At 37.2% G+C, this 72,089-nt stretch overlaps 1 pseudogene; it reads left to right on the top strand.

The window, feature by feature from the left end:
- The first annotated feature begins 24,557 nt into the window (after positions 1–24,557).
- Positions 24,558–25,083, top strand: LOC124094635 (small ribosomal subunit protein eS7-like; annotated as a pseudogene).
- Positions 25,084–72,089: the final 47,006 nt, after the last annotated feature.

Here is a 72,089-nt window from a genome sequence, read left to right as displayed (position 1 = left end):
AGTCCACTCTCTTTTTTAAGAAATCAAGTTTACAGATGGAAGGGACAGAATCAGTATGCTTTTTTATTATGTTGGCATACATTTCTTATCAGCTTGAATGAGAGGTAAGTGCTTATTTCCCAGGTAGATTTAAAATACTATGTGGTTAATAACTGTATAACCAAACTTCATAGCACCTGATTGGGAGAAGAGTGCTTAGTTATCACTCTTGTTTCTTGTTTCCCATAGTGTAGCAGGCCTGAGTTTGTTTTTAGACATAAAGGATCTGCCAAACAGACGGGTAGGCCATCTACGGAGGGTGAAGAATTCTAACACAGGCTCTGAGTTTCCATCCAGAGCAATATTGCTTAAATAACAAGCAAAATGCCAATAGGCAGAACTATAAAAATGACATTACAGAAGGACAAAAATTTCTGAGAAATCATGCCTATTTCCAGATGAATTCTTCAAGTTATAGTTTAGAGGAAAACATCAAAATCTGACAAATCTGTACTACACAGACTATTTCTCAGTTTTCTCTCATTTAATAGCATCCTGATGAAGGTTTTTTTTTTTTTTTTTTTTTGCCTCCAAAGAATACCATTTAACTTTGGAACAGTGTCAGTAAGCTTTCCATTGCTCTGACAAAATACCTGAGATAAACAGCAAGAGGAAAGGTTTATTTAGGCTCAGTTTCAAAGGTCAGTCCACAGTCAGTTGGCTGTGTTGTGGTGGGTCTGTGGTAGCATGATACATCATGGCAAAAGCACATGGCAGAGGGAACTTCTCATCTCAAGACCATTGAGAAGCAAAAAGGACAAGTAAGAGAGGAAAGAGTCAGCACCCCAATCTCCCTTTCAAGGGCATTCCCCCAGTGACCTAACGTCCTTCAAATAGGTTCCACCTCCCAAGTGTTCCACCAACTCCGAGGAGTGCCAGAGGCTGACCACCAAGATTTTTAGCACATGACTTTGGAATATTTAAGATATAAACCATAATGGGTAAAGTTATAAATAGATCTTTTTCTTTCAATGTGAACATTTACTAAACATCTCTCCATATGGCATCTTGTTTAATTTCTACTCACAGTCACTTTGTAAGAAATTGAACTGCAGTGCAGGAAGTAGCGTGACTTGGCTAAAGCCCTTGGTCTATAAGTGACAAAACAAGATTGGGACTCAAGTCTGACCTAAAGCAAATAGCCTTTCTAAGGCTCTGCCAGGAACTTGCTCATCTAGGCTTTCTAAAGGGATTCTCTGCTTACAGTTTGGAAAGGAAAAGAGTGAAGACCCAAAGCAGATTCTCACAGAATGTCACATATAGGCCCCAATCTGGCCCAAGGTTGACCAAGATACCATAGTGAATTTTGGATGACTTCACTGGTGGATGCCTCTTTCCATTCCCCTATTTGGAGCACCCTTCTACATTCAGGGTCATTTGGACCTCATGACTATCTGCAGCAGATTCCAGCATCCTGAAATCTCACTTCTGACCTGCTGACTTTTTTGATTTTTATTCTCTAATTTTCTCCATCCTCAGAACCTTCTTGTTTGGGATCTGTTTTCTAATAGATGAATAAGGAATGAACCTGAGAATCTAAGACTGTGTTGACAGTAGTCCTGTAGGAATTCCCCATGTGACAGCCATATTGGGAACTTTAGACACATTAGCACATAAGTGGAAGAGTTTCATAGGAGGATTGAGGATTTTATAACACATTGACAACATGGATTGGATATGTCTGGCCCTGGATGAGTTACAAATGTTTGTCATGCTCTTGTCTTAGAGTCATCAAATATCATATTAAGAAATAGTTTGGATGATACATTTTTGGTTATAAATAACAGAAACAGACTCAAGCTAGCTTAAAGGAAAAAAATAATTTAAGGGTATGATGGTGAGAATTCAAGGTCCCAAGGAAAAGTTAAACAATCAGATCTCAGGAAGAAAACAAACAATGGCTTCTCTAGGGGTATATAAGTAGGATTTCAAAAACTTTCTCATTGTTAATGTGACTCAGTTTCTATCTTAGTCCATTCAAGCTGTTATAACAAAATGCCTTAGACAGGGTAAGTAATAAACAACAGAACTGTATTTCCTGCAGGTTTGGGTGCTGGGAAGTCCAAGATCAAGATCAAGGCACTACCAGATTTAGTGCCTTCTTCCTCATTGAGATTATCTTCTTGCTTTCATGTGGTGAAAGGGAAAGCAGGCTCTGTTAAGTCTCTTATATAAGGGCACTAACTCAATCCATGAGGACAGAAACCTTTTGATTGATCTAATTACCTCCCAAAGGCCCTATCTCTTAATACTGTTGCATCCAACATGTGAATTATTTTACTGGGAACAGTGGGAATAACACATAGAACATAGCAGTTCCCAAAACCCAGTCTTTGTGATTAATTCTCAGCCCAAAGTCTTGAGAGAAGGAGCCAGATTGGCCCAAGCTAAGTTTTATCACTTTGATCCATTTGGCTCTAGTGGTTGAGGCTAGATCATGGGGTGCACATTGTGGGGCAAAGTAAGGGGGGTTCAGAATAATGTCTATTATAGAGGCCATGATAACCATTTATAAGTCAACTTTCTCTATTTTACAGGAGTAGAGGCGGGGGCCAAGAAGGGTAAAGTGATTGTCCCAAAGTCAAACAGCTGGTTTGATCTAACTTCTGTTGCTATTCCTTGCATGTTTCAGGGTTTCAGTCTACCTGCCCTCCCCACTGCTGACAGAGCAGTCTTGCAGAAGCTCAAATCTGTTCATAATATTGCTCTGGGAAGTGGCCATCTATCCCTTCTAGTCCAAACTCCTTAGCACTGTAGGCACCAGCCCTGAAACCATGCCTTATAGACTGTATTAATCTATGAGAGTTGCAGTAACAAAATATCACAGAATAGTAGCGTAGAAATAAACACAAGTTTATTTCTCACAGATCCAGAGGTTGAAATTCCAAGATCCAGATGCCAGCTAGGTGGGCTGCATTCTGAAACCTTTTCTCTTGGTTTGCAGGTGGCTGCTGTTTCCTGTGTGTTCACATGACCTTTTCTCTTGCCACAGAGCTCTGGTGCCCCTTCCTTTGCTTGTAAGGACAACAGCTCTCCTGACTGAATCTAATTACCTCATTTAATCTTTCTCCATAAAGGCCCTGTCTCCAAATACAGTCACATTGGGGGTTAGTGCTTCAACGTATGAATTTGGTGAGGGGATATAAATCAGTCCCTAAGATGGAGATTTTCCCATTCATCAACATAATCTCTACCTTCTCTATTCCCCTTACAGTCAGCCAGTTAGCCTACGTCACCCCACCCACAGGTTCCTTCCCCTTGCAGGGCACCGTGGTGCATGCCTGTAATCCCAGCGACTCTGGAGGTTGAGGCAGGAGGATCATGAGTTCAAAGCCAGCCTCAGCAATGGACAGGCGCTAAGCAACTCAGTGAGACCCTGTCTCTAAATAATGTGGTTCTGTATTTGAGTGCCCCTGAGTTCGATCCCTGGTACCAAAATAAATAAATAAATAGATAAAAGTTCCTTCCCCTTAGAATGTACTCTTGGCTCTTTGTCCTCTGCTTGTGACATATTGGAACCACATGGATGATCATCCCATGTGCTCCTTCAGCAATGTCCTGTGTGTGTGTCGCATGTGTGTCTTGTATAGGACTCACAGATGGATATCACTGCATTTGACACATTTCACTTTAATTAATTTATTTATGCATTGGTCTCTCTAATCGGAAAGCCAGTTCCAAAGGCAGGAGCTATCTTATTGATTTTAATCTTCCCTTCCTGTTGTTGCCCAGCATTTGGTACATGTTAGGTACTCCTGTATTTAAGTATCGAAGTGTTGCTTGCACAAATAGGCAACACATTATAGAAGAACAAATTATTTCCATATTCCTTGACTGCATTTCAAAGAACATATTTCAGGGGAAAATACTTTTCAGAGAAAAAGTTTCAGGAATCAAGAAGATATTCATATATCAGAAATTGAAGGCAAAAGTAAAAGTAGGAATTAGAACACTTTTCTAAAGTGATAAAGAAAGCAGAAGTTTGCATACTCACTAATGACAATAGGGAGACCCACTTCAGATTATAGGATTTTGCATGTGGTCCCTGGTGTAGAAACAAGGGGTGAATTCATCATCTTCTTTCATGTTGCTAATATTGCTACCAGTTTTTGCAAAACCAGCAATGGGAGACCCCAGGAAACACTGCATGATAGGCAGATGAGACACAAATATGATAAAATACAAGAATAGCACACCATAAGGCTCATTTTTTCATTCATTTTGACAAGGGTAATGTAGTTTTAATTACTAATGATAATACATATTGCCGACTAGTAAATGTCTGTGATGTACTTTGCAAACCTTTCATATTAGAATACCACAGTTCTACTGAGTTTGTTCATTAAACCTTTGTTACAAACCAAGACGTTATTGACTGTCAGGGGGAAAAAAGCAAGTTTATGAATTAAAAATAGGCATTAACAACCTCCTACTGCAGCAGTCATATACTTTAAAAACTAGAGAACAAGATGCAGTGGTCTTTTAAAATATTTTCATTTAATCGTAAAGTTATAATTTCAAAATTAATAGATTGAATGAAAGCCTATATGAATTCTGTCTCAAAATGACTGAATAATTGATTAAAACCTAGTTTCAGTTTCAAGGTCAAAGTATATAAAATGTTTTGCCAGACAAGCTAGCAAAAACAGACAATGGCTTCATTTTATTTGTGTTTATAATTTGTAGTGCTCAATGCTCCTATTGATGTGAGTTTGTCCTTATAACAAATCATGCACAATTATCAATAAGAATTCAAAGAATGCTGCTAAGGTGTGAAATTATACAAATCATTCCACTGCAAAGAAAATACCCTGGAGGTGAACAGTATATTGAATTTTTTCAAAGGAAAATTATGTTTTTGTGAGTGTGTCATTTGATAAAATGATTGTCATGGAAAATTAAATCTCATCTTGGAAGAAATGAGCAAGGATAAGAAAACCACCATGAAATGTCTCTTTATAAATGAATTTTACCTTTTCACAAATGAATTTTTCTTTAAGCTTCTAATTACACATGTCAACTACACATATGTTCACACGTGAGTGATGTAAACATACACTTTCACTACACTACATTCTGTGGGTTTAATACAGATCCATTTTGAAGGGAAATAAAGAACATAGGCATCATCTCATTCAATGTTTCTCAAAGAGTGGCCCAGAGCCTGCCTATGTTGGAATCCCTTGGGTGCTTGTTGAAAACAAAGCTTCCCAGATTCTAACCAAGATGTGGTTAATCAGGATCTCAGAGGTAAACCTTACAATGAGGCAAGTGAGAGAAACACTCATCTGTCTAATTGTTGGGAATACAAGTTCTTGGGATGCACCCCACACCTAATGGATTAGGAACTCCAGGAATAGAGTTGAGAAGTCTGCCTTTTAACAAGCTCTCCTGGTAATTTTGATGCACCATGCTAAATTTGGGGATCACTGGTGTAGCATATGCCACAGTAGCTGGCCCAGATCCCCCACTTTGGATTGCTCTAGTCTTCCTCCAGGCGCAGTAACAGCTGCCAGCTCTCAGCCCTCTCTCCTACTGTTTCCCTTAGCTGAACTTCATCTAGACCATACCTCCTCTCCAGTGCATCCTGTATGCATAACTAGTCTACAGGTATAAGACTGGGGGATCCAAAAGCTTTCCCCCCTATATTCAGTATGGTACAACTCTTAAGGAACATTTCAATCAGAGCTCCTTCCTCATACCCACTAGGGTCTTTGCAATGACTGCACTGCCACTCAGCTCTTTTCTCTGCCCAATTACACTGCTCCTTCTCTATTCAAAGGTCTACCTCCATAAATTTCCTAAAGCAAATCACCATTTTGAGCCTGTTTCCAAGAGAACTAACCTAAGATATCTGGCTCCTCTTGATAAGAATTATACCATGCACAGCCAGACCTGGAAGAGGGAGGGCTTCATAGACACCACTCTGGAAAATGGCCCAAAGCAACAGGACATGACCACCTCCCTGCTGTTTCCATCCCCTCTTGTGGCCCATTGATGAAAGTTCTGTACCTGTTACAATTCAGTTTCCATAGAACCCTCTTGGGAATACTCTGCCCACACCTGCCAAAAGTCTATGCTAACCTCTGCTCTAGAGTGGTAAGATGTAGTTAACAGATGACATTCCTTTCTTAGAATTTCCTCTTTCTCACCCATAGGTCTTCAGACAATCGAAACATCAAAAGCCCTTGTATTTCTCTCCACCTTCTTTGTTTGCCTCTCTATGTAAAGACCAACTCACTTAAAGGAAAAAGGACCTGCTTTCAATATCACATCTGGGGTTTGAAAATTAGTTTTTCACCCCACTAGCATGGGTACATTCATAAAAACTTTGTCACGTGGTCTGCTTGAGCACAGGACTTGCGTTGGGGGGTGGCAGCGCTTTCCTTCTCCTCTAGGATCACAGACACAAGAGGCATCTAAACCCTCCCCTCCAAGGTTGTGACATTCACAACTTTCCACCATTTGGCCCCAACCTACATCTCCCCCTTTATTCTTATCTTCAAACCCTTCCATCCAAGAACATTCAATTGCTCATCATGTTCTAATCCCAACAAGTTGCTTTGTCTTTGAACTTTGTTCCTATTCTTCTGCCATCTGAGCCTTCCTCTCCATTTTGCACCAGTTCCACCTCACCCAAATCTAACAGGTCAGCTCAAGGGCATTTCCTCTGTGCAGTCTTCTCAAACTCCCATTCCGATATCTTGCTCCAAGCCCCTCTCTCATAGCATCAACCTTGAGGTTGACTTTACATTTTGCCAAATTACAAACTCCTTGAGGCCTAGGGTCATGTCTTGGCTAATTTTGTAGCCCTAGTAAGGTCTAGCAAAGTCCTTTCACATGAAGGAGGGAGGAGCCAAAAGAATTGGTTTGTTGCTGTTACCATGATAGAAATATACTAGCATATTGTTACTTCTGAGACATTTTTATAAACACAAACCTGTCCTTCTACAAAAGAAATATGAGTATTAAAAGTCAATAAAAGCTATGTTCCTGAGAATGCATGCCCAGGATGGACATGTGTCCTGTTTTGTCACCTAGGACAGTCCCAATTTATTTCTGCTATTTTGGTATAATTATTAATTCTGTCCTCTCTAATGTTTACAAGTGTTCCACATTGGATGATGAATTTTATAGTTTCTCTACTCATCCAAACCAAACTATTAGCTAACATTGTGTTCTGCTTGTGTGTTTATAGGAAAATCACATCGTAAGAATTTCCAGAAGAGGGTGTGCCTTGCACATATTTTTACCTGCCTGCTCTCACTGGTCTCCTTCCTGTATGCATATTTAAGTTGAAGTTTGTACTCCAGAGTGGTGCACACAATGATTCCACACCAGGGGCTTGAAAGATACTCTCTAGCAGGTAGACACTGCAAGACACAAGTCAGATTCTCTATTCAGGGTCCAGGGCCTCCTCTTCCTTTTGTGTCAATGGCCAAATGCTGAAGCCATTCAAGGGTTAATACTGTCTCTCATTACATTTAGTCAAAGTTAAATTATTACTGCTTGAAGGCAGACACAACACCTCAAAGACTTTTCAACAAAATGAACCAGATTGACATGGGCTGAGAAGGGTGGGAGACTTTGACTGCTGCTTCTCTCTTCTCAAGATTTAGACAGCTCATGCCAACCCAAAATATCTCAACCTTACTGAAATGATGAGGAGGCACCTATATTCTTTGATTGAATCACTGTTATGGTTTAGATCTGAGGTGTCCCCTGAAAACTCATGTGTGAGACAATGCAATAAAATTTTGAGGTGAAATGATTGAATTATGACAGCCTTAACCTAACCAGTGCATTAATCCCCTTTTAGGGATTAACTGGGTGGTTACTGTAGTCAGGTAGGGTATGGATGAAGGATGTGGGTCGCTGAGGGTGTGCCTTTGGGGTATACATTTTGTCCAGGGTGAGGGGAAGTCTCTCTCTTTCTCTCTCTGCTTCCTGTGGCAATGTCCTGAGCTGCATTCCTCTGCCACACTCTTCCACCATGACATTCTGCCTCACCTCTGGCTCAAAACAATGGAGTTGGCCATCCATAGAATAAGACCTCTGAAACCATGAGCCCCCAAATAAACTCTTTCTCCTCTAATTGTTCTTGTCAGGTCTTTTGGTCACAGCAGCAAAAAAGCTGACTAAAACAATCACCAAGTAAGTAAATATAACAATAAATAGCTTCTGAATTTCTTTTTTTAAAAAATTTAATCCTCACAATGGCCTTATTGGATGCTATTAGATGTAATTACTGAACATATCATGTTTATAGTTAATGTTAGTAATAGCATCCACTTCTTGGTATTTACCATTTACCAGGCACTGTATAAGCAATTTAAAGGCATCAGCTCATTTCATCTCACCACACTAGCTGAGCACAGGCTTAGTTATTGTTTATTTCCTGCCATACCCACTAACGTATAAGTTTTATAAGGGAGGTATGTTCATAGCTGTATACCCTGTATTCATCATTCTGTCTGGCACAGACGGAATAAGTGCTCATTAAATACTTTTGAATGGATTAATAAAGAAGGAATACCCAGTACCAAAACAAAAATGGAAGAGTAAGCAAGCCAATAAGCCCATGAGAAAAGTGTTCTTATCTGTGCTTTGTGCATGAGAAAACCAAGGTTAGAAAAAAATAAGGTATTTGCTAAGATTTTATAGATCACAAACTAGGGCTGTCAGGTCCCAAGGTCTTAAGCCTGACCATACACTCATTCCACACATTTTACTGGAAAGAAAACTTAGGCTCAGAAAGTTAAGTAACTGCTCAGTCCAGGTAAGTATTAAGTTACTAGAACTTAGATCCAGGAATTCAGATTCTAACCAGCACTATTTTCTCTTTGTTATGGCAGAGTCAGCTCCTATATGCTCAGCATGAGCAACCAGGACAGATTTGTCTGAGAAAGGAGAAGGGAGGAAAGCTCCCCAGGTAACACAAATCCCCCAGTCGAGTCACAGTCCTCTGGCTTGGCCCTGGGCATTAATATTTAGTCCAATGAGAATAAATAGGAACTACCTTATTATCTATGTTAGGGTAAGGCTTGCTTCTCTGTCAACCCATAGAGTTTCAGTGGTTTAACCTAAAAAGTGTTTATTTTTAATCATGCAACAGTACAAGATAAGCATCATGGAGTAGATGGCTCTTCTCTGTGTGGAAATGTGGAGACCCACTCTCCTCATACCTTGCAGCCCTGGCTTCCTTAGCCTCCTTAAGGGTCCTCTGTTGACAAGGGCAAAAGGAGAAAGAGAGAACACAAAGAAGACTTCTTGGCCAAGAATTGACACACTCCACTGTCCCAGAACATTGATCAGAACTAGTCTAAGCTTTACTCAGATAGAAGTGGGGCTGGGAAATAAAGTCCCCCAGGCAGGCATTTCCCAGGGCACTGGAAGGGGGACACACATTTTTTAAAAATCAGCTAACACCACAACCATTATGAGAACCTCATGGGTCAGAGAAGAGACGGAGGATAGAAATCTGGCCTGCCATTCAGCGAAGGATATTAAAAAGAGGCAGGAAGGAGAGAGTAGCAAATGCCAGCTTTGGCAGCCCGAGGGGTTCTGTAGATTTTCTCTCTTCAGTAGTAACGGAAGTGCGGCAAGCATGTCTTTGGGGCCAACTTGGTGCACACTTGGAGAAGAGCTAGGAACCTCTCATTCTAGTTACCATCAGCCTCTACACTCAGCAGTGCTACCCAACAGGTTAGTAATTTCCACTCCTGCCCACCCCTACCTTCTCCATTTGAGTAGTAAATTATGAATCTTGCAGAATTGGACAATATCATAAAAGCCACAAGATGTATTAAGTGCCATAGCCTTCAGTTATCTTAGTTCATTAAACAGAAAAATAGGTGTACTTTTTTTTTCTTTATAGGAAAACAGTATCAGGTAATGTCACATAATATTTCAAAATAGAATTTGTCTTTGTCAACCAGGTAGCAAATAACAAGGAAACACTGAATGTTCTTTTTAAGAAGTGATTTGAAATTAATTTCAATCCATTCTGATGGTTCAGTAAAAAGAGAAATATAGGCTTCGGTAGGTTTCTTAATGTAGATTGCTATAGTAATTTAAAAACAACAAATAATAATAAAGTAATGATTCTATCATGCTGCCAGTGTGCTAGACAGCAAATAGTATATTTTAAAAAAATAAATTTGCCACTGCAATAGATGCCAATGACTAGACACTAGGTATTACCTTCAGATTAGAAAGATTCATAGGATCATATTCATGTGTTTTAGAAAGTTATTTAATGTGACAGAGATAGAAATATTAAATGTGTAATTATTCACAGCCTTTCCCCTCTCCTTCCTCCCCAGGAGGATCCTTCCGCACTGAGAGCAATGGGCAGGATGTGATAACGGGGAAGAAGCAGACTTGGAGAAACCTAGGGTACCCACTTGATCTACATATATGTGCATATAAAGCTGCCTGGAGAAAACCAACAGGCCTGGGAAGAAGGTGATGGGATCCTGGTCAGAGAGGGAAGTACTGAGAACATTTTGGAACTCAGCAGTTAGTATGTGGGCGGGATTGTGGGGAGAGAGTTCTGGTGGCCAGGAGCATCCAGCACATTCACATTGTGCTCTGTACAGTCAGCTGTCATGAGGATCACTGCTGGAGAGGACCTTTCCTGACCTCCCTCCATACCAGGCCTTTGCTGTGGAGAATAGTGCCTACATAATAATTATAACAGCTAGTGCTACCAACATAAACCCACTTCCTCTGCTCCCAAGAGCAAGCTAAGTGTGTGACTTACATCAACTCTTTTAACCCTCACAACTCCAGGAGATAGTGTTAACTATCTTTCATAGATGAGAAGACTGAGCTGCATAACTGTCTAAGGATACCCCAGCTAGGAAGAGGTATTCTATTCAGGTGCAGGCAATCTGGCTCCTGATCTATGCGCTGGACCACTATGGATTCTCACCTCTCAGGGTGTAGAAAAGTCACTCTAGTCAACATCTATACTTTATGCCATAAGGGAAATTGAAGGTCTGGACTAAACCTTGAATCAGTATGTCCCCTTTCACACAGGACTTTACAGGTGAACCGCCTGCCCCCTTTAGGAAACTAGCAGGTAGATGCCAAAATGTTGAGTTGTTCATGTGCTCACAATACTACTTGTTCATTATTTGATAAATGTTAGTTAATAAACCTAAGGAAATTAAGATATAAAAAGTGTGTGTGTGTGTGTGTGTGTGTGTTACTACTAAGGATTGACCCCAAGGGTGCTGTATCACCCTTTTTTGTCTTTGATACAGGGTCTCACTAAGTTGCTGAGGCTGACCTCAATGTTCTGATCCTCTTGCCTCAGCCTTCTGAGACTTTTGGGCTACAGGTGTCAGCCACTTTACCCCAATAGGATTCATTCTTTTAGTAAATTTCATTAGCTTCGGGCCTATTTCCTATATGCATTGGGTAATAACTGAGTAATATTGCAAAAGACTCCAGCAGCATTCAGACTATCTTTTCTCTTTAAGGCCTCTATTTTGACAGATCTTGAATTAATTCAGAGCAAATCAGTTCTTGGTCCCGTCAGGTCATTTTTCTAAAGGATACCTTGACCCACCATCCCTGCTGGGTGTCACATCAAGACAAATATCAGGGAAAAGGTTACTTCTATAGATGGTCTGGGATAGTTCTAAAGTTAAAACCACAGACTCTTGTACTCAATCTGGAAACTGATTAATTCTTAAAACCCAAGCCATTCTCCCATAATTCACAATGAAGTAAGATAACACAGAGCACATAAAATGAGGATTTGGGGAGCTAAATGAGTTGCTCCAATCAAAAGATAGATTGAGGCACTTTGGGAAATACTGATCTTACTGATGATTAACTCTGGGAGGATAAAATGAGTTCAGCATCAGAGTCGTTCTCTGCTCTGTTCAGGGTTAAGCGCATGACTGTAGACCAGCCTGTATGCCTTGAATCTACTTTTTTCCTTTCCTGTTATTGCCACCAAGAAGTAAACTACAGTTTGTTAGCTGAATACATCCACAAGTGGGTCATGGCCTTCGGGATGTCCTTTCCTGGGTTTTGATAGGGGTGAGGACTATCTCCTTCCAGAAGTGAGAAAAGAACAAAATTTTACCTTTTATATTTTGAGAGACAGCAATGCTTTGGTAAAATTAAAATTTCAAAATTGGGTTTTATTGAGGGGATCCATTCAGTTATCTTCTCAGGGGTGCCAGTCAATGTTGTGAACCAAATCAGACTGTGAGTGAATTTACCAGGGAGATGTTGGTGTAAGAACTGATCTCTTTGTCATGAAGCAAAGAGGCCTGGATGTCCAATAGTAGCAAATGAAAAGAACTCAACCTGGACACTCTGCTCTGGAGTCAGAGATGCCATCTCTACCTTATGATAAATTGCATTGATCACATAGGTTACCGAGCCCCTATCAGCACCAAAGAAAAGACATTATGTTTTGACATTGTCAATTTCTGAAAGTGTCACACAGCACCACAGGGAATGGCTCATTTAATTCAAGTTTATGAATTAAACAAAGCAGAAGACCAAGATGATAAATCCCAAATGCTCCAAATAGTTAAACTTGAAATTTATCAGTTTTATAGAATTGGAGTCAAATTTTACAGCACTCAAACCTCACCAAAACCACCTTCAGAAAAGAAGGTGAAAGCATGGATTCAGAAACTTAGATACTACAATGACAAAGGCAGGATTTGGGCTCCTTTCTTTGGTAGGAATACAATTACAATTATAACAGGTGATTTTTCATCATTTTAGCTTATTTTATCCCACAGAAGCTTTAACTTCATTTTTAGCTCTTCATTTTCTTATGCAATTAATGTCTTCTTTTCGAAAAACCAGAAATAACTTAAACCCTATGAGACAAACACATTCTTCGGGCCTCCTGGGTGGGAAGTTGGGAGGAGACCTTAGAAACACTGCTCTGGGCATCTTTTTGGCTATTTTTACTGGGAGCACGGCATGTCTGTGTGCACACGGCCTTGGGTTTCACCTCTGGGCTCTCCTCACAGCAGCTTCCTGGAGCTTCATTTATCTTAGGAGGGGAAGTGGTGGAGTGCAGCCTGTCTGATTCTGGACCTGTGATTCCGAAGTGGACAGAGTCCAAGATTGTTGTTCAGTCCATTAAGCAATCCCTTTTAGCTGAAGGGGTTCATCTATCAATCTCGCATTTCAGCCAGTAATCTGCTTATTTACGGGTTTAATTACTTTTCAGGTCACCTGAACACTTTTCCTAGATATTTAATGAGTCCTTATTTTATGTATCACACTTTCTTTTTTAACCTAGGCTACTCAATACTGGGAATATCTATTTATAAAAAGATAAGTGAGATTTCTACCTTCCAAGTGTCCAGAGTTAACACAGGAATTATTTGGGTCTCAGGCACTGGGACGACAGCAGATTGATCTGATACTACACAGAGCCGCCACCATTCCTGAAACAGAAAGTCAAATATTGATTTCCCAGTGCTTTTATGACCCATTTAACAACAGGCATTTTGGATTGGTTATTTCTTAGGGCTAGAGAATTTTCCAGGCAGCCTCCTTCTGAGCTCCCCTTAATTATCTTCTCTGAGAGATGGGTAAAAATTGATGTTCAGCCTTGGCCTTGAACACACCCAAGCAACACAAAGGAGACTGATCCAACTTGTGGTACCTAACAGCAAGTCAGCTTGGATGGAGGGTATTTTCCATGACATCTACCCAGTTGGGTGAGGGGGAGGTCCATTAGATATGGCTGCTAACAAATTCTCACTAATTGACATCAAGCCAGTTAATTTCTATGTAATAAGTGTTGAGTGATTCAAGGTCCAACCCGACCAGCCAGGGCTGGGTCTACTCAAAGACCTCTACCTGTTTGGCTCTCAGAACGGAACATTTACTGTTTTGCCAAATTTTCAAAAATGCTGGGAGTGAGAACAGCGGTCTTAATCTTTAGCTCTTTGGGCTACTAATTATGTAGCGAAGGGTATAAAGAAGGCTTTACAAATCATTATTTCCATTAGGAAGGTGTTAGAGCCCATTCCACCCAGGGCGCCCCTCCTGTTAGCGCAGCTGCTGTTCCCAGGGGAGGCGGCCAGGGTGGCGCGCTTGGAGCGGGGCTTCTGTTCTGTTTCCCCAGCACTTGGAAGAGAAACAAAACAGGCCTAATGAAAAACACACACGGGAAATGCTTTATTATTTCATCATCCTCACCTACTGCGCTCTGGCACCGCTGCGTGATTAGGAAGGACTTTTCCCTCCGTTAAGCGGCCAAGTGGGGTGGTATGAGGCTGATACTCTGTCATTTCCTGTCAGATCGTTTTTTGGAGGAATTTGCTCTTATTTCCTCCTTGCCACATCCCCCTGACGCCCATCCCTCGCTCCCCTGCCTTAGCACTGGCCACACGCCACACCTTTACCTTCAAAACACAATGTTTTAAAAGCTGAGGGGTGGGAACCCTGGAAATGCTGGGGCATCCAGCACAATCAACCTCTAACCTCCTAATGCTGAGAGATGGATCAGAACCACCCAGTGGTTCCTGACCCCTGGGAGGTGCTGAGAAGGGCTGTGCACTGGGAAAACAGTGGGCTGTCTTGTTGATTTTGAAGGGGGGGAAGGTGCTGAAGCAAGTTAGAATATTCATTCAGACTGTAATCTTCCCATGTGCATTTTCTTGACTTTTCACCAGAAAGGAGAGTCAGATAGCAGACATTCCCCAAATCTCATTGGACCATTAGCCAGTGAATAACTCCTTTCATAAAAAATGTCTCCATTTCTTTCCTTCACACAGGGTGAAACCTGCACATAATAGACAATGCATTTATTCACATGGTACTCAGCAACCCCCAATACCAAGTAACCCAGGCATGGTCAAGCAGGTATGGCTACCCAGGAAATTGGAATGCTTTAGCCCAGACCTAATAGGGCCACCAATGCCTGTCTGGAATAATGTATAGGTATCAGCTTTTTTGTTTTTATAGGTTGGTAACTTGGAAATACTATCATGGCATCTACATAAAAGATGCTTAATAAATATTTAGTAGATGTTCAATAAATATCTGATTGAATTGGGTCTATTTATCAGAAGGCAGAAGGCAAAGCCACTATGCTGTACTACTATATATTATCATTTTCTTGGGACCAGCACCACATACCACCAGCACTAAACAGTAAGAATCCTTGAACATGACTCTATGGCTGCTCTTTCTTGATGAAATTTTTACCGGACTGTCTTGTAATGGGTAGCTATTTTCTAATATCTGTTGAACTATTGTCAATAGCATCAGTGATACAGTACTATTACTTAAATGTTTAATTGAATGTGTAGCATTTTCTCAATGAAAACCTGTTGAATAGATCAATGCATAAATGTAATATTGGTACAAGTAGCAAAGTGTAGGGAGAAGGCTTATGGTGAGAAGTGGTTTATATGTTAGATCCACCTCTATGTATGTTAGCCCTGACTCAGTTTAATTCCCAAAAGAAATGTTGAAGTAAATCATGTAAAGTAGCTCATCTAATGGAAAGATTTTAAGGTGAGAACAAAATGACCCTCTAAAGCAGAAGTGTGTGAATATACCTGCCACCACAGATGCATTAAAATTATGTTTCCTGTGTCTGTCATTTTGAGGCATTGACAGATACTGTTAATTTCATCATAGTTGATAACTGCAAAAGCAAGAGAACCCTGAAGATACTGAGTGTATGATTATGATGGAAACAATAAATAATTTTTAATGTAAAAGGGCTATAAAAATGAAAGTGCTGAGATAAAAGAAACCTCACTTATCAATATACAACAAAACATCTGACAGTAAGAATAATTCAGAAGGATGAAAATTAGCTATACAATTTGTGGAAAGGAATGTACTTAAATAATAGACAGTTGTTGCCAAGAAACTGATGAAACAAGAGTTGTTTTGGTTATTTGGTTTTGGGTCTGAACTATTAAAGTAGTTTTCAACCTTTACTACACATTCCAATCAATCAAGGATCTTTTTAAAAAATTCTGATTCTGGAGCCAAATCCCAAACCAATTAGATTAGAATTTCTAGTGCTGAAACACAGACATCAACAGTTTTTAAAGCTTTCCAATTGATTACAAGTGTGCAGTCAAGTTTGGGCCATTGAAATGGTTCTTAGATTTTAGCATCAGAATCACCAGGAAGCCTTATAATACTATATTTTAGGGGGCCCCGACTTGCAGTGTTCACTGAAGGTGGTCAGGGGGTGAAGGCCAAAATTTGCATTTCTAAATAGAAGAGAGACCAATAAGCCAGAGGAAAGGGATCAGAGGGGAGGGAAGAGAGAAGAGTACATGGAGAAGTACTGGAAAACGGAACTTATCAAATTATTCTATGTCCTTGTATGAATACCCCTCTCTCTCTCTCTCTCTCTCTCTATATATATATATATATATATATATACATATATATACATATATATATAATGCATTAGTTAAAATAATAAAAGAGAGATCAATAGAATAGAGATCATTAGAGAGAGATGGAGAGGGAAAGAGAATGTATTGGGGAATAAGATTGATCAAATTATATTATGTGCATGCATGAATATGGCATAATGAATCCCACTATTATGTACAATTATAATGCTTGAATAATTTTAAAAAATTTTCTAATGAGTTTCCAGTTGATGTTGCTGCTCTTATTTTCGGAGGCATACTTGAGAAACAATGGACTAGAAACTCAGCCTCAAGGTTTGACTCCCATAAATCTGACAGTAATTCAGGAGAAACCTAAGGGTTTGTTCTTGAATTCATGGTGGCAGCACACCTGATAGAAGGTTGTTTTAGCTCCTATGGCTCATTCTTTAGTCTCAAGGGCCACACGAAGCTACACATGATGAAGGTAAGTGTGGAGCAGAATGGGAGATAGGGCAGTTGCTAAATCATTTCCTAAGACATTTGGATGATCATTAAGGAATGAGACCTGCCACAACAGACTTTCAACATAGATAAACTTGGTCTGTTTTAGAAGATACCAGATAGAACATATATCAACAAGAAGAGAATGGCTCGTTATAAAGCAAAGCAGAAATTCATCTTGGGATTGCAAGTTCACAGCCTCCATGTGGGAGCATGGACAGCACCTGGAACCTTCACACCGGCAGGCTCCCTCCCACACCAGCTGTGGTGGGTGTGTCCACTATCTCTTCTCCCCTAACCCATTCCATTCATTCACAGTTCAATAGCGGTTCTAACTGCATATTTAGCAGTTCTCCAACAGAATTACACACTCTACCATTTCTAAACCTTTATGTTAAGAAATGCAATCATGTCTTCTATCCCCTCTTTAAGGAAAAAAAAATTAACAAATAGTGGAGACTGAACAGAGATTATAACCCCCTTTGTGATTTACTGAAGTCCACTGAGTATCTATAGGCAGTGTTTCTAGTGTCACATCCAAAACAACTCCATTCTCCCAATGTTCCCTTTAATCATGTGATGCTCATTTTATTATTTTCAATGACCAGGGTGGTACCTACAGTCTTTGAATTCATCTTGTATTTTAGAAATTTTTGGCTTTCATGGGGAAAACTATTCAAGTAAGCCACAAAGCATTAAAATTCCAGTTATAGATAAAATGATAGGGTTGTGGCTACTTCCTAAAGGGAGGATTAGACCATATGTGTGAGTGAGAAACTCAAAGGGAAAATGTGCATTTTGATGGTCAAATATTATAGAACATGCTTTTAAAATATGTAATTTTTAAAACATAAATTTGATTTGATTAAATAAATCAGAACGCTTGCAAATAAGGAACTCCAAATAATATTCCAATTATGTATTGATCAGAAATTCTGAAAGTGAAAGGATAAATCCTTATTAAAGAATTTTAAAAGAGGATAAATGCTTGCATCCATCCAATTTCTCATCTTAGGAAATGAATTCATAAAATAAAATGTATCCCTGCAAAACTTGTGCTTTTAATCAAGGTTTACTAAATGTGGTATTCAATTTAGTAATTTGTTTAGTTTGCTTTTGAGAGTCAGAGTAACCTAATAATTACCAAGTAATGACTTCAATTTGAGGGAACAGAACAAAAATAAAAAGAAAAGAGCCCACCTTAATTATATGTAAAAGGTGCACGTATCCTCCTTATTGTTTAAACATGTTAGACATTCAGAATGTAGAAATATCCTGTCAGATTTTGTTTGAACACATTTTTCTTTTAAAAGTTATTTTTTTCTTTCCAGTAAATCTGTGGGAGATTTTTCTTTTCTGGTATTTAAAGTAAGATAAAGTTTAGCTGATTTCTTTCCCTGACGATCCCCTTCCCCCTCCAAAGGCTTAATAACCTCAACTCTAAGATTTATGGTGAGTGAAAAAGAAAAATAAGTAAATTATCTGACTGAGGAACCATTCTTCCTCTCTCTGGCCATACAGACTATTTTAAATGCTGCTAGCAGCAGTCTAATTAAAATAATTTCTGTCAGAAGTCTGTGAAATATGCAGCCACAGCCCAGCTCAATGTTCTCGAGCAGGAATGACAAATCTCTGCTTAATTGGTACTTAATATGGTAGTGCAGGATTAGTAATTCTCCAGGATAAAAGGAGATAACAAATAGAAATCTCTTGCTTGGGGCAGGGAGCCTTGGAAGATGAACAGACCAAGTGGTGCTTACCCCCAAACTGTTCCTATCAAAGGCTGTTATTTTGGCCATCATTTATGAAATAACAGACAATTAATGCACACTTTATGGCTAGCTTGAGTCCTAATTAAATACAACTATGTACAAGGAATGTGAAGGGCCCGACTTCCAGAGACCAAAATAAATACTGGCAGAGTTATGGTGGCCGCTGCAGCCTTAGCTCATCTTGTTATCCTATCTAGGAGATAAGCACCTTGGCAAAGGCGTAAGTTCCTCCTGAGGTATTGCTGCTAAGCTGAAACTCATAGTGCATTTTAGGAAATTTGGAAAATATAGAAAGTTGGAAGAAGGAAAACCATCCACAGTTCCATCAAACTAGCATGGCCACTCCTAATAAGTGGCAGTGTTTCCTTCCTTTGTTTCTTTTCTAGCACATAGGCTTTTTGTTTTACTTATTTTACAAAACATCAGTTCATTTTGTGCTTTGCTTTTTTCATTTAATATTAAACAGAAATATTTATATATGCTTTTATGAATGCATAGTCAAATTTTACTTTTAATGTATACACGGTACTCTACCCATGTCAACAGTGCCTCATGTCTAATCTATGCTAATGATGTGCCAGGTGCCATTCTAAGCACTTCGTGTGTATTAACTAATTAATTTGCACTATAGTCCTAAATTAGGGACTTTCATCATCTACATTTTGTAGATGAGGATATAAATACACAGAAAGTTTGTGTCAATTTCAAAGCTACACAAAACGGTAAGTAGAGTCAGGATATAAACAAGGGCTATCTGACATATAAATATTCTATGCTTTGAGGACCACAGACAATTGCTATGCTGTCTTTTTCTTCCTTCTCTTTACATTTAAAAAATGTGACAACCATTCTTAACTTACCGACCATACAAAAATGGGCCATGGGGTATATTTGGTCCCTAAGCCATAATTTGCCAAGGTCCACTCTAGATTAAAAGAAAGTTAAATCTAAATGTGTGAGAAGCAATTAAGATGATAGCAAGTTATAAAGTTTTTACACTGGAAAAACCACATAATTTATTTGATTGAATTATTCTAATTTCAACTTATAATAATAGTATGAATATACTACGTATGTGTTCATGTGTATAAACTGTATATGTGTGTATGTGTATATATATTAGCAATTGAATGAAAAAATATTTGCTTTCAGAAGAACTTTAAAATAATTGTGATATGAAATCAATTCAAGGTCACATGAATTTGTCTTTTGATAAAATCTCATAAAGTTGTTAGAAAGTCATAAATTCTAATTTACTTTTCAGTTTATGCCTTTTGATGAGTCACCAGTCAAATTCTGGGGTGTTCTGCCTATTCCCTATGGTAGTTATTCTCAAAATTTAGTTTGAAACCAGTAACAGTGACATTATCTGGTATCATCTTATTTGAAATGTAAAGTTTTGGACTCTATCCCAGAATTACTGAATCAACACCTCTGAAGGTTAGTTATATTAAAGTCTAAGAATCACTGTTTTAGGAAAATAAAATTCCAAACAGATCAGTTTTGGAAATAAGGTTATACATTGGGTGTAGGGGGCATTTGTATATACATGTACATACAAACAGGAGAAACATTTGTGAAAACTAAAAAAATCCACATTATAGTGTTATATAATAATCTGTTGTGGAACCACTGTGTAAAAAGGTCATAAGAATCAGAAGATCAAATTTTAGAGTTGTATGCATGTCTTTGGCAGGTATCTGAATAACTATACAGTCATGCCTATGTTGTTTTATGATGTTTGTTCATTATTTAAGCATGACATTCCTTTTAACATCAAGGGATTTAGGACTTAAATCTGAAAACTTCCTTTTAAAACCTAAGTTATTATGGAAACTATGCCTCAAAATTTATAAGAGAAGAAAGAGTATGTTGCTAAAAGAAAAAAGAGAGAAAAAGAAGAAGGAAAGAAAGAAAAGAAAAGAAATAAGGGAAGTGGCATAAAGGTTTTCAAGTGTTGAAAGAAAAGAACTATCAACACAGAATTCTCTATCTAGGAAAAATATCCTTCAGGAATGATGGTGAAACATTCTTAGATGAAGGAAAACTAAGACAATTCATTGCTGAAGAAGTTTAACATCAAGAACAAAGGGAATGCAACAGAAATAGCAATGCATGGTATTATGTACTCTCTTATTCTAAAAGAAGATGTCAAAAAATTGAAGAGGAAAGCAATATAACATTGTCTGGTAGGGCTTTAATGAATGTACATAACAACTCTAACATCATAGGAGGAGAGTAGAAATGGATCAATATGGTGATATGTTTTCTACATTCACTCAAAATGGTAAATGCCGCAGTCCGGCTGCAGCAAAATAACCGGGGGGTGACGAACAACTTGTGAACGTTGATACAGCAGGAGTAGGAGCCGTTTATTGCAGGACAGGAGCAGTATTTATACATTCCACACAGCTTATCTAATTAGCATAAACTAGATACATCAGTCAACCAATAAGGAATCTCCACACTTAATGGCTCGCTTTTGTTACTTCTCAAACCACTCCCTCTGGCATTTTGCCAGGTACCATCCAGACTTGTTTACAAACTCTAACATTCCCCTGGCAAAATGCCAGGTGTTATTTTTGACTTGTTTACAGACTCTAACATTGCTGCAGGTAAAACATTGATTCTAAGTAGATTATAAAAACTTAGATATATTATACAATTTGTAGAGAAATGATTTAAAAAAACACTTGACTATATAAAGAGACACAGTCAAAATCACAATAAACCAAAATAGAATTCTAAAAAATTGTTCATATAATCCAAAAGAAGGCAAGAAAATGTATAAATATTACTAGAAAAGAAGGAACAAACATAAAAGAAAAACAGACCTAAATCTAAATATTTCAATAATTATGTTAGATATAAATTGTCTATACACATCATTCAAAGCAAAGATTAGCAGAAAGGATTTTTTATCATGACCCTACCTGCCTCCCCAACTATGTACTTTCATTAAGAAACTGGCTTCACATATAATGATATAAGTAAGTTACAAGTAAAAATATAGAAAAAGATAAACCACAAAATACAAGTTAAAATATCACTTCCGTCTGCTTTTCCTGGGTAAATGCCTATCATTTAAGAACCCTGATACCACAATATAAACTAAATGCATTTGATTACTTAAGTGAAATCCTTAACTTAGTGTTTTGAGAGCTCAGCTCTGCTCAGGGTATTTCTTATTTTCAACTGGGCTAAATACAAGTTTAATTGGGAACTACTTCATCTTTCTTCTGTCATTTCAAAGGGGGCCTTACACTTTCATGAATGTTTTTGTGCAGTGACAAACACTACTAAGTAGAAAGATTGATTTTTAATTCTAAGGCAAAATCAACCTGGATATTCACATATAATCCTTTAAACGAGAGAAACACAGTCCCCAAGCTCACATGTGGCTCTAAGTGTTTATTAAACATCATAAATACATCAGATTTGTCCATGGGCTCACAGGTAGACATGCATACACAGGCAGGTCACAGCTCCTTGGAAAACCACCCATGTTCTCTTCCTCAGCTATACTATAACACATATGGTTCCTGTCAGTAGCACTCATTTAGAGAGATAAAAATCCAGTAACAGCTCAGTTCAGCCTCTCTCCAGTGGCCCTTTCCTTTGATTTCCAAAATATCAAGTGACTATTCACTACACCCTATAATTGCCAACCTTAGCCAGTCCTACCTTTAAAAGAAGAGGAAAGAAATGTCCAAGTTCAAAAATTATCTTTCAATACCTTGCATAATTAACTCATCTTAATTCTTTCCAGTAGTAGCTTTCTTGGTTAATTTTTTTTAAAGAAATAAAACACTGTGAGAGACAGAGATACATGTGTTGATTAACTGTGTGTAAAACTTTGAAAAATAACTTCAGGGCATATAGCGGATTTTCATAGCTAACACACGGTGTTAAATACACTTGGTAGCAATAATAGTAAGTGATAGTCATGTATATGGGGAATTTTCTTGAGAACTTTTAGGATATGAAGCAAGAATTGTTTTCTTCAAACCTGGCTTGAATTCAACTTGAAACATTGTTTTCTTTCTTTTTGTTCTTCCTGTCCTTAACTTCTCTTCTGCAATGTGAAAATACAAGGCAGATGTCTTCATCTCACTGGAATGCTTTTAACCTTAATGAAGGGTTATAATAAATCAGTACTTTTCAACCTGCTTTCTATCATCAACACATACATACTTTTAAAAGATATTAGTCTCCCCAGAGATTATTAGAAATAATTAGGACAAGCTAGAACTTATAGTTATTAGTATGTTAGTGGACATATAGTTGCTATTTGTTAACTTTCTTTGATACTGTAGGAAGTTATCTTGTCCATATGCATAGAAACTGCACTTACTGGCCCTTTTTTACAAAAAGAATCAGAATTGATCATTATGCTGGAATATGTGTGTGCATATGAATATTTTTATATACACATACACATATATAAGATTATGAAAACATAATAGGGTGATTCTGAAAGTTACAAGAATAGGTTACATTTGTTTATAAATAAACTAGAAAATAAAGAACATTTTACATGTTAAATTTCTCCTGATTAATATTGTAAAATTAGAAGTTACCTTTTCATGGCTAAAGTATTTCAATATTTCATATTCTGTACTTTTGTTTACTCAGGATTTCCAGATGCCAATTTCTTCAATAAACAAAATTCAGTACTCTGATCTCCTCTCAGGAATCTAGAGAGAAAAAAATAATCTGTAAAACTGAAGTCCAAAAGCGAAAGGAGGTATAAATAACCTCATAAAATGTGACATCTCGGTGACCTGTTTTTCATGGATGAAATCTGGTGAGAGCAAAGCAAATCGCTACTTTCCAAGATCACATGAATTAAGATGCAGCAAGGATTAATGTGGAATCTCTCAACTAACAATGACTGAATCTGAAGATGTGATGGGTTTGAATAAGCTTTGCACTCTACTAAGGTAAGATAAATTTTTCTAATGGTGACATCCATAAGAAAATTTTACAAGGCAGACTAACTACCTACCCTGATTCCCAAATGTTTAAAAAGCTGTTTCTGACTTCCAGTGAATCAAATCTACTCATTCACCTTTCAAGAGGCAGTAAAGTTTCATGCATGAAACTCTGGATCGGAAATTATGAGACTTAGGTTATGGGGCTCCTTTTCAGGGAATGAGAACTGGGCCAAACCAACTCTGTGGAATCCTGTCACTTTGTCTTTCCCTCTCTCCTCCCTATATATTTGAGTCCATGGGGTGATGGAGTCTCAAGACTCAGTTTCCAATCAGCTCTGCCTTTCGGTGGCATTCTGAAAATTATTTAACTTGCAGAACCTTAGTCTTGTCATTTATGAAATGGCCTGAATGAGGTATTCTGAGGATGTATATGAAATTGCTAGTGAAGAGCAAAGTGATAAACAGCTTTTAGGTCAATTGTGCTGGGTAATGTAGATGCTACTGGTAGCTCACTTTTTACTGACCTGTCTGACCTTCAGTATTCAAAACTTGCTACTTCCCTTTAAAATTCCTTCCAACACAGTCTATTTTCCTGGTCATAACTCCTTGCAGAGGTGGATGAGATCTCAAAACTTATCTAGTTTAAACTCTTCATGCACAGTTTGAGAAACAAAAGCTCAGGAAAAACCAAAAAACAAAAAAACGTACAAACCCAAATCCTGTGAAGAAATCAGGATTCGAATCTATATTTTAAACCAGTGGGCTAACAGTCATCTCTGTCTCTCCCATTCACTTATTCACTTGTTTCATGATTATTAAGCACCAAGTAGATTCTAGGCCCAGGACTTCTCTCATCTTGTTTTCTAAGAATAGAATATAGGGACTTTAAGCTCTCATCAGAGCTGGGCCTCTTCCTAAACCAGCACTTCGCAGAGAAGGCCATGTTCAGCTTGAGCACCAAGATTGTGAAGCCCAAAGATGAGAGATTGGATGAGTTCAAATGTGGCATCTCCCAGGCATTTCTGGAGTTGAACTTGGAGCTCAGGGCTCAGCCATGAAAGGTGAACATCACAAAAGCCAGGTAGATTGAAGTTGGTGGTGGTCCTAAGTTCCTCAGCTGTAATCTTTCCCAAATACCCAAGTCCAGCTAATACATGATTTGGGGAAAATTTCAGTGGGAAGCATGTGATCTTTATTGCTCAGAGAATCCTGCCTAAGCAAACTCAAAAAGTCATATAAAAAGAAAGTTTAAAAGGGTCCCAGGAGTGGCACTCTGACAGCCATTCACAATGTAATCCTTGAGGACTTGGTCTTCCCCAGGGAAATTGTGGGTAGAAGAAGCCACATGAAACTGGATGACGATTTGGCATGAAAGTTCATTTGGACACAGCACAGTGGTGCAGTATGGGACTCAAGGTTGAAACTTTTTCTGGTGTCTCTATAGAAATTTATGGGCAAGAAAGCTAATTTTGAATTCCTAAAGTTTCAACTGTAAACAAAAATGACTCAGTGAAGTACCATTCACATTTTTTAAAAATAAAGAAATAAAAATAATCTGTAATAGAATTGGAACATCTTTCAATACCTAATATCTATGATTGAGTTAACATTCTCGTCAAATTTTAATCATTATTAGAACACATTTTTACCGTTATACTGGGATTTTTCTATTATTGCTAGCACTATGGTTATTGTTAAGAAGGTCTTCTTTTAAGTGAGCACTTAGAGGTTCAAGGCAAGGCTCTGATAAAAGCAAGGCTACTCTGGGTGTAGGAGGGGACTCTCCAACCCCCAGCACCTCCTGTAGCACCTCAACCAAACTCCAAACCCTTTAAGGGTATCAGAGTTTGAGAATCATTGTATTGCATGAATCTCTGTATTGGGCTTTTACACTTCTAGATAGAGTTCAGAAATGTTTTCCATCATTTCAGACATTCAGAGAAACTTTGTTTAGCCAAAAAGAAACAAACAAACAAAAAACAAAAACAAAAACATTAAACTGCTTTTCTGTCTATCATTATATCTATCTCCAAGACTGGTAGAAGGAGGGCTTCACATTTCCTTATTGGAAAGCTTCTTCCTTTGTATCTCAATGTGTTGGCTGGCTGGCTGCCATCCTCAAAAACACAGGCCTGCTGAGAGAGGTTGTTTGTTGGCCTAGTCATGGTCTGAAGGTAACATACTAGTGATGTTATCGAAATCATGTTAGAGTGTTTTGCAGCTCCCAAGTCTTTTCTCCCAGAAGAGTGGATGGTGGCTTTGATGTCTTGATAAAGCTCTGCCACTGCTGAACTATGACATCCGTAAAGGCTCTTGTGTTGAGAACACACTGGGATGATGAGTCAGCAAGTTAAAATAAAGATACACTGATTATACATACTACTAAAGCTTGCCGTGGAATCTGGGAGTTACATTGGTCTGGTTAAAAAGAGGTATATGACCTGCAATAAACTATTCTGAATTGAGGGATTTGGGAAAAGGTTACATTTAGAATACAGTATAATTCAGCATCCCAATTTATTTTATAAAGAAATGATATAATACAAGCATTCCTTTGAATAATTCAGTTTGAAATGATGTTGAGCCAATCCACTTTTTGCACATTTACACTCAATCCATAGGCTAACTGGCCTCTAGTTGTCCTTAAGATTAATGCATGACAACTCTGGTACCTTGAACTAAGCCCATTTCTGTCAACTACTTTGGAGGAATATAGCCAATACTTGGGTTCATCTTTGGGTTATAAAATGTACTTTTTCTTTAACTACACTGTTTGCTAAGATGTTTTATTATCAGAGCTCAACTGTCTTCCTTGTAGTCAATGAAGCAAGGCAGCTCAACTGGTCTAATCCCCAGGACATTCCATACTAAATTACTTATTGTACTTGTTCACAAGAAGAAATGGAAACAGTATTTCTGTTCCATGCGACTCCACAAGTAAATTATGTAGAATTAAAGCAGTCTGGCCTGTAGTGTCATGATGTAGACACAATTGGATAATGAAGGGTTGGTACTATAAAATAACACTATGCTTATCCAAAACAGACTCCTCTTATTTGAATGAACACAGTATTTCTTCATTTTCTTATATTTGAGATTGCTCTTTCAGAGTCCACTTTTCCCTATTTTCTGAGTACATGATAAACAAGCGGTTGGGGAAATGTGATTGACCATTCCAAGTGTTTTCTGAAAAGGAAAAAATCAAGACTTCATTTTTTCCCCCAAAATCATCCTTTAAGAGGTAAGAGCAGATAGCCGCCCTCCAGGAGACCAGCTCCATTCCTAAATACAGTGACCAGAGTCACTCCCTTCCTTCAGCAAGCCACTCTTGACCACTGATGAGAACAGAATCTTGCAGAGGGGGATCTCCAGCTACCACGCAAAGGATGCGCTGAGCACCATAACCACCCAACAGGATCTGTTTGTTTCCTTTCATGCATCACAATCTAGTGTTCCAAATGACGGCTACTACAGAAAATGAAAGGAAATAAGGAGCAGCTGTTTTCCCCTGCCACAAGGAAAGCACCAACCCCACAAGTCTGGTTTAGAACAATGTGTTCACTGGGCTCCTGCTCTGCTCCCCTACCATTTCTGTCTTTTACGCTAACCTTACCAAAATTCAACAGAGCAAGGCTTGCAGCAGAGATAGAGACGGAAATGAAAGGAAAGGGGACTGAAACTGTCTCGGTTTATTCAGGGTCCAATTGAACAGATAAAGAGGGGCCCTGCTTTACCGGTAGCGAAATGCAGCTCACCCAAAATCCTCAAAAGAAAGATCAAAAATGTCATGTCCTGTGAGTGTAAATTGACGTCATTCTGGAGGAGCCATTGGGCAGTGTATTTTTCAAACCCTGGGTGTCATCATTCCAGTTCTAAAAATTTATCCCAAGAAAAATAATCATGACTATATCATGTGATTTAGTTACAAAAGAATGTTCATTGCAGCATTGCTTGTAACAATGTAAAAGTTGGAAACAACCTCGATTTCCACCATACTAGTTTAAGATATGATAAAATCACACACAGAATACTGAACAATCATTAAAAGCAAGGCTGTCAAAGACTAATAATATGAAATGTTTCTGTGATAAATTGATAAGTGAAAAGAATAGATTATATTAAAAAGTGTGTTGAGGGAGTTCTACTCAGCCATGAAACAGAATGAAATTGTGCTGTTAAATGGATGGAACTGGAGAACCTCATGCTAAGTGAAATAAGCAAAGTTTTATGTGGGGGAGGGGGGATTAAAATTTAAAAACCTCTTGCAGAAATAGTGGGGAGAGTAGAGGAAGGGTCCAAGGTAGAAGGGAGGGAAAAGGAAAGTACAAGGGAGCAAAAGTGACCAAATTATACTGTGTGCAGGTATGAATATATCATAATGAATCCCACATTTATGTATTATAATACATAATTATATTATACCAATATAAAAATTAAATGAAAGGGAGACCAGTAGAGGAAGGGAATCAGAGAAAGGGAGGAAAGGAAGGAAAACAGAACTACTAGAACTAATGAAATGGAGCAAATTATGCTATATGCATATATAAATATGTCACAATAAACCTCACCATTCTTTGCAATTTTTATGCACTAATAAAACCACAATAATTAATTTAAAAGTTTGTGTGTAAAAGAAATATTGGAAATATATATACTAAAATGTTAATGGTATTTCTGTATCATGATATTTAGGGTTATTCATGTAATTCTTGATGTTCTTCATATACACATATGTGTATATGAGTGTGTGTGTGAGTGTGTGTGTGTGTGTGTGTGTGATGAAGAAATTGAAAGAGCTCTGAAAGAGATGAAATGTCTTTGAAAAAACTGACTGAAGGATTGTTTAGAAACCTGTTATACCTTCACATTTGAAGTGCAGTTCAAAATAAAACAAGATTTCTTTATAGAAAGGTTTAATTGTTTCTTTAGGAAAACTGTCTTCACCCTGGCAATTTGCAGCCTATCCTGTCACATGTTTTACTTTTATTCTTTTTCCTCCCTCCAAACAAAGTTCAGATTTACAGCACCTGCTGTTGCTTTTAATGTAGTAGTTGCACCTAATTTCTATGGTGCAGTGCAATTCCAGCACTCTCCATTTCACATTTTGCCTTTAGCAACAAGCAGTCTGGGAGACATAAAACCAAGATATTTTCTAAGGGCAGGTAGCAGACACTTTTACTAAATATGAAATACCAAAGCTACCCCAAGCCAGAAGGGCATTTACTAAAAAGGTTGTAAGTAAGCACCAGATAATTTCAAGCTACTCAGATGGGGCAACTTTCGAAGTTGGATATGAGTGCTTTAAGTCAAAGAGATCTTTGAAAAGAATCATGAGCCATCTTCCAGAAGGAACCACAAAATGTCTGTCTGGAAGAGATGTGAATCTGACCTTTGAATAAACAGCATGAGATAAAAAAGAATGATACAGAATTTCCTTTTCTTTTGTTAAAGCCTGAGAGGCATTGTAGAAAGATGGCTAAAGGTATAGGCTATGGAGTCTGACTACAAATACTGACTATGGGAGCTTAGACAAGTTTTTGATCTCTCCTTGCCTCAGTTTCCCTAGATGTTAAAAAGGTATTAAAATGTGTTAGTCTCAAAGTGTTAAAAAATTAATAAATAATGTTTGTACTTTGTATATGTTTGACAAATGAACAGAATTCTATGATGCTACTGTTTTATTAGTTTTAATTATTTTATTTTACTATTTTCATTTTGTTGAATCCCATAACCAATAAAGGGACTCATCTTGCTATGAACTCCAAGAAATAAAAGAAAGTCTTTGGAACATCTCTATGGAATATAGAGATACATTCTGAAATCCACTTCAAGATTCATAAATATGAACTGAGCTAAATTTTAGCTACAATCCATAACTTATATTCACAATTGCAATTCATGACTTCTCAACTGTTCTTTGCTTCAGATCAAGTTCCTACATAGCTCTTTGCCATGGAATGCATATGTATGATAGGAACAACCTCTTTAGAGTGGCATAGTGTAGGGTAATCATAAGTAGTGCTTTGAAAAACTGCCATTTAAAACAGGAATGGGCTTGTGCATTCCTTATTTTTTGAAACTGGTCTATTAGCAAAGATTTCTCCATTTCCTGCTAATATCACCATGGCTACAGGGATGAACATATCATTAACAATTCTGAATAGCTTCTTTTGTAACAGAGAAATTCCACTTAATTTTGATCACTACACCACCTTCCCAATTCTTCAACAAGCATCATTACTTAAAATAATAATTAACACTTTAGGATATTCTTACTTCTGCTTACCAATTTAGGTCTGAAACTAAACCACAAACTTATTTATTAACCATCCTTGCTGAGAGTCAAAAACCTAGCTGTGAGCTTTATATTCATCATTCGCATATGAACATATAGGTCCCTACTGTGACATATTAAGTCTAAATATACTACTATTAGCATTTTCTACAATAGCAAAGAGAAACATCACTGGGTTGAATGGCAAAACAAATAAATTATATTTTGGAACATGAAAAAAGTAAAAGACAATTTACCAAGAACAAAACTAGCCTCTGTAAAACATTAATGAACCTATAAATCCATTAACTGATTGTTCAAATTCCACAGACATTAGGGCATATACGGTAAATTGAAATAATTCCAATTTTATTCACTCAAAAAAAGTTAATTACTATTACACACTTTATTAAGAAGATTCATCTTCTACGACAGCTCTAAAGAGAGAAATGATATCAGATTCTAAAAAATAATCAATATATATTTTAGCTACATTTTGAGGGTGAGACATGTATATAGCCTAAATATAATATAGCCTAAAACAAATAATGCTAAAACTAAAACCCATTCTGACCATAGGCATGCAGAGAGCTACCTGCTCCTATTGTCAAAAACCTTATGGTGGGAACTAAGGCAAAGAAGGAAAGGTCCAAGAGGCTCAAAGAAAAAAAAAAAGACCTTACAGTTGAGCTCCATGATGGCAGGGTTGGTGGTCTTTGCTGTATCCCATAGTGGTACATAGCTGACATCAATAGTTGTTGAGTAGTTGGAGAAATAAAAAATTTGAAGATAGTACCAGAAAATTCAAAATGGGACTACCATGTGATCCTGCAATCCCATTTCTGGGTAGATGTTCAAAGGAAACAAATTGATGTGTCAAAGAAACATCTGCTCTCCCATGTTTATTTCAGCATTGTTCATAATAGCCAAGATGGGGATTGAACCTAGATGTCTATCAATGAACAAAAAAATGTGCTATATATACACATGGCATTTAAAAGAAGGAAATCCTGTCATTTGTGACAACATGGAAGAATCCAGAAGACATTATTTTAAGCAAAATAAGCCAGGCACATAAAAATAAAGTGATCTCACTTATATGTGGACTCAAAAAAAAAAGTGCAACTCATGAAAACAGAAAGTAGAATAGTGGTTATTGGGGCCTGAGGGTGACAGAAAGGGATTGGGGAAATGTTAGCCAAAGGATATAGAATTTTAGTAAGGAGGAATAAGTTCAAGAGATCTATTTACAAAATGGTGACCGTAGTTAATAATATTGACTTGTATACTTGAAAAATGCTAACAGAGTGGATCTTAAGTATTCTTACCACAAAAAAATAACATGTATGTGAAGTAACACTTATGTTAGTTATCTTAACTGAGCCATTTCACAATGTGTATGTATTTTGAAAACATCGATTTGTACACCATAAATATATACCATTTTTATTTATCAATTAAAAATTAATAATAGGAAAACACCAGAAGTACCCTTTAAATTATAGTTACACAGCTATGTAAGTGTGCACACCTTTTTCTAACATAATTGCAGCCAAATATTGGCACCCTAAATGAACAAATGGGTTAGCAAGGCTTTCTACAGAGTGGTGTCCCAGTAAGGGCTTTGTTTCTTCTGTCACTAAGGATATTTGGCACTACCTAGGAATTATGCAAAAATTAAAATTCAGATGCCTAAGGTGAACAATAAACTCACATCAACTGGGAAAAATACTTATTGTTTAAATAAATCACAAAATTGGACCAAGGCCTTGAGAAGGTTAAAGTTATAGTGGAAATGGCCATGTCCCAACACAGTTCTACATTCTTTTTTTTTTTGAGTCTGGGGATTGAACCCAGGGACACTTCACCACTAAGCTATATTCCCAGCCCTTTTTTTGAAATTTCATTTTAAGACAGGCTCTTGCTAAGTTGCCCAGGCTGGCCTCAAATGTGTGTTCCTCCTTCCTCAGCCTCCCAAACAGCTGGGATTATGGGTGTGCACCTCCATGCCGGGCAAAGAATTCTACATTCTTAACTCTACCTGAGAAAGATCTTTTGTGACATGGATGCCAGGGAATCCTAAGACCAAAAAGAGAAGCTAAAATACAGTTTTAGCATAAAAGCCCAAGACTTAAGAATTCTTTCTTAAAAGCTTTTGACAAAGCAATCTCTATTTTCTAATGTGTGTGTATTTCTAATCTAACTATATATAAAATCAATACCATGAATGTAAACATTGTATTTTTATTAGTGAATTTTAATTCTACAAAAATAATGGGTTTTATTGTGGAAATGTATGTCTTGATGGCTCTGTTACTTGAAGATAATTTTCATAGTTTCTTCTTGGCTTTGGGTCCTTATCTGACACATAAATTCAAAGCAGGATTTTGGTCTTGATGCTACATTGCACGTACTCCAAGAAAACTGAAAGGAAACACCCGGTTTTCAGAATTAGGATCATAGTGAAAATCACAACTCCACTCCAGACAAGGATTTTTATTTTATTTTTTTTTCTTGCTTCTTGTTTGTTTGTGAGGAGGGTGGGAGACAATTGTGCTCTTTGCTCTGTAAAATATACCTTAAAATACGATATTATAGAATATCACCATTGAAGTGGTTCACCAGCCATCATTCGGGTCAATGTTTAATATTTTGAAATTGCTCTCTTTTCATTCTTTTTTTTACAATGACTTTCAAACATTTGCTCCATGCCCCATTGCTATACCAGATTCTGTTAAAGATACAAAAGAAATCCTGTATGCAGTCCTTGCCTGCTGAGAGCTTACATCATATAAAATAATTGAAGGATATTATAAGACCAAAAGAATAGGTGCTGAAATGTGTGCTTGGAGCTATGCATGCAATGGAAAATCTGGCAGATGTGGGCTGAGTAGAGGACAATATGGTTCATGAGGGAGGGAGCTGGAGTTGAGAGCAGATTTGACAGAGGATATGACAGAAAGAGGAGGGCATTCCATTCAGTGAACTGTATACAAGGAAGTATAAGTAGAAACCCACAAAAAGATAGAGTATAATTTTCTTTTTTAAAATTCCAAAATGGAAAGCTGATTTATGTCAGATAATTTAAACGAAAAAAAAAAAACACCCTAAGTGAGGTCATATTTTTATTCCCCACTTTCTAGATGAGGAACCTGACATTTGGAGTGCAAGAAAGTCAGCTACACAGAGCTGGTAAGTAGAGAAAGGAGATGTGAACACAGTCAATGCAGGTCCCAAGCCACATTTTGTCCCTTGTCCTGGTTCCTGGAGTTCTAGGTGCCTTATACACAGGTTGACCCTAAAGGGGCTGCACTGTGGGGAAATCAGAGATTGAGAACGGAATCCATGACTGGGCCCTATTTTGGGTCCCATAGAGAATCATTATCTGGACTCCCCATTCTGCAAAATGTGCACGTGCTCACAAACGATGCAGCAACAATCACCCTTTGATCATAAAACCTACCGATGTCATGGAGTTCAAGGAAGGCATCCAGATTCTACACAAGAAGTTGGCCAGAGAAGCCAAGCCCAGGCAAATCACTTAACCTTCCTTGATCTCGGTTTCCTCATCTTAAATGAAGAGGAAGGAGTTGGTGATCTCTAGGACCCATTTTGAAATTTAGCAAGCATTTTATAAACGCCACTAACAATTTCAGAAAATCCTTAGAATTCCAGAATGGAAATGTCAACTGAATAATGAGTAGCAGATGCATGTGGAAGTTCTTTCGTGATAATTCTTGAAAAATAAGATTCCTTGTTTCATTGGTGACACGGGGCAGCAAGTACCCTACGAAGATCTCTTTTGAAAATTTACTTGAAAGTCTTCGGCATGAGACAAATGCAAAAAGACCGAAGTGTTTCATAGGAAAAATGGGAAATGTATACTTAATATCATTTTTTTTGTCATTAAAAACACCATAGTTTCTTACCTTAATTAATCTAAATATTCAAGAAGATGAAATATATTTTTGAAATAAGTATGGTGAAGGACAACAGTATCATTAACTAATTGATCTCGTTTAGACAAGTAATGAATCAACTGAAAATTTCTACTTCCTGTCTGTTTATATATAAATAACACCCTCTTCTAAGGAAAAATTGTAAATGAAGCATTTCCTAATTTAAGAGGAACATTCTGAAAATAAACCTATGAAGAATTCTCAGTGAATTCCTAAGAATATCCGGTAATGATTTCAGTTACCTGAATCCCAGCATTTTCATGTCTTGTGATAAAAGTGAGAAGAGGTGAAAGATTCATATTTTTTCATTTATCCATTTTCATTTACTCTTTAGAATATCTACATGATCTTTTCTTTGTCTGCTCATGATTGCTCATATAAAATGAATTTTCTCCATGTATTTTTTTCACATAGCTTTTTAAGCTTATATTTATTGAGCTATAATTTACAAACAGTAAAATGCACAAATCTTAAGAGTACAGCCCAATGAATTTTTTACATATGTATAGACCATGTTAACCACTGCCCAGATTAGGATATAAAACATTTTCATCGCCCACAGTTCCCTTGTGTACCTTTCTAGTCAATAACCCTCTGTCCCATGGAAGTAGCTAGTATTCTGATTTGTTTTCATGGATTAGTTTTACCTGTCCTTGAAATTCATATAAATGGATTCCCACAGTATAGACTCTTTTGTGTCTGACTTCTTTCACTTAATGTAACATTTTTTAAGATTCATCTATGTTATGTGGGCATCAGTAGTTGATTTATCTTGCTGAATGCATAGACATATGACAGTTTATCAATTTGCCTGTTGATGGACAGCTGGGTTGTCTCCAGGATTGGGCTGTCATGAATAAAACCGTGATGAATGTCCTTGTACAAGTGCACTTGTAGACATATGCACTTGCTCCTTTTGGGTATATTTCCAAAAGTGGAAATTTTTGGCCATAGGGTGAATGTTTAATTTTCTATTCATCATTATTAACACTGTCCAATAACTGCCATATTAAATATCTATTGTCTTTTCTAGACATATATTGTGGAGATATATAAGCAGGAAAAAAAAGGTGGGATTTCTGGACATTCTTCTAGTAATCTTGCAAATCCAGTACTGAGGCAGTTAATAAATAGAAGAGCCAGCAATTTTTTCAGCAGTTTCATGAGCACATGTAGAGGGTGGGTACATTCTCCACAGATGCTGGAAAATCCTGCTCCCCTACTGTCAGGCAGGTTTGTTCTCCAGAGGCCCATTGATGTTTCAAAAATTCATATTTCCTAGTAGGAAATGCATCAAAATTCAAAGTGCTTGGCAAGGCCAAACTGACATCTCATTTGCTCACTTAAGGTGGCACAGAATTTGATAACGCATCAGTACAAACTGCCCTGTGTCCAGAATCAAGCAGTAGACTTTAGCCTTGACAATCCTCAGTCATTTTAAAACCCATCTCCCTCTGTTCAGATAATCCTCTTTGCCCTGATTGGCAGTGTCCAGCCGGCAAGTATTTAAAAAGTGCTCTTCATTTAGCCAGATAACAATAACCCTGGAAAGCGTATTTCCACTACTCTATCACCCTTCCCCCATCACCCACCACCACAGCCAGTCAGCTCCTTACTCCCTCCAGCTGTGAATCTGTAACGTGCCCTGGGTCATATTTGTGCCATTGAAAGCAAACCTTTATAATTCTACCCCCAAAATGGAAAGAGAGAAATACCCAGAGGGATCAAGGAGAGTGTCTCCTTACACAAATCTTTCTTTCTGATAAGAGGTGACCCATTGCCAGCACTGGAGATTTATATATGCATTTTGACATAAATCTGCATCTGTAATTATGAGTCATAATGATCTTTATAGGCTGCACTAAATTGGTGAAGAAGAGTTACTGTTATTGACAAAGCATTGACCTGAACATTAGTGGAGAAAGAGCTAATTATTTTTTTTTTTCCTGAGGAGTGGGACTCCTTTTCTAGTTATGAATCACTTTGAACCCAGGCCTCTGTGAAATATCTTTTCTTGTCTGAAAACCAACATAACAGAGTCTCCCAAACACATCCTATATCTTCACATAATTGTAGATGTATAAAAATTTCAAAGCACATTCTAGAGGCTTTTTTGGATCATTTCAAAGATAGTGATCCGGGTTTGCAAGGTGCCTGAAGAGGCCGATCTATATTCTGTGAAAGCAGGTTGTCTGTGAGACACCCTCCCATGTCTGAAAGACCGAGGCCTATTTTTAGCTGGCCATTCTCAGATTCCAAGCCAAGCTGCCATTAGCCTTAATAGAGCTCTGTGCACTGACTACTATGTGCGGGCGGCCCAGAAAATGTGCTCTTTAGAGCTGTGGAAGGCTAACGGGAGCTTTAAATCACAGCCTTATCATACTTGCATGTTATTGGCAAGACTGCCTAAAAATAGAATCTCATTACTTTAATTCTACAGTATTCTTAGGTTAGCCAACCTTTATTATTAATAACAGCATTGCACATTTATATAGCACTGTCTGCTCAAGAGAACTTCACAAATTATACACATAAAACTTCTCTACCTTAATGTAACAAGCCATGGGTTAAGAGGGCAGGAGGTAAGATGGTAAGCAGTAGCTCCCGCTTTCTATCCAGGGACTGAGAAAATGTCACCAGGTGGCTCTAAACAAAGCCACTCTTTGAACTTGATCCATTTGCCTAACAAGCATTTTAATTCTGTAAAAGTATGTTGCATTTTTCATTGATGATTTGTATGGCTCTGGGAATAGCCACAGCCATCCCCAAAATAATAGGCTGCATCTTTGATCTATTTTGGGTTTATCTCTTCAGGTCTTTACTGAGTTTGGGAACCAACTACAATAAAATCATATCCTTTTACCTTCTTGCCAATCAACCAGGTGGTTCTAAGGAACCTCTCAGTGGGTTTATGTGCCCAAATTCAGCTACTTAGGATAGAAGGAGGATAGAACATTATTGGTTATTTTTGAGTTTATGCCAATTGCTTACCAAGGTTATGTTAGAAGTCATGCTTTCTGGATTAATGCAGAGTGGATGTGTAAAGAATACTTCTGAGGCTTGGGGTTGTAGCTCAGTGGTAGAGCACTTGCCTTGCACATGTGAGGCACTGGGTTTGATCCTCAGCACCACATAAAAATAAATAAGTAAAATAAAGGTATTGTGTCCATGTACAACTAAAAACATTTTTTTTAAAAAAAGAATACTTCTGAGCATAAGTAGTATTATAGGCAAGATTTTAGTTCAAAAATGTAGCTGAATAACCAAGTGTTTGTGTGTGTGTGTGTGTGTGTGAGAGAGAGAGAGAGAGAGAGAGAGAGAGAGAGAGAGAGAGAGAGAGCATACACTTAAAGAGAGAGGAGATAGAGAGACAGCACAAGTAGCAGGGTGGCACTGGTATTCAGGCAGCCTGCAATTTAGTGAAACAAATATATGGGATACTAATCTCTGTACATTTAGTGCATTCATTGTTAGTGCATTACATCTAAGGAAGCAGCCAGGGTCAGGACTTCCACAATAATAAACATTTATGAAGGACCTTCTCTGCGTGAAGCACTATTCTAAGAACTAGAGATGGAAAACGGAGTAGGACGCAGCCCCTACTCTCTAGCCAGCTTGCGCCTAGAGAGGAAACTAGTAAGGGAAAGAGAATTTCAATCCATGGGAGAAGTATTTTGATAAGAAAATGTACAAAGGCATTCAAAGGGGACCATAAAAGAGGAACATGACTGGGTATTTTGTGGTAGAGAATGTGTCCTGGAAGAGGTGGCATATTAGGAGCCAACACAGGGTTGAAAAAGGAGAAAGTCCCTAAAAGCAGAGGAGTCCTCAGGTACAGAGCCCTCAAAGCAAGAGTTAAATAATCCTAGAGTGAAAATGGATCAGTAAGACCCAGTGTATTTAAGGAGGGTCAGGTAGTGCCCACCCAAGGAAGAGCAGAATTCTGAAGGCTTTGCACACAAATAAGAAGCTTGGGCTTTATCCTGAGAGCTTCAGGGACTTCCCAATAGAGTCTTTTAATAGGATAGCGCTAAGGTTCCATTTTGCAATACAGAGACTAAGAGCTCTGCTTACTCTACCTCATAGTCATACTCCTGAAACTGGCTTTCACTCTTTCCCCCTTAATTTCCCTTTTCTTCCCTTCTTCATACAGTCTCAGGATAACACCTCACCACTGAGTCAAAATAAGCACCCCAGCTCTTCCCAGGATCCCCAAAAGAAAATCAGTGGGAAGACTTCCAAGACGCTTGTTGTACTAAGACACATTTAATATTCCCAACTGCTTTTGTGACACCAGAGTCTCAAAGGTAAATCCTCTTATCATAACCATTCCTTCCCCTTGGAAAATTTGTTTTCATATGCACACGTCCAGATGCTGGTAAGTTTTCTCAGCTGTAAAATGAAAGCTTAGTAAACATTGATAAAAAAACAATCCGAGCACAGAACAAGCTACTACAGGAAGACCCCAGTAAGAAGTTCTTGTTTTCTTGTGGTTCCTATGGTTTGAGATATATATATATATATATATATATATATATATATATATATATATATATATATATATATATAATATATATTTCTTCACTCCAATCTATAGGTCCTGTGTCCAACATGGTAATTTTTTCTTGTCTATCAGCATCTAAGGATGGTTGGGATTTGGGGGACATATTTCATTATTTTATTTTCCAATAGATATTTACATCATTCAATGTAGTGTTATCTTTTAGCAAATATTTTGAGTTAAAGATTTTCTGTAAGAAAAAAAGAATTCATTCTTGGGCTAAAGTTTGATGAAACTGTGTTCATACAATGCATTGTAAATTGAAAAACAATCTGGCAATATATGATCAAGACCCATAAAAATACATTTTTCCAACTCAGTCATCTATCTCATTTCTGGAAATTGTCCTGAGGAAAACATTCAGAATGTAGGAAAAAGTGAATATAAATATATTAACCACAATACTATTTTAAGATACCCCAATATTGGCAATATAAACATCTACCCATAGAGCTGTGGTTAGTTGGTATAGATATAGCCAGTCAATGGAATATTAATAACTTAATACTGAGGATCTACTGAGAACTTTCTGAAGCATTCCACAGTAATTTTAAAAGGAAGAAAGATTTGAAAGAACAAACAAATGCAATAGCCTTTCTAATACAGCCTCCTTACAAAAGAGGATACATGCAAAATAACCAGTCAATTTGGCTTAGCCATGGGAAAAACAAATAAATGGCGCTTTGACTATAGCTACCAGGTAGCACAGGAAGGACAACCTCACACTTTCTGATAAATGAGTAGAATAAGCACTGTTTATTGAAGGCTGTTTGTTAATTTACATATATAATTTCATTTTATCCTCATAAGAAAGCCAAGAGGGATGATCACTTTGTTTTATAAGGAAACTAACTTCCAAAGCAATGCAACTGATCTGTTTAACTTCAAAACTGTCATAAGATTGTCCTGAGGATTAGATGATATCATGCGTGAAACCGTCATAACCTCCCAATATAACAATTTCTGCAGGTGTTATTTTTACAAACCACCATGCAACATTACCTCTAGCAATCTAAATAATCCATTTTTTTAAAGTAAATTTTGGCCTGAAACAGAAACTATTGCTGCCATGAAGATAAGTTGCAGAAAGGTAATAAGACCAACACCTTTAGCCAGCATAGAGCATTTTAGTAACTAAGACCACTATTGTGTCACTTGGGTGCAGCAGTTCCTTGCTGAGCCAGAGATAAGGGCAAATAATGCTTCTGGTATAATGCTTCACCATTCCTCACAGGAAAGGCTTCTACAGTGACGGGCAATAAGAACAGCTTATCCTTGGAGAATCTTATAACACTGTTGAAAAGGGAAGCCTGAGAAAGAGAAGCTTTGAGAAAATGGAAGAACATGGGTAAATTTGCTATGAGAAAATACTCTTAACAAATGGACTCATTAGCACAGATATATGGACTGTCATTTGATGAAATTCAATGAAGCAAATATTTTATGCTGTTAGGTCATAGCAATCCAATTAAATAATCTGTTTCCTTAGAGTAAGAGCATTGCTTTTAAAAATGGAGTCGTCTCATATGATGTATGAAACTCTCCTTGAATGAACATAATGTTCACCTTTTATTAAATTCAAACTTATTTTTAAACAGCATGTTGAACCAATTCCCCCTTTTCTGTTTTACATCCAATTATTGTCCCATGTACCTTTCAAACAGGACCACCTGATGGGCCTGGATTCCCCCATGAGACATTCAAACAGCCCACTTCTTGTGTCAGAGTCTAGAGAGAGGAGAGAGGCTGGGCTGCCCCATGTTCTAGAAGGAGCTTGGCTCACACAGTCTGTAGTAGCCAGCAAGCCAACACTCATTTCAGGAGGAAACCAAGTATAAGAAAGCCCTGGTTTTGTTTCTGACAATCATCAGCCTTTCCTCTATTAAATGGAGGTGTGTACTTAGGCCTTTAATGCCTTTCTGCACTATTTTTTCTGTTTGAAAAAGCTCCAGAACAGACTCTCCTTTTTCGAATTTGAAATAAGCTTTATTTTGCCTCTTTTCTCCATTTCTGCTACTTTGGGTTTGTTTTACTGAAATGAGAATAATGATAAATAAGGATGCCATTTAACCTTTATTTTTTTTTAAATGCTAACTTATTGAAAAGAAGTGAAAAAAAATCTTTACAAACAGGTAAAGTTCAGTTCCTGGCCTCACTGGCTTAGAATGTGAAAATGTGGAAGAAGGTGTACAGTCCAACCAATGGCTGAGAAAAACTGCATCTCCACCTGTTTGCAAGAAAAGTCATTGGAGTGAGAGGCCCAAAATAATTGCATAACATCTCAGATACCTTGCTCTCAGCTGCTTGATAAGCTATTTGCATCTCTTCATGAATTTTTTTTTCTTAAGAAAAATGGGATGAGACACTTTTTATTTCCCCCTCTTTTGGAATCTTGGAGGGTTTTTAATCTCCAGTGAACTCAATTCACATTTTCCTGGCAGCATTAGCTATCAGCGCAAACCATTTTAGTCATTGCATCACACTGCCAGTCAGCAAGCAGGGACCTAATTAGCTCTTTGCTTTAATGGCAATAGTTAAATTTACATTATTAATTTAAATATTACAGACTCTGTGGACTTGGGCACATAGCTGACATAAAGATGTAAAATGAATAATAAGGTGCTGAGAAACACCAGAGTCATTATTCCCATCATGTTCAAACTTTTAGCTGTAATGATATCAATTAAAATTCTAATCCTAGCAAAAAAGCTTTGCTGGTTCTCTTTTGTTGTTAAAAGCTGCAGTTATACTTAAATGCAGGGCTGGGGTATTCAGGTTATACTTTGTAAAATACAGTGGTCATGCAGATCAAAGGACATAATTACATTTTTAATTATAGGTCTGCTTTTTAAAAATACCCACATGGTAAAAATGTAGCCAGTTATTTGGCATCCTGTCCTGTCTCTCTAGTTCCTCCCTGGGTCCTGAAGTGCTGCAATCATTCTGCAGTGTCAAAAGCTGTTTGGGTTGTAAGACAGATGGGACTTTCAAAATGAAATGTACCTATGCCTGTTTGCTACTATATATATAAAATGTCTCATTTAGTCTCATCTGTGATTTTCCAAGAGGAAAATGTTTCCAGGAGCAATTTATCTCAGTCCTACAGGTTTGTATCACTGAATGACCATCTGAGAAACAGGCCTGAAATCTTTTCTTAAAGGGAAACTGCTGAGTGCATTACTTGGAGCTGTTTTCAGTGCAGTCGTTGAACAACGTGGAATGGCTTTAAAATGTAATGCTAAAGTGTAATGCTAAATATGAAAAATTTGAAAATAGGAATTTCAAATGTTTTCATTTAGTATGAAATTTTTAGAGTGAAATTTTTCATTTGAGTTCATGAATTATTTCATAATGTATCCATGAAAACAAAACAACTGGTAGAAAAGTTAAAGTAGACAACAGTGTTTTGTTTTATTACATTATATTTTAATGCCTCCCCAATAACCAGAAGAGTAAACCAGTTTTACATTTATTTGATATGATTTCTCTTCCTGCTAAGATAGTCACCTCCTTTGATAGAGGCTGCAAGTTACATAGACTCCCTCAATCTCCAAAATGCCAATCCTTCCTTCAGAGCCATTGTTATCATTATTAATATTATATTTATTTATTTAGCCTTTGGTTAATGCTAATTTCCCCTTTCAAATAAGTTTCTTGGGGTCAGGTACTGTGTTCTATTTGTTTTTGCCTCCTTGACAATGCTTAGCACTTGGGAGACCATCAGTGATGTTGACCAAATGAACTAAAAATGCTTAAATTGCAGAAAATGCATTTTCCCATTTTTAAAAGACTAATGATAATTTCATTATTTATTTGGACCAAAAGACCTGAATTCAAGCTATACATGATCCTGCCCATCAGTGGAGTGACACAATACAAGGCCCAACTTCCTTAGCAGGACATTGAGGATAGAAGTGACCTCCCTGCCTGGATTACACACTGAGAACCCTGCAATTCTTTCAGTAAAGCAAGATATCTAAATTATATATATATATATATATATATATATATATATATATATATATATACCACCTCTATAAATTAGAAACTGGTAATGAAAATTCAAAGACTTATGATGGCTAATAAATGTGGTTGCAAGAGTTTAATCAATACAGTAATGATGACAAAGGATAAGGATTAACAGTATGTAGGTTTCTCAAAAAACTAAAAATAGAAATTTCATATGATCCAACTATACCGCTCCTCAGTGTTTATCTGAAAGAATTGAGGCCAGCATACTTTAGACATACACATGTGCCCATGTACAATTCACAATAGCCAAGTTCCAGAATTAGCTTAGGCATCTGTCAACAAATGAGTGGGCAAAGAAAATGTGGTGCATGTACACAATGGAATATTATTCTGCTATAGAGAAGAATGAAATTATATCATTTTTAGGAAAATGGTTAAAACTGAAGAGCATAATATTAAGCAAAATAAACCAAACTTGGAAAAACAAGTATCAGATATTTTCTCTCACATGTAGAAGCTAGAGAGAGAACAAAAAGAAGAATGTTGTCATGAAAAGTCAAAGGAAACCATTAATGTAGAGGAAGAGGAGGTTTTAGAAAGTGAAATTAATCATATTATGTTATATACATGTACAATGAAATCCACTATTCTGTATAACTAATATGCTCCATTTTTTAAAAAAATTTTAAGAATCAAGTCTTCAAAGAGGACAGACTATACTGGAGAAGCAGAGCAGCTGGTATTTTTAAAACATGAGCTAGCAAACAACTTTATTTTAGTATGATACTTTAGGATAGTAGTGTAGGTACAGACTGTGAAGTTAGATTCCCATCCAAAATTTAGAATAATAACATCTGCCTTTTAGGATCTTTGTGCAGATTAAATGAGAGAATTTTTGCAACACTCTTAGCATAGTACCTGGCCTGTGCCAAGTCCCCAATAAGTGTAAGATGTTATCTAACAATCAAATTATAATCAATTCATTAACAGCTTATCTGTATGTACTAAGAAGAATTGTTTTAAGAAGAATTCCCTGTGTTTTCACCTTTCTAAAAGATAAGGACTGACTCTCCCTTCTGTTCTTCAAGGGCCTGGCACAGGAGCTGCCCACAAAGAGAGTACCTTAACTTGGTACTCTCTGAATGTATGGAAGAATGGGTCCAAGTTAGTATACAGAACAAGATTCAGAATTAATAGGCTGAATGTGTCAGCAGGATTCAACAAAACTGACTGAAGTTCACTGTCACGTAGTTGAACTTATATTTATTGGACTCTCCCAGACCACTTAGACACCATTTCTAGCCAAGCAGAAACTTTGTTTCACACATGTGAAGAGTCCCATTCAGCCATGAAATCAAACACTTGGTGAGGGTTTACATGTGCTAGGAGCTAGGATATGCATCAACCTTTTGATCTTACCAAAACCCTCAGATGACCTACTCTTCTTATTCCCATTTTACAGAGTATGCCACAGAGGCTCGGAGAGGTGAAATTAGTTTGACCAGAGTCAAACTGAACAATAGCTATCTTATGGCTTGAAGCTAGATCATTGGGCTCTCACTTATCTAAACCTGAAATTATATAATACTGTGGAAATGCTTAGGAGTAAGAAAGCTAAGGTTTTGGAACTGTGAGAACACGATAAATCAACTAAAATTTTGAGATGATGTTTGGATCTGAATGTAAGTCTCAATTAAATGATTCTTCTAAGTTGTTAACTCTGGGCTACTCTTTTGAGCCAAAGTCAACCCCAAATCTTGTAAAACCACAAGCCTCCAGAGGACTAAGTGGAACAAAAGACCCTCCTTTCCCCTAGTGTTTGTCCTCTACCACCTGTCATATATTCATTGTGTACACTTAGCAAATTAATAGAAGAAAAATAAACTGACTTTCTCAGCTCATAAAAGGTTAATCCAATTTCTTCAGAACTTCCCTAGCCAAGATCCTGAAAAGAATGGGATTTATACTACAACTTTCTTCCCAGATGGGAAAGTGCTTTACAAATAATGGAACTGATGCAATTCATTTGTGGTGAGTAAATTTGTCACCATGGATGTTGTATTAACTCTCTGAGGCCAATTCAATTGGGGATTCGATAAATAAGCTCTTCCAGTGTGCTGTATGATACCTCACTGGTTAAAAAGAGTCCTAGATGAAAAGCAATTTGATCCTTTGCCACCTTGAATTCTTTAATCCTTGAGACATGCTTTTGAGCAATGAGGAAAGGATTAATTCTTCCGTATTGTTAACACAAGTTGAGGATCACATGTGATAAGAAATGAATCAGGCCATCTCCGTTCTTGTTCAATTCTATAACCATTTCAGCTTCTCATTTCATGAATATCTTATTCATGGATCATGATCAGCAAAATCGTGCTTGAAGTTTTCCCTGACTTACCATTGCTGCTGTCACTTTAGGTGAATCTGAAACTACCCTCTTTTCGTATCCTAATCTCAGGAGCTTCCCTTTCATTCTTGCCTGTAGCCATTCTGAGGAGTCTCATTCTTGGACGGGCACCACTCTGTGCATTATGTACTAAATGCTTCCTTCATACTAAGCTGAAGGTTATTGTTTATTGAGCCAAAGTTGGCACTGAGAATGGAAACAAATGGGAAAAGGATGTGTATTTGAATTCACATCTTGTTATTTATGCCCATGGGTCCATGGCATGAAGCACGTATAAGGATTTCTTTCTTTCTTTTTTTTCTTGAAGTGAACTCAAGAAGTTCTTAAAGAAATGAGTAAATGAATGAAGAAGCAATGGAACTTTGAAAAATAAAGAAGCTTGTAATAAAGAGCCATGCATGTCACTTGGTGCAATGTAATTCTCTGAGCAGGATCCTTCAGTAAAGAAAAGACAACACATCAAGCCTCACTAAACTGTTGGAATAAGTTAAATACTGACTCCCGCAAGGACAAGGGACCAACTCTAGACAAGAGGAAATATATTTTCTATAATGCAATGGATAATAATTCTGTAGTTGTGCCATCCTAAAAGTCCATGTAATGCTCTTTAATTCTGGTATATCTTATGTAGGATTTAAATTGTCTAGAGGGATTTACTAGAAGTGTTGTTTTATTTTGTTTTAAATAAGGAAGATAGCTCAGAATTGATAGGTCTTTTTTCCTTTGGCCTTAAACAGAAAGGTCTGTTTGTAATATGACCATTAACCTAGCAAGTGCATTTCCTTTATTAGTTATTAGTAGTCATATTTATATTATGCATTGCATATTTTACCCTTGTGATGCCATGGTATGTAGCTCAATATTTCTGTGCTTCTTTCCTGTGAGTAATTTGCCTTCTTTGGATGTCTGATGGATGACATTGTATGAAAGAAATATTAAAATGTTCCAATGAACAATATACACATCTATTGTGAGTTCTGCATTAAAGGAGTCTAGAAGCTTGTTAAGAATACAGAGGTTTGGTTCATTTGTTTTCTCTAACTTGCCTTTCTCAGTATCACAACACTTGCTGAATGTACTGTTTGTTTTGATGTAGACTATGTTATTTATGAAAAGTCTGCACGGAGGAAGAAAACATAGGCAGTATTGTTCAAAGAATCATTAGGGAGGTATTATTTCAGATAATAATGTAATTAGACGCCTGCAGAAAGAAATGTAAGTATTCATATTTTTAGCTTTTCTATAGGAATGTAGCTGAGGCTAATTAAGGGAAATGTCAGCTAACCTATAACATTTAAATTTAGTGTTAAACCTGATAATGTATCTGAAATTACAAAACCTAAACCAACTCTAGTTCTGGCTCAAAAGTACTTCTTTAATTCAGGGTCAGATAAATAGTGTTTATAGTAATTTACCAAGATTCCAATTTTGTGGAGCCTTCTAGATATTAAAAGGAGTCAAAGGCAAAAGAAAATTCCCCACAAATCTGCCACGTTCAAAGTATCCACTTCAAAAGAGAACCTTTCCTTTTTTATAATCTCCAATTTATCCTGACAAAAATTCTCTTGGGCTTTTATTTCAGAAAATGAAAAATGAGCCTTGGCAGTCAATGGTGTATGGTGACTATTTATCTGTTTACACCTATCCATGTGATTGCTTAGAAAAACCAGATTAGACTTTGAATGTGATGTGAAGAATGTATGCTATTCACAAGCTCATGTGCCTTGGAGGAGACATGGGTTAAAAACTCAAAATGAAGTTTTAGAAACCATCCATTTTACTTTGTGTGAACCATAATTCCAGGCTTTTAAAAAAATTTAGATTAAAATATATACATCCAAATTTTAAATAAACCTTTTGTACAGCAAAACAACTTGCAGTTACAGTTTTTTTCTAACTAAAAAAAGGTCACAAAGCTAATAATTTAAGAGTGTCCATGTTTAAATTTATATAACAGGTGTCTGTCTGAAAAACACCTATGCATCTAATTTTAATTAATCGATGAATATCACAAATGCACTGAAGAAGTATTTTATTTATAGAATTCTATGGCAAATACCTTTACAAAGCAAAGAGCTGCTATAAAATTAATAATAGCCTGGAATCATTCTCATTTTGTAGTTCCCGATTTCATAGATCAGCTTTCCTTTAAGTAGGTGTGCACCTGTAGGAAATTTTATATGGCAGCCGCTCTACCATAATCAGAAAGCAAATTCATTTTCGGAGGAAAGTAGGAAATACACAATGGCATTCGTGCCTTTTTTACGGCCACATCTGCACAGCTCAGGGAAACGTTTGCAGGTATGTCTGCTGATCACATTACAAGACTGTTATGAGAGAATAAAGTTGCACCTTTGATGGGCTATTGCAGCTGAGTTAGAGGTCCCCGGTCATTAGAAGTTTTGCATGTCACTGAGTGGAGCAGATTGGAGACCCAGAAATACTTTTTGCAACTAGTTGAATTTTTGACATTTCCATTAAATATGGGTAGAACCATTAAATAAAGATGGAACACATTCACACACGCAAACACACACACATAAACACATGCTCGCGCAGGCGCCAGTGATAAAGAGGAGTTTAGGTTATTTCTGACTTTGCAAGTCCACTGTGCTCATACAGTACCTTCAGGACAGCGTGGAGAACAAAGCTGCTTTCAGAAGCAATAAGTGATTTCATTCTATTAACGTCCAGGTGATATGTGAAGCCCATTATCACATCACTAATGTGGCGGCAGACATTTCCTGGCCAACCCAAGGTAGCTCAAATGTTTGTGAGACATGTGACTGGAAAAGGCAATCCTTAGAAACCCTCTTAATTTTCTACTAGTGTCACTGCATGCTAAAAACAACCAAAACTGATCTTTTAAATTTCCAAAGAATATGAAATTTGAATGCCACCAAAAGAATCACAGGAAATATGTTAACAGAGTTTGGGTGAATTGTTTGTGTTCCAGATGCCATGTGTCCCATGTCAGAGAAAACCAGGCATACGAGGGTAAAAAACTAATAATGTCACAAAGAAAATGGGTAATTCCAGCTCACTGTCACAACCCACTGGATGATCAGGAATCACCCCTGACTGTTCTCTCCTGTTCACTTGCTCTCTCTGGGAGGACATCTCATAACATATTGGGGCCACCTCTGAGGTCCCCAGTTGGGTAATGTGCCCTGAGAAATAAACATAAGGTCTGAGCAGGAGAATAAGCTCCTGCACACATCAAGTATATTAAAGAACAGAGATAAATAGGCCAAAACCAGAATCTGCAATATGATTAAAAATAGCCACTGCTACCGTATTTCAAGAAATTAATGTAAAGTGATACACACATTCTTGTTTAACATCTTGCCAACAATTTCAAACCTAAAGAACCCATATCACCCACAACTATAATTTCTCTTCTGAATAAAGAACCCAAATCAAATAAATGGAAATTAATCATTTTCTAGAAGGCAATTAAGATTTACCCAATTAGCCTGATATTTTTAATGAGATATGTTGCCTTAAAAACAGTTAAGATTTGAGTTCTAGGTAAAAAGTTTTTAATCTAAAATGAATACAGTAAAATCAATATTGATTATTAGGAGTAAAGGTGCTAATTGAGCCTGTAAAACCTTTTAAGAACTAAGATGAGAAAATTTCCAGTAAAATGACAATAAATTAAACTTAAATAACCAGAATATTTGTGTGGGATTTAATGTCAGTGCATCAGCTTCCCTTTAATTTAAAAAAAAATAGTATATTACTGATTCAGTCAGTAAGATGATTCCAGTAATATTGTAAGAACACTGTCACTTTGGAGAGTTACCTTTCAACTTATATTTCATTATGTTCTAAAGAAATCCACTTTTTAGGTTACTTACGCTTTTAAGAATTCATGTTTAATCACCACTTGTTTTAGCTCCGACGTCTTCTTTCAAAAGCCTGACATATACTCCTCTCACACTAAAGTGAAAGTAAAGCCATTTGACACAAGTTTCTGATAGCAAATATCTTGGAACCAAGTTTAAAAGAATTAAAAAAAAAAACCTATTCTTTCTTGCATTAAATTATAAGAGCTGACCCAAATTTTCAGTACATTGCCTTGATCTTGAGTGGGAAAATTCTGGCAAGGTCAATCTCCTAGGAAAGCTTGCTTTAATCAGTATAGAAGCCAGTGCTGATTTGGGGTTGAAGACTCCCAAAATTAACTCTATATGTTCGCATTCAGACCCTCCATTTATGAACTTTTCATTCCAGAACCAGACAAGAGTTGGACCCCACTGTCTGGAGCAATGTTTAGTGCTTCTTTGTCTTTCTCCCTCTCAAGGTCCTAATGTTACCACCTAATCTATCTACTTCTTAAGCTTCTACTCCTATAACTAAATTCAAATTTCTGGTCATGTTTGTGGGCTTTTTCCACCCAGTCAGAAAATGGGCAACACTCTGTCTTTATAATCTTTATTGACCAAGTTAGCTCCCCCCATCTTGTGGTGACATGGAGTGACCATGTTGTTCAGGGTTCCTGAAGGCACCTGGAAATATTGTAAGAAGGACCACGAGCTGACATGACATGGATCTCATTTTGCTGATCTGCCCTCACTGGTGCTCAAAGAACCCACCAAAACTAGATGGTGCAAAGTTATACCCAGAATCTTCTTAAAGAATATCCAATTCAACCTAGTCATTTAGCTATAAGAAAGCTTAGGCCCAGAAGTATTAAGAGTTAACAGATGATTGGCACTGAAGCTCCATCCCCTGATTTCTATCCCAGAGGTCTCTTTCTGATAGGCAGGCTGACCCACAATTTTTACAGTATCTGCAGTTTTGCTGGTTGGTTACTTCTGAGGAGTCTTCGGGTGGAAAGTATTTTAGTGGCCCTAAGAGTTTAGGCATTATGGGCAGTCTGTGGTCACCCAGAGCTCCCAAGCAGTACCTGAGCAGGCATGGCTGGAAACCCCATAAATATAAGGCAGATGCTTTAGACTTAATAGGATCTGCAGTTGTATTGTCAGCACATTACAACTGAAATAATTGTAAAATTTCCTACAATGAGTAATTACTTTTATAATAAAAATACCAAGTATTATAAAAAATATTACCACTGGCAATAATGCCTACTTTGACATCCCTTCATAGCTTAAAAAGACTTTGCCTGCAGTCATTTTATCATATCCTTATAAAAATTGTGATGGAGTATTAGTATCCATATTTACACACAAGGTAACTGAAGCTGAGGGATTAAGTGATTTGCCTAAAGATACTTTCTAGGTAACAGAACAGGAATCCAAACCCTGAGTCCGCTGAATCCAAATGTTTCTTCTATGAAAACACAGTCCTCCATGATGTGAAATTTAAAATGTCTCTCTTTACCATTTTCAAGATCATATTGATAAAGTTTTCTGGAAAATCCACATGGCTTTCTTTCCTCCAAATTCTAGATTCCTTTTTAATTTTTATACCTTTAATTTTGAAACAATTCAAAAGAATTCCTAAAGAGCCTGATTGTGGCCTGGAGACAATTCAGGACTGTGAGCTAGAATCCTACACTCAGGGATTCCAGGACAGAATTTGAAACGTACATGTGCACTGACAGGAGCATACCTTTCAGGGATTTATGCATTATACATACACATTTTTTAACCTCCCTGTGAATGCATTATAACTCCACTTTAGTGTGAGTACATTTAATTTAAAAAAATCTATCCAAGAAGACAAATAAACAAGAACAATACCAGCAACAACAAAATTGAGGATTTCAGTAATTTACCACCAACCTAACATTCAACAAGTCTCATGTAACACCTATCAGCCTAGGGTGGCAGAAATGTTCTTTTCCATAAGACACCTTAGAATCCATTATAACTGATGATCAGGGATGATATCTGAGCTCTTGGAACAAAATTGAGAGCTGGGTATCTGGGAAGTTGTTATGAGTTGCCTTGTGTGTGTCTTATCTTTTATTTCTTCAAGGAAAACTTGCTGTCATCCACAGTTTAGCAAGGCATGGCAGGTCCAGTTTGGTGGTCTTTAGATAGATTATTTGGGAGAATTGCTACCACTACTTTCACTGACATTCAGCTGAGCCAAAGCCATGGCTTCCATCAGGGAAAAGACAAAAGACTACTGTCCAGCTGGGTGGTTGGCTGCCATCTTGGTTACTTGTCCTGAAGCTCTGATGTAACTCTCCAGATGTTTTGGCTACATTTCTGAGAAGAACAGAAATACTACAATATATGTGCCTCTGTGCATATCACATACACATAGGACAATAAACATTAATCAGAGGTGGAATTCTGCTTTAAGGGTGTCAACTCTGCCGCAGATTGTATAAAAATAATTATAGCATAATGTTTTAAACCATTATTTTAATCCTTCATTTACTTATTTATTTAGGTACTGGGGATTAAATCTAGGGGCACTTAACCACTGAGCCACATCCCCAGCCCTTTTTAATATTTTATTTAGAGACAGGGTTTTGCTGAGTTACATAGGGCCTTGCTAAGTTGCTGAGGCTGGCTTTGAACTTGCAATCCTCTTGCCTCAGTCTCCCAAGCAACTGGGATTATAGTTGTGTGCCTGGCTCTAATTTATTTTTACTTTAATCATAAAGATTTTTGTATGTATTTTATTGTTTCTGTTTTTCTAGTTATTCACACTTCCTAGCATATTTCTATTACAGTTTTCACTTTAGTTCAAGGACATAGATGTTGGTTCCATAGTTTTAAAGTAGGATCCAACATGCTAAGGTTAACTTCTTGAGTGTTACTGTGAGGATAAATGTGAACTCCCTTTACAAATTATAAAACAATATAAAACTCAAGATATAATCATTAATTTAATTCATTAATTGAACTTATATTAACTCATTAACCAAATATTTATTCAATGTTCATCATCTAGCAGCACAATGTCAAGAATTTGATAATGTCAAAGGTGCCTGAAGACCCCTCTGATTTTGGCTTGGAATTGTAGCAGGAATTTATCCAGTGAGCAACAGGCCTTTGAAATGGGCCTTAAATCAAAAAGATAACATACAAAGCCTTTCAATTTTAAATTCACAAACAATTGAACTTAACTGAGTAGGACTTTGAATACATACCATTCTATTTAAAGCAAACAGATTGTAATTAGCCTCATCAACTGCAAGAATTCTTACCCAGTAATCAAAGACTGGGTCTATACAATACAAAATAAGGTAGCTGTTTGGTAAATGTTTGCTTAGTTTCTTTTAAAAAAAAATATACATATATATATATATATATATATATATGTATATATATATTATATACGTATATGTGTATATATACATATATGTATTTATATAGAGATAAATAGATAAAGGGGGTGGTGGGATTTCTGTTTTTAAATTATTTTTATTGTATTTATTTATTTTTATGCCATGATAAGGGTTGAACCCAGTGCCTCACACATGCTAGGCAAGTGCTCTGCCATTGAACGACAGCCCTAGCCTTGCTTAGTTTATTTATTGCTGGAAATAAATTAGAACAATCTATGTCCCTAATAAAGTTTTTCTTCTTTATTCCTTTCTCTTTTTTAATTGTTTGTGTTTCTATTAATATTTGGGGTATTTTAAATGACAAACATAAGGGCTGAACAACTGTTTTGATGAACTGGGCTGGAGGTGCTGTAAATGTTTTTTGTTGTTGTTGTTTTGTTTGGGGGTAATTTTGTTGCCCCTAAATCACTTTAGATTCTGCTATTTAAATTCATTGTCAGAATTTTATATAGTTCAATAATTTCTACCTTATCTTTATTTTATGGGGTTTAGTTGAACAGTACAAAGAGAAGAGAGAGACAGAAATGTTCTCCAATAAGTTTTTATTCAGAATTTATTTTACTACTAATTTTATAATTTCTGCTTATATTTTATAAACTCTGATGGTACAGAAAAGGGGATACTGTTTTTTGTATGTTTGTTTTAATTTTTCTTTTTTAAAAAGCAAACTCTTGAACAAGTAGCTATTTGAGAGTCACAAATTTCTCTCTCTAGCACATGAGCTGAGTCTACTTATGTTGGTTAAATAAGCAAATGAATAATAAAAGAATTGTGGTTATAGCAGCAGCATCCACCAAAACTACAGAACAAAGGTCCAGCCAGTACTAAGTGACATTCAACCAGAATTTTAAGAACATCAAGCCTGAGCTGACTGGCAACGGTCCTGAGCAGAGGGAGCTTTGTGATATTTCTTACCTTGGTCAAGTGATTTCCCAAAGGTAAAATTTCTACCAGTCTAGAGCAAAAGGAGAGGTTTTTTTTTTGTTGTTGTTTTGTTTTTTAAGAGAAGACAGGGGCTGGGGGTGGGGGTGAGGTTGGGGCTTGCCTGGCATGTGTGAGTCACTGGGTTCGATTCTCAGCACCACATATAAATAAATTAAATAAAGGTCTATCAACAACTAAAAAATATTTAAAATAAAATAAAATAAAAGAGAAGATAATGTAGGGGCTCTTTCCTAAAATTAAATGTATTGTATTTGAAGGACTTCATTCTTATATTATGGTCTTTTCATATTTTCAGTATGAAAACTCCCCTTCTTATAAGAAACTGGGCAAAAAAAGATCTGGGCGTGTTCACTGTACTTTGCTGGACTAAGGGCGGGAGGGAGTTGGCGATTCTGTCAGTTCTTAAATGATTCTTAGAAATGTTGCTAGTTTATGAAATGCCAAGGTCAGGTAACTAATCAGGCACAGAACTCAGCCTCACAGCCTGCTCTGGTGACTGTAAGTGGGACCTGGGAACGTGAGTCTCAGGGAGCTCCTATCTCTCATGACTGCCTGCAATAAGGGCAGTGACCCAGACCTCCTCTCCTCCTTGGTGTCTTTGACTTTCAGAGTGTATTACTGACCACAGGTGGGGTTTCATAGTCTGTCTCTAATTCATTTCTACACTGTTATGGTTGAACTGTTAACCAAGTTTTTGATACTCAATGATTCATTGGGTTCTTCTTTCTCAGAAAGACTTTGGAATCACTTGGTCCCCAAACTCAAACAGAATTCCAAGGTACTGGAGTTAGGGAAGCAAAAGCGTGTTTTAGATGACAGCAAAGGTCCCAGCCAACCTCCCGGTACACAGTCCTACTGCTCTTGATGGGGTGCTAATTTTCACTCAGAAAATCTATTTATTCCAAATATGGGAAATTCCCCACGTGACACAGGGCTGGTTAAGATCACCCAGTCTACTCTGATCACACACACATGTTGTGTCGACATTGTTAAAGAAATCGCTCCGATGCTGGTGCACCAGCTGTCTGAGAGTTCAAAAGCTGATGTTGTCATGTGCTTTTTGCTATTACTGGTGCTGAGAAGATCTTTCATCTTTTTTCTTTTTTAAGTTGGTCAGAGAAAGTGAGGTGGTGCTTTTCCTTAAAATAACTTGAACGAGAATTAGAAATGAGATAGCATCTGTCACAAATGAAAACTCTACATTGTCCTCATTCACTGAAAATTCTCCCAGCAGTGTCTAAAACTCAGTCAAACCCAGTAGGTGGCTTCCCTAACTGGGAAAATACCATGAGGCTGGACAAATGATGAGACTGAGTTTTGAACAAATAATTCAACATAAGAAGTGGTAGAATAACAAATTCAATGAGATCTTTGGTTTAGCAGAGAAATTATGTGACATCAGAGAGCCCCAGACTTGCTTAGCTACATGTCTGAGAATGCTGAAAACAGTCCTTCCTCACTCGCTGATACACATGTACAGTTCACTGACCTGGTTTTCCCTATTTGGATCAGTAGTGAATGATGAAGATGTATTTCCCAAACCTTCCACCATGAGTAGTTTTTTAACACATGGAATTCAGAGGGGGGAAAACCCCCACATGTTCCAAAGAATGTATACTTTCTGGATGTTATAAATTAGTTTCTAGGGTCAGAGTATATCCATGGCATTATAAACTGCTACCAATCCATGAATGCACAAGAAAGAACATTGGGCTGGCACACCAGACCTTTAACAAGGATCCATTCATTCATTCATTCATTCAGATTAATAAGCCTAAGGAGAGCAGACCTTTGAAGTCAGATCATAAAGGAGAGCATTTACACTGGTACTAAAATCTGAGAAAACCCTGAAAAGATGTTTTAGACCCAGAATTCTGCTTCAAATTTTATCAACTACTAGTGTGTTTTAGGCAAGAGATTTTGCTCTCTGAGTTTTGTTTGGTTTCATTATCTGTAAAACATGGATAAGACTAGTTTACCTCCAAGCTCTTGATCATCTGTAATATTGTCCAACTCAAGTTATTGGTAAAATAGCAAAAGAAGATTGTTAGGGATTAGCAAAATTTCCAAGATAATTTTTTTTAAAATTTATATATGACAGCAGAATGCATTACATATAGAGAGCACAATTTTTCCTATCTCTGGTTGTATACATAATATATTCACACCAATTCGTGTCTTCATACCTGTACTTTGGATAATAATGATCATCATATTTCCACCATCATTAGTTACCCCATGCCTCCTCCCTTCCTCTCCAACCCCTCTGCCCTATCTAGAATGCTTATCTTGTAATAGACAAACTCCAAGACAAATTTTTATCAGCCTTCTCAATGCATATTGAGCATCTTCTACAACAGAACACTGCCTTAGATGTGGGGGAAGTGGATAAAAATGTCTAAATCCAGTCTGTGACTCAGAAAGGTCTGACACTCTTTGAGGAGATAGGATACATGCATGAAACTGCAATTCAGAGTAACCAAAGCTAGGTTTCAAAAACACAGCACAGAACTGAAAGAAAGCAAGCAGAAGGAATCACTCTTTTGGAGAAGGTAGAGCTTTAGCCTAATCATCTCTGAAGACAAGAAGCTAAATCAGAGAACTTTACAGAATCCTTGCAAATCTAAGATTATCCCGCAACAATAATTAATGTGAATGGTTAATAAAGGCTGCACCAATAGGTATACATATGGTTATTAATACCGCAAAAATTAGTTCAATTTATATAGGACTTGTTTTTCCAGTGCAGATTTTTCCATGATAATTAATTACAAATTCCCTTTGAGTAATCATATCATACGAGCCAAGAACTTTACATGCGACATAATAACTAATTCTGGTTTAAATAATAGTTTCAAAATAAATTGAAGATGACTACTGAGAAGTATTACTGACAAACCACTATGATTCCTCCCCTGAGCTTCCAATAACGATCTCATCATTGGAACTCAGGAAGAAAATAGGATGATAGAAATAATTAAAACAGCTATTTGGCAATTATGAAGAATTCTGCTCTTACGTATCACTGATCTTTTCAGTTTTGAGTTGATGGACAGTTAAGAGAGCAGATTTATCAATTATGTCATTAGGAAATGGCTTTACTGTCTTGGGCAAGTTCACTCAAAACTGAACAAGGTTCAATAAGAACACAAACAAAAAGGGTTCATGGGACACATCTCTCTTTTTGTGTCCCCACAAGTTTTACAGTACCCATGAAAGAAGAGAACTTGAACTGGTAACATTTAGGAGGAAACTTAGATCAAACTCAGAAATACAAGCAAAAGGCTAATCAAGCCTTCCTGTGTTTGCAGCTCTGATAATGTTGAAAGGGGAAAGATATTTTAAAAAAATAAATAAAATTTAAAGGCAGAAATAAAATGGGGCACAGGGGTTGTAGCTCAGTGGCAGAGTGCTCACCTAACATGTGTGAGTCACTGGGTTGGATCCTTAGCACCACATAAAAATAGATAAACAAAATAAAGGTACTGTGTTCATTTACAACTAAAAAATATTTTTTTAAAAAAAAGAAGTAAACTGGGAGAATACTTATTTAAAATTAATGTCACACATCATTTTCAATTAGTCTCTTCTGAACCCTGCCTTGGTCTCACCCCCTTGCTTGTATATGCTTAAACATGTAGCCAAACATGAAATCTGTTTACATAAAAACACTAATTAACATATACCGCTTGAGGATAACAAACCAATCTTTTCATCTATTTTTAAATTCTTATTGTGAATCCTTAAAATATACTTCATTTTAAAGCATCACTGATTCAATTTTAAAACATTGCCAGAACCCGCTCTGCTAATCTGCAAACTCGATAATTCTCCCCCAAACCTCAGCACACTCAGCAACAATTTAATAGCAAATATCTCTAGTGGGACCTCATATTACTAAGATTCTATTACTTTTTATATTACCAAAAAAAGTGCTAGTACACTCTAAAGTATTATAAATAGTTCAGACCAGGCAATGCTTTTCAAAATATGTGAAAGTTTATTTTTTGCACTCAGTAACCTGGGATTTTTATCTTGGGTATTTATAACCTATAATATGCCCTCTCACAATTAGTACAAAATGTAGATTACTAATCAACTTCCTGAAGTTTCTGGCCATTTTATTTATGTTAATAGGATTACTAGGGGTGCTAAGTTGTATGCTTAATAACCCAATCTTTCTACTAAATGCAAATTCTAAACATATCTTAAAATAATTGCATGTATGCCTAGAATGGGCTTCTTTAATTATATTCTTCTTAGATTGCTAAGCAGCCCTTTTTCTGATTGAAGGTATTTGTGTTTATGCTTCTTGAAGATTTTTAGTTTGAGGTTTAAGAAACAGATGTAAATCTGCATACTTAATAGTTGTAATACACTTGAAATGAACTTTAAGAAATATATATCCCCCTTACCCGGTTAACTTCAGTGCTTTGTATCTTGACAGAGGTCTCTGTGAAATTACTCAACTTTTGAAATGTTCAAGGTTTTCCCATCATTAATACTATTCCAGCAAGAAGTATGTAAAAATATGTCGACTTATAAATACAGAGATATTTCCACATAGAAGAGACCTTCTAGTGCTCATTCAAGGAATCTCTTCAGTCATTTCATGCTAGCTCCAGTTTTAAATAGGTTCTTACTCATATAGTTTGTGGCCACTATGCTGTTTGTTTATTTGCAATTAATATTATTCACAAAACAAGTCAGTTTTTAATAAATTATTCACATTCTTTATTTAAAATGGATTGCAAAATGCCATCTTGATAAAGCAAATCCACTGCTGACATTTGCTCCAAGTATATATTGTCATGTCAGTGATACAGACATATCAATAACCTCCAACCTATATTCCCATGTCCTACAAAAGTCATCTAAGGGTCACAGATGATGCCCAATTCTCTATCCCTTTTCTACTCTTTACTGCTTCTCTTATACATGCTATCCCTTTAAATTTCCTCTCCACATTAATGCTGTCAAATTCTTCTTTTTAAAAAATTTACAAGGAGCTATAATTGTCACAGAAACCAAAATACTTCAATTTTTTCTCTCTCTGTAGACGGATCTAACCAGCAAGCTAAATAATAAGAAGGGGGCTCCTCTGTGTGCTCTAAGTCAAACAAAGGAAGATAATTGGAAATCTCACATTTAACACATAAAATGAGTCCTAAGCATTGGGATGGTCTTGCTCACCAAGATGGAATTTTCCACCTCCAGAAGAGGGAAGCATAAAATCTCTCTGGGTTCCCTTTGGAAAAAAAAAATGCAGTCCCACTCCCCTACAACTTCTGTGGTCTGTTCTGAACTGTGTCCAGAGTAGGACGGATTTCCTGGCCAAGCTGGGAGGGCATGCTTAGTCTCTGATGCACTAATCAGGTGCCTGGAAGTGACAAAGATCAACAGTCTTTCGTTGACATGCAGAAGTTGTCTTGTCAACCAATTTCCCATTCGATTTTTGACAAACTCAGCACCCACTACTGTTCCAAAACTGCATTTGTGCCACAGGTGTGGTGGTCAATAAGCTTAATGCCCAGTTGCTTAGAATCTTAGAAATATCAAGCTCTTTTACAGACACAGAAAACAAGACCCAGAGAGGCTATACAATTTCCCAAAAACCAGACAGCTGGCTGGAACACTCCCGTTTTTCTTTACAGAATTTTTTGTTTTCCATGAGATAGCGCTCAGGACAACCTTTACTGGGTTTATAGTTATTAGGGAACCTAGACCGCAAGTGGTGTTTGCAGGCCATGTGAACAAGCCAGCCTGGGCTGAGTGCAGAGCAGCGACATCCAACTTTGGTTTGCAATGTCCTTGGCTCAGTGCCTTTCTGTTCCTGTTAATGTAATAACTGCTCAACTTAAAGCTAGTCTCCTTCTAATGAGAGTCTCTGAAAGGACAATTCAGATTCCAAAAACAAGGAAAGGGCATGCAGATGTAGACTGTGACTCATGAGCAGCAGGGAAGAGGTCTGAGTGTGAAAGCAAATCCCTGCCGCTCCTCTCATTTGACATTGCCCCAGGCTCCCCCTAAGACAGTCTCCCCAAGTTCTCTCTTCTCCCTCTAAAACTCAGGCTGAATGTCTATCTGAACTCCCAAGTGGTTCTTCTCTTCTCCTTAATCCTCCTCACTCATTTCTTATCTAAAATAAGTAGTTCCTACCTGAGCTTCTCAAATTAGCATCTCTGCTTGTACTTGTGTGTGTATGTGTGTCCTATTTATAACATACAATATGGATGAATCACATAGAATATGTGTGTGTAAGATATGTGCACATGTGTAGATATAGGTATAGATATCCCTGCTAACTGTTCAGAGTTTGAGCAACAGCTGTGATATGTTTTCCAGCTTCTATAACTGGAGCTGACATCAATTATGAAAATAACTAGAATGAGTGGGTTGGCTATGTCATAGACAAATTTGAGACACAAATAGAGAGTAATCTTTTGCTGTTCTGGTCCTCAGTGCCTATCTTATCACATCTCTGCCTTGACTGCTAAAAAGAGGGTTTATTCAAGTCATTTCCACATACAAGTGATATCAGGAGTTATGGTAGTAGAAGGTCATGAAACTCCTGGAATAAAAGACTAGAAAATACTCTATACATCGGAGAGTATTTATGAGCTTAGAGTCCTACCAATTAATTATACCACATATACAAATTGACATGAATGAACCAAGTTGTCCAAAACCCTAACTGACAACGTAACCAGACAGATGTTCATCTCTAGTGCCTCTTCTTTATCCTCCCCAACTCTCTTGTTCCCCATTCCCAAAGTCTTAGATTCCTGGTGTTTAAATGGGTCAAGCATTAAATCAAGACCAGCATGAGAAAAAGTTGCTGAGGATGGAAGAGTAGATGTTAGAAGCAGGGAAAAAAAAGACATTTTTGTTGTAAAAAAGTACTTGGCATTTTCCGTTGGCTAGTTTGCTGATCCATTAGTGGCCTTTGGTCCTTCTTTGCTTCCCTTCCTGTTGATTTTCTGCTTTTTCAGAAATTATATAATTTCTGATAAAAGATATTCAAAAGCCAATGGTCTGAATCCTCTGTCAGGCACTGAGGCAGTTCCTGTTGATAAGTGACTCGGGCCCACCATGCTTTCCTGCACTACCCTGCCAAGGAGAGACCTAGTGCCTTCCACCTACACTACTTACAGTAGCAGGCAAAGGAAAGATTGTGGTAAAGTATCTAAATCTCAGCTCTTCAGAAAACCCAAATTGCAGAACTCCAAGTCTTTGGGTTTTTGAAAGAATCTTAGTAGTCTCTCTAGGGCTTGATTTTTCTTTCTTTCTTTCTTCTTTTTTAATCTGCAAATTAAAAGCTTAAAAGTTAAAAAAAATCCCTTAATGTATCTTTATAGCTCTGAAATCCTTTATCCCTGGGGTGACTGTATGTGGGTCCAACCACTGCAACCAGCAAAGAGTAGAAGGCAAAATATTTTAAGCATGTTGGAATAACTGCTGAACAAATGAGGACTTCAGCTCCTGTGTATTCCATATAGCCACTTTGTCAATGGGGTTGAGGAGTAGAGAAAAGAGTGTCTTCTTCCAGGAAAAATCCAGAGGAGTGTCATATTTAAGACTTCAAGAGTGGACAGAGGTGATGGGCAGATTGAGAACTGCATTGATATGACACAAGCACACACCTCAAGTGTGTAAATAGAAAGATCTGGTGAATAATGTGTCTCTGTCACCTATGACCAGCAGGTTTTGCAATTTTCAAATTTATTTTAGCTCTGGAACCTTCCTGAAGTGGACACTATTGGTTAAAGAATCAATAGTCATCCCCCCTGTCCCACTCCCCCCATCTGGCTCTCCTGCACCAAACCTCAAGCAACCATGAACACAAGGTAGACAGGGTTCTCCTTCACACCCAAAGTTCACAGTTGAAAATCTGATGTGGTGTTAGTACAAAATGCCTGAACAAAGCCTGCATATTCAAGCTAGTGTCTTAACTAAACGTGCCACAGCTACCCTGATTTAGGTGCCAGGTTGCCAATTCTCCATCACCAAGTTTCTTATAATTGCTTCAATATGTGTCAGAGAATGGGAACATGGGAGCCCGCTGTGGTGAGGAGAGAAGATGGAGATGCAGTTGATCTGTGTTCCTCCCCCATTCTTGAGAAGATGAGTCTCCAAGAGCAGATTCCTGCCAACAGGAAACCCAGCTGGACCTTGCAGTCAGGATGAGGTAGCACCAAAATTGTTTATGTGTTTTTGTTCGCTTGGTTACTTTTTAATGAGAAAAAGGGATTGTTTGTCTTGTGCTTTCTGTGTTTCTGATGTTTTTCAGCATTAAAAACTTATTACATTTTGTTACAAATATAAACCATAAATATTTTAATAATGGTGCAACTAAAAATTTGATAACTTTACTCCCAAGGATATATGAATTTCTTTTAAAACATGATATATAAAGAGATATGTAGATGTGTGAATATATATTTTAAAGGTACCAGCAGTTAGCATAGTACTTGAGAGATAAAAAATGTAACTATTGATTTCCTGCCCCCCCCATGAGATATTGTGTGAGAATCACAGCCAAGGTAGGACTGTTTAATTTAGTCTATTCTATCATTAACCTTTCTCCACAGTGAAGTCATAGACTTCTAATTATAGAACATGTTTGCTGCATCTCTAAATATACCTCAAGTCTGGTACAAATCCTTATTTTGAAAATAAAATTGTTCTAACTATTTCTAAAGTACTTCAAAAGTTTTTGGGACCAGATGTTCCTAAGTCACACAGGTCATGAAGTCTTCCTGGGTCTTAAAAACAGACTCTTCCCTGTGTAATCTAAATCCATTTTCTTCTGCGTGATCCACTGAGATGGAGGAAGCCGGCCAGTGTTCTCCAAGTTTCCATCGCACTTCCCAGAGGTTAACTTTGTCTCCCTTCAGCCTTCTCTTCTCCAGGATAAATAACCCGCCCCCTTCCCTTGTGTAGATAGACTCCAACCCCTGTCATCATTTTCCTCTGCCTACCATGAATTCTGGGCAATTTTCACACACATGTTTTCAGTTATAGACCCAAAGTATAATATTCAAATAAGAACCTAACCAATGATAAGTTCTGCACATTTTCCCAACTGAAAATGATAATTGTCTTAACACAGCCAGGATCATCCTGCTTTCCTAATGCCAACATGAAGTTGAAGACTCGTAGACATTTAAATTCCAGATCTTCCCCAGCCAAATCTATGTCAAATTGTAACCTCTATCTAGCCCCTTCCCCTACCACCCACAACCCTCCACAGGATGTCTCTGCTAACAAATTTATATTTTAGTTCTTCTAGTCGTTTCTACTCTCACTCAAAATAAACAAAATGTCTGCACTGCTCTCTTGATTTTTCAACCTTAGCAGTTGGTGGCTATTGCCTTCCCTCCATGAAAGATGATAAATTTTACTCACTTATATGTCCTGCCTTCTCACCCCACCTCTTCCACCTATGGTTGGGGTTAACCCACAGATTCCTAGTTTTTCAGTTGGATAACTGCATACATTTAAGAGATTTAATTACACCTCCATTCTGGGACCTAGCAGTTTTCAAAATTGTTATTGCTCTTACTACTCTTAAGAAGAAAGTTAACACACCTCACCACCTCTGGACTTCTGTCTTTAGATAGCTTTTATGTCAATGTTTATAACATTTACTTTCTGTTTTACAAATATTATGACTTCTGATTATTAGAGAGATGTTATATATTGCAGATACAAGATGAAATTCTGTGCTAGCAAAGTCATGCTATTTAAAATAGAATATTCTGAGCATTGCCATCAGATAAATTATATATTCGTAAATTCCACTAGACCCTCAAAATCATGCCACAATGTAATTTACTTCTTATTTGAATCCTGAATTTTTAGGAAATGCTATAAATACTATAATTAGTTTTAAGCAATTGAAACTGATTAAGAAATTTCTTGCAAGGATATAGGTCAAGGTAATACAGGCAATTGGTAACATTAGGTAATGCAAGTAATATTCAAATAAGAGCACAAACTATGATATATTTTGTACAAGGATTATTTCCCAGCTACAAATAATAATTATCTTAACACAGCCAGGATTATTTTATATCTACCTATCTATCTATATATCTCCTATGTTTTTATACAGGATATAGGTAATTAAAAGAAAAAAAGAAAGAATCAATCAACAACAGAATTTCAAAATATTTAGTCTATGAAACCACAAGGAGAAAGGTCATATTGATTCCTGGAAAGGAGTGCTTTATTGGCCTTGATCACAAATTAGGGGTAGGGCACCTTGACTGATAGCACCATCAAGATTTTACACAATGGTCAAAGGTGATTCTCAAAGACAAAAATCAAAAAGCTGTCACTAGAAGAAAGAATAGAAACATGGTAGACAAAACGATAGCTTTTATCACTTACAATAGCATTTGTCACATTTTAATGAATAATTTGAGTAATTATTCATTTGTTATAATCCTTTCCTACAATATTTTATGTTCTTCAAGGAGAGGTTTTATGCAATATATGTTATTTTAATCCAAATGCCTAGGATAGTGTCTGGCACATTATAAGCACTTACCAAATGTTGTTGAATAAATAAAATGATAATGGTTTCTGGGATAGACCACATATACTATTTATATCAGTTTATTTTTTATAATAAGTGTTTTCAGATTGCTGAATTACATACCAAAGGAGGACTGCTTTTTCCAAGGCATGTCCCCATAGGGGACATACAGCCCAAGATATCTACTACAAATGTTGTGTTTAAAAGAAGGGCATCTCTCCAGACTTCTGGATCACGATAGGATCCCATGATCTTATCTACAGGCTGCCCAAACAATTATCTGACCCAAAGTATGGCCAGCAGTTTGAATTTTCATTATCCACTCAAGATGTCACAACTAAAAGTCTGGGACCTCTGCAGCAGCAGTTATGTGCTCATACTAATATATAATACTAAATCTAACATCTCCCGGACAGAATCCATCCTTCTCACCCCTTTCCCTACCACTATGCCCACTTCTTAACAAACTGAAGTAGAGTCTTTGGTTGATGTATCTGCCTTTCCAATTAAACTATAGGCCCTATGACAGAAGAAAGTCTGTCTGATTCATCTTTGTATCCCTGGTGCCTGTCATGGGGCTAGGAAAACGGGAAGGATTCATGAATGTTTATTGGACCTAAATAACCATCAGGAAAGCAGGTCTTTGACAAAGAAATGTATATAAATATAACAAGTTTATAGAACATCAGTCCAGACTTTAAACTATTCTGGATAATAGATTTTTCATCTAGAATAACAACACCCCCACAAAGGAAAATGAAGGAAGGAGGGAAGGAAGAAAAGAGTTTAGTTCTCTAAGATGTAAAGAAATTTTAGGTTCTTTCTCAAATGAACCCTCTAATGAGCTAGTCAGCAGGATACAATCCTTCTAAATCAAGTTATGATAAAAGAAACACTAAAGAATGTGAAAATTATCCTCTTCAAGGGTCTCTTCCTTTTTATCAACCAAGAAGAAGGTGAATGGGGTGATTCCACAGGAGTCACCAATTCCTCCCCCTTGTCAGAACTTCAGTTTCAATTTTCAAAGGCTGTTTGTGGCCTGTGCTCGTGAAATTTGGAATTCCTCTTTAGACAATAACTAATTATTACTGATTACTAAGAAAAAAGTCAACAAAGATATTTTCCTGTTTACATTCTTATCAGACTGTATCAGAACCATCTGTTTTCAAATTTGTTGTTGCTGTTTTTTTTTCCCCCAATCCCAAGGGATAAATTCTCCACATTGCATGCAAAACTGCCTCTATACGCACATTTGCAGTTTTCACTGAAACCTTTGGACATGGAGGAAAAAACTACCGATTCTATGCAAAGAAGAAAAAAATTAGGTATCTCATGGAATTTACTCTCTTCAAACAAGATACATTAGGATCTGTCCCATCTATAATTGCTCTCTCTTCATCTGCATGGGTGACTACTGATTTTGCTAAGAGAATATATGTGAAGCTTTATGATACTAAAGTAATTACAACCTAGAAAATAGAGCAAAAGATTCTACTAACATAAAGAAGATTCTATAATTTTAAAACCAACAATATGTGGAATCTCTGCTCTCTTGTTCATCAACACCAATCTCCTGTGATACAAGCAATAAATAACTTCCCTTCTTGGAAAAGAGGCATAATTGTTGCATTGCCAAGGAAGCAAGAGTATGAGATTTAAATGTGGTACTCACCAAGTTGCTACATGGCTTTGGCCAAGCAATTAACCTTTGGTGTCTCAGTTACTTCATCTGTAAAATAGGGATAAGGGTTTTGCACAGGTGTGATGCCTGGATTAATTAGTATAATTATCATTATTGATGGGAAAATAATGTTGGTCACTGATATCATATCTCATGTTAGCACTGGGAATCATTTATATCTCTTCTACATTGGATCAGTTTTAGAGTAATCTGCAAAAACAAAAAAAGACAAAATCCACAAACAGAGGTTGGGTCAACATCCATATGTGGTCCAGATCCACATAGGTTCATTTCTTTAATGGATTTTTTAAAATCATTTACATTTATCCCTTAGATTTTTTTTCTAAACTTAGACTAACTATGTAAACCACAAAAACACAGGGAAAATATTTCAAGGCCCGCAATGAACTGGTAAACTGTGCTGCTATATAATGCTTTCCCATTCATTAATAGGTGACATCATGATGTACTAGTAGAAGTGTAGGTCTGAGTCACTTAATTTAGGGTAATCAAAGTCAAATCAAAGTCTACACTGAAGACACTGCTCAGAAAACATCCAACACCATCCAACTCGTGGGTGCATCTGCCCCACAAGAACACCAGCTTAAATAGGTAGAGACCATCATAGATGACTAAGGCACATGAGATGTCAATGTTGCAAAAATGAGAGGGTTCAAGCTGGGGACTGCAGGGAGTGCTTACACCAGAGCATAGGTCATGAATCACAAGTCAGTGAAAAAGGCAAATTGAGGAAAAAATAAATGGTATTTGTCTTGGTTCTCATCTCCCAGGTGTTGTTACTATGATATCTAAGTCAGGAACACCTGCTTTGAAAAAACCAAATCAAAATAAAACAAAAACTACCTTCACATGTTGACAAAAGTAATAGTGAGCCACAGAGGGAAATGTAAAAGACACTCAAAAGATCTGTGCTCTACATCATAACCCCAGCATCCGTTGGTGTAGAATGTTGTTTCCAGGTGGAAAACTTCTGTTTGCTTATGATAGTTAGAGAGTTCCTTTCAGCAAGAATTCTCTTTCCTTGACCTGAGAGGACATCAAGCCTCAAATTTCCAAGGTCTCTTTAGAAACAATCCTAAATACCCTCTTGGTAAATCAGTCACCCTAACCCTTTAAAAGAGGAAAAGAGGTTAGTGTTCCTAATCCCTATCCCCCTATTTACCTCACAATTATAGGCAGCAACTTCCAAAGAAACACAGAAGCTGCTACCATTGTCAAAGACCCTTACCTACCTCACACAACGTGACAATTAGCATTTTTAGCAGGATTGAAACTGCTAACACAACTTCTCTATGTCCTACACCATTAAACTTGATTAAAAATCCCTTTGTGATTAACATTCATCTCTCTGTATCGGGCTTGAAGGTTAATAATATCCGCCAGCTCCTGAGGGGGGGGGGGGGGAGCATATTTATGAAATGCAGAGCTGAGTGCATTTAGCATCCTGGAGAGGACACTTCCCCCTCAGTCCACTAGAGGGTGGCTTGCCTGAGCCAGGGAGGACACCAGGTGGGGAGGCACTCCTCCTCCACTCAGGCAGCACTTGAGTTGATATCCATGGCTCTCTATAGGTTCTCATTTCCAGTAAAGCCACTTAGCAAATACCCAAACTCAGTGTTGACTGGGCCATGGCATGGTGCTGGTGGGGTATGGAGGGAGAGGGAATCAACCTATTAGGTTGTCTAAAATAACATCCAGTCGAATTCTTCCAAATCAACACTGTGTGAGATAAACACATAACACGATCCTGAGTTTAAAACCTGTTCTGTAGCAGTATGTGCATGCTGCAGACATGGATACAGAATGAACGGTGTATATACGTACCAGGGAAACTGCCTGCATTGTATATAATGCGTAAAGAAATGTACCTAGCCCTTAGCACACCAGCTGTTTATGCTTATAAGCCTGAGTTATCCAGGAAATGCAGTAGGACATTTTTTAGTACATATCATCCCACTTGATTGACGTTTTTTTAGGACTAACCACTTATGCTGATTTATATAATTTTGGAGGAAATGTAAATTTTAACAATGAAAAGCAAACCTTAACACATTTTCTTCTTCCTTATATGTTGTGTTCTTAAGGAAGAAGAGGTAGGGAATGAGCCTGTTCTGGTGAACTCTATATAGGTGGTAAAATGAAATAAAATCCGTTTTTCCTATCTGTAATATTGTTCAGTGTAGCAAACCCTTTTGCTTGTTACAGTACAGTAAATGGGGTGTTTAATTTGGGATTCAATGTAGTCTAGAGTCAAGGTGCAGCAGTTTTATTACAGAAATACAATTTTATTGGAGGCTGAAGATTTAATTTCCACCTTACATAGAGAGCCATAAACGGCATGCCTATTTTACATTTTGCATAGCATTTGATATATGTAATTCCTGCCCTAATTTTAGAGTTTGAAAAGGTGGAAGAGACAATACATAGATTCAAATTCTTTAACATTTCAGTCACAGATGACATTTTAAAAATGAACAGATTTTTGTTTCTTAGTCAATAGATTCAAATCTATTCTCCCCTTCCCTGACTGAGCCCTGCCCCACATCCTTTCCACATCTTCCTGAGTAGGTGAACACAAAGCCATTCTGAAAACACCCTTGTGTTGGAGCAAATGCTGTCTTTGTTTAAATTTGTCTGCTAGATGGCATTCTTACGAAGACCAGATGATATGTGGAGTTTGCCTTCTATTGTTCTTAATATCTGTCAGGGTCATATGTTAATTCCTGCTCAGATATAAGTATTTGGAATAAAATAATGTGTAAATGCATTGAAAGAATTGAATTTGAAATAAATAATTAAATGACTCGAGCTGGAAAGCTATAACATTGGAATCCAAATTTGGGGAATGGTGTCATTCTCCATCCTTCAAACATATTCATTGCAAGACACAAATACACACACACACACACACACACACACACACACACGCTGCCCTTCCATCTGTTTGCCTTTGAAGCCTTAGTTCTCATCCACACTTCATACCTTCTTTTGACCACCAGGTGGAGCCCTTTGTTTATGGACATCTGTCCATTCCTTTTTTCAAAGATGCTACAGGATAAATAGCTCCCGAGCTAAAATACTGTTGCAAACACGAAAATTTAACACACAGAGATAAAAAAAAAAAAGTAAGGCTTTTCAGGCATTGGTATAATAAACCTTGCTTTAAGAGTCCTATTGCTACTAGATTTAATAGCTTACACATTTCCCTATTTACAACTTGTGCACACCAAACAGCAGAAAATAATATTGTCGTGTGTGCCATAAACAGTGTTGCTGCAGGTCTATTTTATGTAGCACTTTCGTTTTTATAATCTCAAATGTTTGGCAACTGCAGTCAAAAAGAAAACAAAAAACCAAATACTATATTCCATGAACCTCTTTTTTTTTATCTTAAAAATATGTACCTCATTGAGAAGAAAATGTTTTTCTTTAGACAAAAGAGAGTGATAATTCATCTATAGGCAGTAGAAGTCAATGCCAAATTCTTCCCTTATTCCAATTCATCTCTCTTCATTTTGAGATCTAGTTAAATGTAAGTCAAAACATGTCTAGCTTTTGCTCTGTTTAAGAGCTAATCAAAACTGAACTCTATTAGCAAAGGTACGATGTTCAATTATTTTAATATTCTTATTTTAAGAAATTAACCAAAGCTCTTCTCATAAACAAAAGGCAGTAATTTTTAAAAAAAATTAAAACCCTGATTTGCATGTGCAAATAACTGTGGAATGAGCTCACCTACACTAGCTTGCCAATGACCTCAACCTTGATCTGGAAAGATCGTTTATTCACAAGTAAAATATTCACATTCTCTATGCTAACTCTGTCTTGGATCTTTTCTTAAGGTAGATTACTAACTGTGACGGTGGAAGGTCTATTAATAACACATGCATTTACCAACCCCATGGAGTTACATATTTAACTGAAATATCATCTCTGTTGCATTTTTAATTTTAACTAGGATTTGCTCTCTTTGTGCTTATACAATCTAAAATTTTGCTTAAGCATCTGAAAAGCAGTGAGTGGAAGATTTGTGTGTGTGCTTTATTTAATCAGCTCCCGAGCCTGAGAAATCTGGCTTTTCTATTGGTATAGAAACTGGTTTTGTGACAGGAGGCTGAACATGAAGGAGCCCCTCATGCAACAAAAACACTGCCACCACCATCTTGCTGGCCGCGCGCACACAATGAAATGGTGGCACAGAACACAGTTAGCACGTCGTGCCCACAGGAGTTGTCCTTGAGAGCATTCTATTCTCTGATCCTAATATCAAGCTTTAAAAATACTGTTGCCGAATGGCTGGAGGTATTTGTTTTCTTTAAATATATATATATATATATATATATATATATATATATATATATATATACACACATTGTGTGTGTGTGTGTGTGTGTAAAATGCTGAAAGAATCCGCCGTGTACACTAGGCAAAAGGCTAGAAAGGACGAGTCAAAAATTAACACTCTGGCCGGGAGTGAAAGCAAACTAAGTAAAAGGCACAGTTCCTGAAACAGCTTCTAACAGTTCACAAAGCTGTACAATGCATTTGGCCTTGATGGTTCCTTTCATTTTAGCATTCACTGCTTGCAACGTTGAGTTGGAAAATTTAAGACAGTCTGTATTGTTTTCTTTTTCTTTTTCCCTAATGTTCTGTGAAAATTAAAAGCAAGCCCACATTTGACTCTCACCCCACAACGTACGCACCCCACACTGTCATTTTTTACAGGGAGGAAGAAAATAGGACCACTCTTTCCCTCCTTGTCCACTTCTCTTATTTTTAATCATTACAAATGCTGCCTTAGCTCTTTTTAAGTGTGGAAATTCTCATTTTTTCTGCAGTATTTCAGACTCACATATTCCTTGGGGATATACTGAAAAGCTAACCAACTGCACATGGGAAATGAGAATGTTTGTGGCTAGAAAAACTGCAGTCTTCGGTAATTTTCCACTTGGAGTAGAAGTCATGAGAGACTTTTGGTTTTGTTTTGTTTTGTTTTAAACATGATGACTTGAGGTTGGTATAGAGTGGTAGGCTCACATCTGAACGTGCAAACACACTAAAGCATCTTATAAAATTTAAATTGACTTCTTTCTACAAACATTTTTGCTATTTTTTGAGTGCATAATAAATAGGCTAAGACAGGACACCTTTCCTCCACTTCCAGACAGAATTGCAAAAGGCTACTGTCTATAAATGAGAAATAGCCCTGGAGGACCCACCAGCAGGTTATGTAATATGTGACATAGACCACCAGGGGCTGAACTGAAACCGCTAATACTTTTTTCATAGGATCATTAGCTAGAGCTAAACAAGGTGTCAAAGTGAAAAGATGGGAAGGTTGACCTGGCTCATTATATTCACGTGCCTTCATTTTAATTATTCTTTGCATTAAAATTAAATGTTAATATTTAATTTTATAATTTAAATGTTACCCCAATACATTACCTTTCATCTTTTTAAACGATCCATGTATTATTTTGTGACTACTAACAAAACTTGATTTTCCATGAGTATTAAAACTGTCCTGAGAAAATGCAATTAAAAGTTAAGGCTAACAAGAGGTTATTTGTAAAAATTTTCCCTATTGCACATTTTGAGATAAAATTAATTGATTTGTTTTGAAATTTCATTCTTAAATCAAAGTCAGTCTCCAGTCCAGATGAGTGGGCCTGGGGCTCATGAGTGAGTATGCATGTGTTCTTGGCCTGGTGCTGACAGTCATCCGGTAAAAATATGTTCCTTTATAATAGCTGCTTTACAATTTTGAGACATTACTAGGCTTTTACGTGCACTAATATTAGTTGCCCTGTGTACCTTAAATAAAGCCAACCCAATAAATTTAGGATTGTGGCTGAGAAATAAATGTCATGTCAGAAGCCCTCAACCAGATACCAGAAGAAGGATTACGTGACTGTTTAGTCCAAAAATTAAGTTTCATGTTTTTAATTGGTGTGATATCCTGTCCTTAGTCGATAGTGCTTAAATCAAAGGCAACCACAATAACCTGGAAGGGGACATAATAACAACTCCTTTCATCCCCTGGCTCAAATGTTTTTATGCTCAACCCTAATTTTTGTTAAAACACTTTCAGGCAAAGACAACAGGAAACAGTAAACATGGCAACGCCATGAAAATAATTTTCGGATGCACTATTTCTCTCTGTGTTCAAAGAGTTGAGTTGTGCAGGCGGCAGAGGAAAGTGCTGTGTCATTAAACCTAACGCAGACGAAAACAGCCACCATTCCAACAAAATGGATACCCCCCTCCATTTCATAAATCTTGTGTCCAGCTAGACCAAAGCGCCCGGAATCGACTCAGTCCCTCACAGCAATGGCCTCAGGCCAAGCTGCATCACAGTAGCACCTTCAAAGGGAACCAGGAGTATCCTAGAACAACTTTGGGAGCAGGGATGCAATTGTAACTGACAGCCAGATGTCCAGCCTGGGCTGCTATAACTACCCAGTGAGACTGCAGATGGTCCTGAGACCTTTGCATCTAAACAGCCAAGTGAATGATACACAGATAAACAACAATACCATGAATCATCAACAGGAACTGAAAAAGTTGCTAAGTGGCTGTGACTGATAAAGATTTCAGATGTCAAGAGTTGGTCAACTCAATCCTTTTTCCCCCTTCCCTGCCCTTTCCTCTCCCCCTTTCCTCCCAAACAAAAACCTGTTAGTGGCTAAAGAACCAGCAGGAAATGTTTTGACACCCAGTGCCAAATGCTGATCTGCTAATCTGTCCCTGAAGCCTTTAATATATTTAAATGTTTAGATTATGGAAGCAAACAGGACTCCAGTAGAAACTACCTTACTGTGAATAGGAGAC

Source organism: Marmota monax, unplaced genomic scaffold, assembly GCF_021218885.2.
Source record: "Marmota monax isolate L192 unplaced genomic scaffold, Marmota_monax_Labrador192_F-V1.1 WCK01_AAM20220418_F8-fsc00007, whole genome shotgun sequence".
NCBI lineage: Eukaryota > Metazoa > Chordata > Mammalia > Rodentia > Sciuridae > Marmota > Marmota monax.
Note: the sequence above shows the minus strand (reverse complement) of the source record. Positions and strands in the feature narration are given on the sequence as shown.